Source organism: Hyla sarda, chromosome 1 (assembly GCF_029499605.1).
Source record: "Hyla sarda isolate aHylSar1 chromosome 1, aHylSar1.hap1, whole genome shotgun sequence".
Classification (NCBI taxonomy): domain Eukaryota; kingdom Metazoa; phylum Chordata; class Amphibia; order Anura; family Hylidae; genus Hyla; species Hyla sarda.
Window position 1 is genome coordinate 66,416,865 of NC_079189.1, and position 72,089 is coordinate 66,488,953.

Here is a 72,089-nt window from a genome sequence, read left to right on the forward strand (position 1 = left end):
GCGTAGAATTCCCCTATGTCCACCCCTATGCAATCCCTAATTCAGGCCTCAAATGTGCATGGCGCTCTCACTTTGGAGCCCTGTCGTATTCCAAGGCAACAGTTTAGGGACACATATGGGGTATCGCCGTACTCGGGAGAAATTGTGTTACAAATTTTGGGGGGTATTTTCTGCTTTTACCCTTTTTAAAAATGTAAAATTTTTGGTAAAAGAAGCATTTTAGGTAAAAAAAAATTTTTTTTACATATGCAAAAGTCGTGAAACGCCTGTGGGGGTATTAAGGTTCACTTAACCCCTTGTTATGTTCCCCGAGGGGTCTAGTTTCCAAAATAGTATGCCATGTGTTTTTTTTTTGCTGTTCTGGCACCATAGGGGCTTCCTAAATGCGGCATGCCCCCAGAGCAAAATTTCCTTCAAAAAAGCCAAATGTGACTCCTTCTCTTCTGAGACCTGTAGTGCGCCAGCAGAGCACTTTTCACTCCCATATGGGGTGTTTTCTGAATCGGGAGAAATTGGGCTTCAAATTTTGGGGGGGTATTTTCTGCTATTACACTTTTTAAAAATGTAAAACTTTTGGGAAACCAAGCATGTTAGGTAAAAACATTTTTTTTTTTTTTTACATATGCAAAAGTCGTGAAACGCCTGTGGGGTATTAAGGTTCCCTTAACCCCTTGTTACATTCCCCGAGGGGTCTAGTTTCCAAAATAGTATGCCATGTGTTTTTTTTTTGCTGTTCTGGCACCATAGGGGCTTCCTAAAAGTGACATGCCCCCCAAAAACCATTTGTCGCTCCTTCCCTTCTGAGCCCTCTACTGCGCCCGCCGAACAATTAACATAAACATATGTGGTATGTGCTTACTCGAGAAAAATTGGGTTTCAAATACAAGTAAAAATTTTCTCCTTTTTACCCCTTGCAAAAATTCAAAAATTGGGTCTACAAGAACATGCGAGTGTAAAAAATGAAGATTGTGAATTTTCTCCTTCACTTTGCTGCTATTCCTGTGAAACCCCTAAAGGGTTAAAACGCTTACTGAATGTCATTTTGAATACTTTGGGGGGTGCAGTTTTTATAATGAGGTAATTTATGGGGTATTTCTAATATGAAGACTATTCAAATCCACTTCAAACCTGAACTGGTCCCTGAAAAAAAGCGAGTTTCAAAATTTTGTGAAAAATTGGAAAATTGCTGCTGAACTTTGAAGCCCTCTGATGTCTTCCAAAAGTAAAAACACATCAATTTTGTGATGCAAACATAAAGTAGACATATTGTATATGTGAATAAAAAAAAATATTTGGAATATCCATTTTCCTTACAAGCAGAGAGCTTCAAAGTTAGAAAAATGCAAAATTTTCTAATTTTTCATCAAATTTTGGGATTTTTCACCAAGAAAGGATGCAAGTTACCACAAAATTTTACCACTATGTTAAAGTAGAATATGTCACGAAAAAACAATCTCGGAATCAGAATGATAACTAAAAGCATTCCAGAGTTATTAATGTTTAAAGTGACAGTGGTCAGATTTGCAAAAAATGGCCGAGTCCTTAAGGTGGAAAAGGGCTCAGTCCTTAAGGGGTTAAGGGGTTAAAGGGGTATTCCAGGCAAAACCTTTTTTTGTATATATCAACTGGCTCTGGAAAGTTAAACAGATTTGTAAATTATATGAAGAGAAAATATATAACCAATCCTTCTAGGATTTTACCCCGAAGGGTACACAATGAATAGAAAATGGTATAGAGAAATTTCAATTGATATAAATTTTATTAAACATGTATAAAACAATCAATAAAATTGTATAAAATTATTCTAATCCTGGCACAGATATATAAAGGTGAACAATCCACTGGGCCCTAGAGGTATTGATCACCAAAGTAGGAAGACTTGATTCTAGCAATCATATATACTGGAAAAAATTGGTAAAAAAAATACCGGTCTGAAAAAGGGTATTGAGTCCTTCTCTGGTGCAGCTGATAAAATATCTTAGTGATGAATAGATGGACCAGTAATGTATCCACTATACAGTTGATTTTATCAGTCTATTGACTAGTACAGGCTTACTGGTCTGTGTTGGATATTGCTGTCACAGTGTATCTCACCCGCTCCTGGCGCTTGATGTTGTCTCCGTCCACCATACGCCGGCTGCGCTGGCACATGGCTGTCACTTGTCCAGAGTATGGATTATGCAGGGGTACGTTTGGCACAACGTCCCCATTGGCCTCCGTGTTGCTCCTGTGATGGTATTGCAGGGCGGGCGCAGTGCTGGTGTCCCTCGTGGTGGATAATGATGGAGAATGGTGTTTTCTCAGGGCGGGTGGAGGATGGATATTTCCCAGCAGATTCAGGTTAGTGAGAAATCGCGGTATGAGTCCATACCGCGATTTCTCACTAACCTGAATCTGAATCTGACTAACCTGAATTCAGCAGATCAGAAAAACATGAAAGATGGGGGTCTAAATTCTGGGACCATCCTTTACCAAAAATGAGTAACCTTAAATCACAGGTAGGTTTAGTGTTAGGTGCGGTTTATCTGGTGTAGGATGCTATTGTGGCACTTGTAGTCTGTTGCAGGCATCCCCCATTGTATGCATTTTTATGCTGGGGATCGCCCTTAGCAACAGACCACAAGGGCAAGATCTGCTCCCCCAGCATATATGCACAACTGTATTAGGGGTTGAGCACCTCCTGCCATTTGAGACCACGTCTTTGTTGTTGTTTATATCTTATACTTTGAGGTGTATAAACTCCACATATAATGCGCTATGATCACTATTAAGGCAGCATTATGGTTAACTTGTGAGGCCGGCACATATATCAGCCAACTTGGGTGGGGCTTATAGTCTTTCTTCCTCCTCCCATTGTATGTGTGCTCAGTCACCCTGGAGGTAATCTGGGAGAAGGCTGTAAGTCGGGCCTAATGCTGCTGTAATTGCCCACTGGCCCCTGGTATTGCCTATATGGCACAGGTAGGTTTAGTGTTAGGTCCCGTGCCACTTCAGAAACCTTGGCGTTGGAGTGCGGCTCTGGTATGTCCTTCATCTAAGGATATACTGGCGAATGTTTCAATTTTAACATCAGTGTTGAGGGATAACCAATGTCATTGTTTACATCTACCACAGTAGTGCACCCATATTCCTGTATTGTATTATTCTAATTGTTACACATCCACACTGTTTATCTGGTGTAGGATTCTCTTGTGGCACTTGTGGTCTGTTGCAGGCATCCTCCATTGTATGCATTTTTATGCTGGGGATCACCCCTAGCAACAGACCACAAGGGCAGGATCTGCTCCCCTAGTATAAATGCACAACCGCATTTGGGGTTGAGCCCCTCCTGCCATTTGAGACCACGTCTTTGTTGTTTATAAGTATTAGATTTCTAAGCATGTTTATTAAAGCTTAAAATGTCTTATGCATGTGGCAGAATAATCTACGGCTGATCTGACCTGGCATAGGCTGTCCTAGAGATGTTTTTGTCGCTTAAAAAGTCCCACACCCTAGCAGGTAAATCTTATAGTAGCATACCTTCATCAAATATAAATAACAATGTTAACATCCCTTCACAGATATAAAAAAAAAATTGCGGCAATAATGTCACAATACATATAGAGCGTATAACAACGGATCCATCTTTTTTACCACATTAGGATGCCCAAGATGTTTAAATGATATCAGCCTGTTACCCGTCTTCTCCAAAAACTGAACAGAATTCTTTGCTCCTTCCAGCTACAGATCAAGGTTCACCAAACTTGACATCTCAAGCCTTGAGTTTCTGCTAAGTATATCACCACTGTGGGTTGTACTAGACCAAGACACGGCTATACAGTGGTCTTCTACCTTTCATGAACCACAGAAGACATATCATCAGATAATAAAATTGTATTCACTTTTATATAAAATAATAATCGTGGTTAAGAGGAATAGACAGTTAGACATAGACAAAAATTAGAATCTTAAAACAAAAGGGGAAGGAGAACTTATCAAATCCCTGTCACATAACACTCCTGGTGGTACAAACATACTGGTAACAGTAATTTGCCTAAAAACAGGACCCCACATATGATTCTTAAGCAGACTAGAAAGCTTTCAAAATAGCATTTCCCAACAGGTTTTGTCCTGCAATGTTCTGTGGTTCTTCATGGGACACATATGGGGTTAAAGGGGTATTCTAGGTATTTTTCTTTATTTGACTATGCTACAGGGGCTGTAAAGTTAGTGTAGTTCATATTATAATGTCTGTACCAGTGTTTGATGGTGGTCTCACAATTCTTCTGTGATTTCCATCCCAATATTTATTTTAAACAGCATACGAAATTACTCATGTTTTGAGATTTCCCAGGTTGCAGTGCGTCGAGACCTGACATCACTAGTCAGGTGTGCAAAGGGAGTCTGTCTTGCTTCATTGGGTGGAGGGCCCGTTAAGTGGGAAAGAGATATGTGAGGTTTCTTTAGATAAAGAAATTCAACAGGAAATACCTAGTTCTGGCAGGTACGTAGGACTAAAATCACCTTATGGTGGTTAACCCCTTTAAGTCAAGTAGGTATGTCATCCTGATATGCAAACATCACCATACAAATCAAAAAACAATTGTATCATAAGATATCGCTGACTCAAGGTTGAGTCAAACACTGTGTCCAAAGACCTAAGCTGCAGGTACCTGGGTGTTGGTTCCACTATGGTTAGCTACAGTTATCCTTGTTTAGATAGATAGTTGCAGTTAATCAGTTGGACCGGGTGCAGATGTATCTGTGGCTTCAGTAAAGTTGGCCTCTGGTGTGGTTGCACCAGATAAAAAAAATAAAAGCACGCAGCATTCTTCACTCTAACAACCACAACGCAGAGCAAAGCATCCAGCTTGTTTCATCCATTGTTCTCATTCCAGATAGCTCCGGAGCTCTAGACTTGAATGGGAACCTTGTGCAGATTTCTGGGCAATGGTGCCATCATTCTGTGGCTTGACCTTTCAGCAAAACATGTTGGGATATAAAACATGTACACCTTGGTCACACAAAGAAAGAGGGGTGTGCAAAACTTAAGATGGGGAACATATGTGGTGGGTCTCAGGCACTGTACCTATTATGATGCCTTCATCTATAGTATTTATTTATTTATTGCAATACTTCTAAAGTTGCTGTTTCCTTATGAGATGTTACCCCATTGATGTGGATTTTTACAGCATGGTCGTACAGTCCATTGTATATTTGTGATAATAAAAAGCTTGGTATCTAGAGATCACCAGTCAGTGTGGTTTAATATAAGAACAGGGACTGAGTCAAACCACACACATAAACTAACGTTTCTAAAATGAGATTAGTGGTAAAGAAGTCCCTCTCAGGCTGGAACAGTTTCAATGGAGTCCAGTAGAAATGGGACTACTGAAAAGTTGCATTATAATAGACAACAGATAATTGTGTTAGGCGTAACAGTAAAAACATAAAAAAGAGACCACTGTAGTACTCCACAGAAGTGGCCTGAATCATAAAAAAAACTAAAAGCTAGCCTTCAGTAATTCTAAAAACAAAAAAAAACAAAGCAATGAAGATAAGGAAACCTTTAAGATTCGGCAAAAAGAGGCCAAGCAAGTTAAAAGAGCTTCTATAGTGCAGGCAAAAGAGAACATAGCTCCTCCCCGGAGCGCTCACAGCGTTCTCCTACTCGCAGCATCCCCGGTCAGACCCGCTGACCGGGTGCGCTGCGATAAAATCCGTAGCCGGGATGCGCATCCCGACACGCTTACCAGATCCGTTCCCCGTCTGTGCTGTCCCGGCACGCGCGGCCCCGCTCCCTAGGGCGCGCGCGCGCCGGTTCTTTGCGATTTAAAGGGCCGGTGCGCCATGGCTGATTGGCGCATGGCTTTTAATTAGTATGTTCACCTGTGCACTTCCCTATATTACCTCACTTCCCCTGCACTTCCTTGCCGGATCTTGTTGCCATTGTGCCAGTGAAAGCGTTCCTTGTGTATCCCTAGCCAGTGTTCCAGACCTCTTGCCGTTGCCCCTGACTACGATCCTTGCTGCCTGCCCTGACCTTCTGCTACGTCCGACTCTGCTCTTGTCTAATCCCTTGTACCGCGCCTATCTCAGCAGTCAGAGAGGTTGAGCCGTTGCCGGTGGATACGACCTGGTTGCTACCGCCGCTGCAAGACCATCCCGCTTTGCGGCGGGCTCTGTTGAAAACCAGTAGCAACTTAGAACCGGTCCACTAGCACGGTCCACGCCAATCCCTCTCTGGCACAGAGGATCCACCTCCAGCCTGCCGAATCCTGACAGTAGATCCGGCCATGGATCCCGCTGAGGTCCCGCTGCCAGTTGTCGCTGACCTTACCACTGTGGTCGCTCAGCAGTCGCAACAGATAGCGCAACAAGGTCACCAGCTGTCTCAACTGACTGTGATGCTACAGTAGCTGCTACCACAGCTTCAGCAACCATCTCCTCCGCCAGCTCCTGCACCTCCTCCGCAGCAAGTGGCCGCATCCAGCCTCCGTTTATCATTGCCGGACAAGTTTGATGGGGACTCTAAACTTTGCCGTGGTTTTCTCTCACAATGTTCCCTGCATTTGGAGATGATGTCGGACCAATTTCCAACTGAAAGGTCAAAGGTGGCTTTCTTGGTCAGCCTTCTGTCTGGGAAAGCCCTGTCATGGGCCACACCGCTCTTGGACCGCAATGATCCTGTCACTGCCTCTGTACACTCTTTCTTTGCGGAGATTCGAAGTGTCTTCAAGGAACCAGCCCGAGCCTCTTCTGCCGAGACTGCCCTGCTGAACCTGGTCCAGGGTAATTCTTCAGTAGGCGAGTACGCCATCCAATTCCGTACTCTCGCCTCCGAATTGTCCTGGAATAACGAGGCCCTCTGCGCGACCTTCAAAAAAGGCCTATCCAGCAACATCAAAGATGTGCTGGACGCACGAGAAATCCCTGCTAACCTGCATGAACTTATTCATCTTGCCACCCGCATTGACATGAGTTTTTTCGAAAGACGTCAGGAGTTCCACCAGGATATGGACTTTGTTCGCACGAGGCGGTTTCTCTCCCCGGCTCTTCTCTTCTCTGGTCCGCTGCAATCTGTTCCTGGGCCTTCCGCCGTGGAGGCCATGCAAGTAGACCGGTCTCCCCTGACACCACAAGAGAGGACACGCCGCCGCAATGAGAACCTATGCCTGTACTGTGCCAGTACCGAACACTTCTTGAAAGATTGCCCTATCCGACCTCCATGTCAGGAAAGACGCACTCCGATTCCGCACAAAGGTGAGACAGCTCTAGGTGTGAACTCTGCTTCTCCACGTCTTACTGTGCCTGTGCGGATTTCTTCTTCTAACTTCTCCTTCTCAGCTGTGGCCTTCTTGGATTCTGGATCTGCAGGAAATTTTATTTTGGCCTCTTTTGTCAACAGGTTCAACATCCCAGTGACCAGTCTCGCCAGACCCCTCTACATCGCCTCTGTTAATGGTGAAAGATTGGACTGTACCGTGCGGTACCGCACAGAACCCCTCTTAATGTGCATTGGACCCCATCACGAAAAAATTGAATTTCTGGTACTTTCTAACTGCACCTCTGAAATTCTTCTTTGACTACCCTGGCTGCAACGCCATTCCCCTACCCTTGACTGGACCACCGGGGAAATCAAGAACTGGGGTACTTCTTGCCACAAAAAATGCCTTATGTCTGCTCCCAGTCCTGCCAGTCAAAACCCTATGGCTTCTCCGATACCAGGTCTCCCCAAGGCCTATCTGGACTACGCTGATGTTTTTTGCAAAAAAACAAGCAGAGACTTTGCCTCCTCACAGGCCTTATGACTGTCCTATTGATCTCCTCCCTGGTACCACTCCACCCCGGGGCAGGATCTATCCTCTGTCTGCTCCGGAAACACTTGCCATGACGGAGTACATCCAAGAGAATTTAAAAAGGGGATTTATCGGCAAATCTTCCTCCCCTGCTGGAGCAGGGTTCTTCTTTGTCTCCAAAAAGACGGTTCCTTACGACCTTGCATTGATTACCGCGGTCTTAATAAAATCACTATAAAAAACGCTATCTCCTGCCTCTTATCTCGGAACTCTTTGATCGCCTACGTGGCGCAAATATCTTTACCAAATTGGATTTAAGAGGTGCATATAATCTCATCCGCATCAGGGAAGGGGACGAGTGGAAGACCGCGTTTAACACCAGAGATGGACACTTTGAATATCTGGTTATGCCCTTTGGGCTTTGCAACGCCCCTGCAGTCTTCCAGGACTTTGTAAATGAAATTTTTTGTGATTTACTATATACCTGTGTTGTGGTCTACCTGGACGATATCTTGATTTTTTCTTCTAACCTAGAAGAACACCGCCGGCATGTCCGCATGGTTCTTCAGAGACTCCGGGAGAATCAGTTATATGCTAAGATGGAGAAATGTCTCTTTGAATGCCAATCTCTTCCCTTCCTAGGATACTTAGTCTCTGGCCAGGGACTCCAAATGGACCCGGACAAACTAACAGCCGTGTTGGATTGGCCACGCCCCTCCGGACTCCGAGCTATCCAACGTTTCTTGGGGTTTGCGAATTACTGCAGACAATTTATTCCACATTTTTCTACCATTGTGGCCCCAATTGTGGCCCTAACTAAGAAAAACGCCAATCCTAAGTCCTGGCCTCCTCAAGCGGAAGAGGCGTTCAACTGTCTCAAAACTGCCTTTTCATCTGCTCCTGTACTCTCCAGACCTGATCCATCTAAACCCTTCTCACTGGAGGTAGACGCCTCCTCGGTGGGAGCTGGAGCTGTACTCCTACAGAAAAATTCTTCCGGACATGGTGTTACTTGTGGTTTCTTTTCTAGGACCTTCTCTCCGGCGGAGAAAAACTACTCCATTGGTGATTGAGAACTACTGGCCATAAAACTGGCCCTCGAGGAATGGAGGCACCTGCTGGAGGGGTCCAAATACCCAGTCATTATATACACTGATCACAAGAATCTCTCTTATCTTCAGTCTGCCCAACGGCTGAACCCTCGCCAGGCTAGGTGGTCGTTGTTCTTTGCCCATTTTAACTTTGAGATTCATTTTTGCCCGCTAACAAGAACATTAGGGCTGACGCCCTATCTCGCTCCTCGGATGCCTCTGAAATAGAAACCTCCCTGCAACACATTATTCCTCCTGACTGTCTGATCTCTGCTTCCCCAGCTTCCATCAGACAAACTCCTCCCGGAAAGACCTTCATCCCGCCACGCCAGCGCCTCAGGATTCTCAGGTGGGGACACTCCTCACATCTCGCCGGCCATGCTGGCATAAAAAAATCCATCCAGCTCATCTCTCGTTTTTATTGGTGGCCTACCTTGGAAGCAGATGTTGCTGAGTTTGTTCGGGCTTGTACGGTCTGTGCCCGGGATAAGACTCCTCGCCAGAAGCCTGCCTGTCTTCTTCATCCTCTGCCTGTTCCTGAGCTACCATGGACTCAGATTGCTATGGACTTTATTACTGACTTATCTTTATCCCATGGCAACACAGTTATTTGGGTGGTCATTGATCGTTTCTCCAAGATGGCACATTTTATCCCTCTTCCAGGTCTTCCTTCTGCGCCACAGTTGGCGAAACAATTTTTTGTGCACATTTTTCGCCATCACGGGCTTCCTACGCATATTGTCTCGGATAAAGGCGTTCAATTTGTGTCGAAATTCTGGAGGGCCCTCTGTAATCAGCTTAAAATCAAATTAAACTTCTCGTCTTCCTATCATCCCCAATCCAATGGGCAAGTGGAGAGAGTTAATCAGGTTCTTGCTTGGTGACTATTTGCGACATTTTGTTTCCTCCCGCCAGGATGACTGGGCCGATCTCCTACCATGGGCCGAATTCTCGTACAATTTCAAAGTCTCTGAGTCCTCCGCTAAATCCCCATTCTTTGTGGTGTACGGCCGTCACCCTCTTCCCCCACTCCCCACTCCCACGCCTTCTGGTTTGCCCGCTGTTGATGAGGTGACTCGGGACTTCTCCAACATCTGGAAAGAGACTCAAAAATCTCTCATACAGGCCTCATCCCGGATGAAAAAACATGTTGATAAAAAAGAAGAACCCCTCCTGTCTTTTCTCCTGGAGACAAAGTGTGGCTCTCCGCCAAGTATATCCGCTTCCGTGTCCCCAGTTATAAACTGGGACCACGTTATCTTGGACCTTTTAAAATCAAATGCCAAATCAACCCTGTTTCCTACAAACTCCTTCTTCCTCCTTCTCTCTGTATTCCCAATGCTTTTCATGTCTCTCTCCTTAAACCACTTATCCTTAACCGCTTCTCTCCTAAGGTTGTTACTCCTATTCCTGTCTCTGGGTCCTCTGACATCTTCTCGGTTAAAGAAATTCTGGCATCCAACACGGTCAGAGGTAAAAAAAAATTTCTTGTAGATTGGGAGAATTGCAGTCCGGAGGAGAGGTCATGGGAACCTGAGGACAACATTCTTGACAAGGACCTTATCTATAAATTTTCGGGTTCTAAAAAGAGGGGGAGACCCAAGGGGGGGGGGTACTGTTACGCCGAGCGCTCCGGGTCCCCGCTCCTCCCCGGAGCGCTCACAGCGTTCTCCTACTCGCGGCGCCCCTGGTGCGCTGCGATAATGTCCCTAGCTGGGATGCGATTCGCGATGCGGGACGCGCCCGCTCGCGATGCGCATCCCGACACGCTTACCAGACCCGCTCCCCGTCTGTGCTGTCCCGGCGCGCGCGGCCCCGCTCCCTAGGGCACGCACGCACCGGTTCTTTACAATTTAAAAGGCCGGTGCGCCACTGATTGGCGCATGGCTTTTAATTAGTATGTTCACCTGTGCACTCCCTATATTACCTCACTTCCCCTGCACTTCCTTGCCGGATCTTTTTGCCATTGTGCCAGTGAAAGCGTTCCTTGTGTATTCCTAGCCTGTGTTCCAGACCTCTTGCAGTTGCCCCTGACTACGATCCTTGCTGCCTGCCCTGACCTTCTGCTACGTCCGACTCTGCTCTTGTCTAATCCCTTGTACCGCGCCTATCTCAGCAGTCAGAGAGGTTGAGCCATTGCCGGTGGATACGACCTGGTTGCTACCGCCGCTGCAAGACCATCCTGCTTTGCGGCGGGCTCTGGTGAAAACCAGTAGCAACTTAGAACCGGTCCACCGACACGGTCCACGCCAATCCCTCTCTGGCACAGAGGATCCACCTTCAGCCTGCCGAATCCTGACAACATTCTTCATATATATATATATATATATATATATATATATATATATATATATATAAAAGAAAAAAGGAAATTAAAGGGGTTATCCAGGAATAGAAAAACAGAGCTACTTTCTTTAAAAAAACGCTCCCGTTTGTCTCCAGGTTGGGTGTGGTTCTGCAGCTCAGTTCCATTAAAGTGATTGGAGCCAAGTTGTATAACCACACCCAAACTGGAGACAGACCTTGAGTTGTTTTGAACGAAATTAGCTGTGTTTCTCTATTCCTGGATAACCCCTTAAAAACAAGGAATAAAACAGAGGAAGGAAGGTATGTAGAAGAGGATAAAGGACCTTCTCAATAAAGACTTCTGTTCAGTTTTTACAGAAGAAAATTAAGGAAAAGAACCTTAGTTAGGGAGAAAAACTAATACATATTTTGATGAATGTGTCTTTACAAAGGAAGAGGTTCTAAGTCAGCTGTCTTCTGTTAAGACAAATAAATCACAGGGGCCTGATGGGTTACACCCAAAGATACTAAAAGAGATTAGCGGTGTACTAGCAAAGCCGTTAACAGATTTATTTAACCAATCACTGGTAAAAGGAATCGTCCGAGAAGATTGGAAATGAGCAAATATTGCCATCATTCATAAGAAAGGTAGTAGAGAGGAATTAGGCAACTAAAGGCCACTAAGTCTGACATCAATAGTGGGGAAATTAATGGAAACTCTACTAAAGGATAGGCAGCAATGTAGAAAGAGATAGATCGGCACTAACTGTTTGCAGCGGACTGGCTGAATCACGGAACACCTGTACAGCACTAGGTAGCAACAGTCTATTGCACTCGCACTGTGGTGTTCTTTTCCCAGAAATGCAAACAGGATTGAAAACTTCAGAAAGAGAAATGAAGGAAGGCACTCATGTTGCTGTAGCTGTGCAGGTTTCTTTATTCGGGGTGCATTTGTTTCATTCACGGGACGCCAGGTCCAATCAGGCAAGCAGCATGGCAATAGCTATTTTGCGCTACACAGACAGTGCTTCTTCAGACCACGCCCACCTGGGAGCCACTGGACAGGTAAATACCATCTGACCCGTGACAATCCCAGGTGAGGCGTTAACATCTTCTGCTTGACACACTGAAAATAGATATAAAAAAAACTTATGAAAAAGTACAATAATATACAAAACTTGTAATCCAAATAGTCAGAGTGAGTTAAATCATTTATAAAAAAAAATAGTTTCTTTTTTCTTCTTAACGGGTTCTCAGGAAAAGACACCCAGGTCTAACCGATCGTTCAGACCTAAGCCACCCTGGGCGTCCGTCCTGAGAATCCACTTTGCCTCACTTTGTAACAGTGCCTTTCGTTTATGCATGCTATACATTTCAAGTACGGATTTTCACTTGTAAAGACATATTTTTTCTCAAAGGTAGCCACGTAGAGGTTGGCCAGGGTACACGCCACCGGTGTACCCATGGCCACGCCTCCTATTTGGGCATACGAAGTCTCACCGAACTTGAATGTATTCCCTGTTAGAATAAAATTCAGAGCGTCACATACAAAGTTGATAAAATTATCACGTTTATCCGATATACGGAGGAATTCCCTGATGGATTCTACAGCCTCTGCCTGCGGGATACTGGTGTATAAACTTTCAATATCTACTGAAGCCAGGATACAATTTTCTGGCCAGTCCAGACCTTCCATTGTGAGAAGGAATTAATTTGTATCTTTCACCAATGCAGGTATCTCCGCAAGCAGAGGGTATAGAATCCAATCTATAAACTTAGAAAAAGGTTCTGTTAGAGACCCCACCCCGGAGACAATCGGTCTCCCGGGTGGGGCCTCCAACGTCTTATGCACTTTTGGCAAAAAATACCAGTTAGCAATTTTTAAGTTTACTGGTATAAGTTTTTCAGCTGTCTTTTTGGTCAATACATTAATCTCAACATAGTGTCTAAGTAGGGACCGTAGTTTTTCTGCAGATCTTGGCAAAGGATTGGAGGTAGGTTTTAGATAGTATCTGGTATCACTTAACTGCCTTAGAGCCTCAGAGGTGTAATATTCCTTTGTCATCAGCACCACGTTGCCCCCTTTATCCGACTTTTTAATTGAAAGATGAAAAACATGGGAGCTTTTCATCAGCGGCATCATGCTTTATATGATTTTCTCCATACGATATACCACATCTTTATACTTTATCCGATATACCACATCTGTTCAGTATTGCGGACACTCTTGTATGATTCCAGAATATAAAAGTAATTCTTTACCACCATGATCCTGGATTAACTAAAAATTGGGGGTGTCGAATTAATGGCATGCCTCAAGGCCATATATTTACTACACTAACATACCCTTTCATGAATTGAGTCCTGTAATTCTTTTTCATCTTCAGCTGATTATTTTAGATATTGAGTGCTGTTTTTTTTTGTCATTATTTGTAATTCTGTCATTTCCAACCTGCTTTTTGCAGATTGTCTCTTCGATGGGTTGATGGCCCATGATTGCCCGTTAGAACTGCACAAACAAGGGCACTTATCTTTTGCTGCTCAACTTAATCTCTGCATCACAAACACCTTATTTGCTGTCCAGAGCTACCAAGTAAGAGCAGACATTTACATGCAGTTATCCATCTGAGGACGGCAATGAATTTGACATTTTTTAGCTGCTAACAAGGATGTCAAAATGTGAGGAAATTTCCTAAGCAAAATAAGTCAGAGCTGGTGCTCAGCTATTGTCCTTCATGGCAGCCGCATTGAGCTGACACCAGTAATGAGAATTTTTATTTCTGTCTGCTGTGTGGATAATGAGAAATGAAGAACAGGCTTCTCGCCGACTGTCACATTCGCAACTAGGATTGAGTTTAACTGTAAGGATAAATTTACCTGGAGTCAGATGACATAACCGCAACTTATTTTCCACCAATTTTGTTAATTAATTCAGAAGATGATTTGCAAATTGTTATTAGCATAGCCACCACATAAATAAATGTACATGGAGAGGATTCTAGCCTGAATACTTGATGCTGGAAACTGCACGGTATACACATCTGCCATAGCTGCCAACTGCTCTAATTTCTAGGGGCAGTCACAATTTTTTTTTTTAAGATCTGTTCATGAAATTGCAATGTAGTTAAATGGGCACTGTCAGACCTAAAAACTTTTTATATGTTGTTACTGATGAAAATTAAAGACCTTTTGTAATATGGTTGTTTAACATTTTTTGAATATTAAATAAAGAAAACAGCTCCTGAAAATCCCACCACTAGGGGTCCCCATACCTACTGGGACACTATCCAGACCTGTAGCAGCATCAGGTTGTCCATGAGCAGACACAGCACCTCCCACCACCACAAGGGAGGGACACGCCCCCTCCCTCCACACACCAATCACCTCCCACCACCACAAGGGAGGGACATGCCCCCTCCCACCACACACACCCCCTTCCCCTGAGAGGATTTCTAACACTGTGAGCTAATGAAAAGAGGGATTTTAATAATAAATATAGGTGATAGAGGCATACAAATGAGATGTACATGGTCAGGATAAGTTACTGAGTAACATATAAAAAAAAAATTGTGGGATCTGACAGGTATGCTTTAAAATAAACAAAGATATTTCCTTAATGACCATTTTTTTTAGATACAGCAGAGATAAATTTCTTACGGCACATTAGGAAAAAGTCATCCAAATTTTCCAATTTAAGCAAGACTAGCCAATTGTCTAATGTGTATTGGACACTCCAAAGCTTTTTTCCTTCAGGTGATGGTGAGATGAAATCAGGCACTGGGAGACTCACGGGGAAGTGGACAAACACATTTATTTCCCACAAATATAATAACACTAAAACGAGTTACAGAATAGTACAGTACAATAATTGTGAAAGCACTTAGATATTTAGTTATTATCCTGGGACTGTGGACTGCAATATGTGGGCATGAATAGACACAGATCTAATATCAAAAAGGGGTATATGCTGTCATTTCTCAGCTAAACATGATAGTGATCCTGATAATTTACATTTCATAATAATAGAAACTGTTCCCTCATATGCCTCTAACAGATTCCAAAAACCCATCGATAGGGAATCCTATTGGATTAATAAACTTAGCACTTTATTTCCTAATGGTCTAAACAAAACTATTGAAAACACTAAATAATAACAATAAAAATATATATATTTTCCCCTTTTTTTCTTTTTCTTGTTCTTTTTTGGGTATTTTTTTAATGTTTTTACCTTGGGTTTTATAAGTAATTTTTATAAGTAATTTCTGTGTTTATTTGTGTAATAATTTTTGTAATAAAAAAAAAATGGGTATACATATTTCCCCCTATGAAGGGTTAAAGAGTACCTCTCATAATCTTCTTAAATTTTATAATTCTCCCAGTTCACTGCCCCAATCATGAAAAATCACCCCCTGCCTTTATTTTTTATTATTTTTAAGCTTTCTACCTTGATATTACTCTGTATTTTCTGCTCAGTCTCAGTCAGATTCACAGACTGGGAAGGGGCGTTACCCAGCAGGCATGACATCATCTGAAGCCATACACGGGAGAAGTTCCTCCCTCACTCTCCTACACACAGCCCAGAGCAGTTCAGTGTGTGTGAGATGAGCTCTGATTGGCTAAGGCTGCACACACACCCCTCAGCACTCCAGGCCCCATTTCCTGATTTTGGACTTCTGCCAGGCCAGCAGGAGTCCAAAGTCTGTGCAAGAGATGGGGGGTAATGTGCTCTGGACAAGTCAAGAGACACCTAGTGGCAGCTTTTTTAAACACAAATAAAACATAGAAAACTTCAATTTTTCAAACACAGTACACTACCCTTTGAGTCTAGCAATGCCTGGTTTCAGATTGCCACCACCTGGAGGAAAAAAGTTTTGGAGTGTCGACAAGTATCGGTGGGAAAGGCTGCAGCATACTCCAGCCATTGTTACCACATGTATTCCAGCGTTGTGCTTGTGCTCGCAGAAACCTTCTTTGGTAAGCAGACAATTTTTTATATGGGCCCATCGGGTCATTACTACATCACACTATGGAGCGCTTTCTTTGTTTTTGCTAATGTGTATTGGGACCTATTGATTCTCATCTATCAAAGGAAAAAAAGATTGTTGGATTTCACCTGCCTGATCCTTTTGTGTTGGATCACATGATCACTCGGCTGCCCAAGCATTTATGTGTATGAGAGGTTCAGGAGAGAGAAGCTGTTGGATAAACAAACATTCAGCCGACAGCTATAGCATCACATTACATAGACCAGTGTTTCCCAACCAGGGTGCTTCCAGCTGTTGCAAAACTACACCTCCCAGCGTGCCCGGACAGCCAACGGCTGTCCGGGCATGCTGGGAGTTGTAGTTTTGCAACAGCTGGAGGCACCCTGGTTGGAAAACACTGACACAGACCCTTGTCACTATACAGTGCGGTATCTGTACAGTACTTAACCCCTTAAGGACCAAGGACGTATGAGTACATCCTTGGTCCTGCCCCCGTGATATAACCAGATTTATTCTGGGCTATACAGAAAATTAGTCTAAAGAAGTTTTTTTGTAATAAAGGTGACAATAAACAAATAAGATTGAAGGGCGAAACCCCAGTGAGCATTGGCCCTTTAGGCTTCAGTGTTCTAAATGAGGCCCCTCAGGCCTGAATTAGATTGCCTGTACACATTAATGGAATTGTTACCAGTACCCCAGATGACATCTCAGTTGAGAGGGAAGATCAGAGTTTACGGGTGGCACACATTCTACTTTTTGCCCCAAAATTACGCCCGGTAGTGGACTCGACCTTTTCCAAAAAAGGATCTTGGATGATGTCAAGGTACTGTGATTCATTGAAATTCATTCTCTTCTGTAATTCCTTCAAGTTTGGCAGCGAGTGGTACACACAAACAAGCGGGGTGGCCATGGGGACCCCCGTGGCTTGCACCCTTGCCAACTTGTATGTTGCAGGTCTTGAGAAGAAGTACATCTTCACAGACAGCAACAAATACATAGGGTCAATAGCCCGGTGTTGTAAACTTGTCGATGACATTTTCATCATTTTGACGGGCGCAGAGTTCACTTTTGTGGACTTCGTGTCCGCCCTGAACGATGAAAATGACATGAACCTTAAGTTCACGCGGAAAAACGGAGGACCTGATCTATAATTCCTCAATGTAATGGTGAGCATTATGGGCGGTGAGGTAATCACCAAGGGTTATCGTAAACCCACGGTGTTCAACTCTCTCCTGCACTATGGAAGCTACCATCCCGAACATGTCAAGAGGACTGTCCCTTATGGACAATTCCTCAGACTAAAAAGAACCAACAGTCGGGAGATAGACTTCCAAATGCAGGTGAGAAATTTGCAGGCACGTTTAGGGGTTACCCTATTACTGTACTGGATGCTGCATTAAAGAGAGCTAGTAATGTTAAACGAGAATCCTTACTGAAAGATAGAAAATCCTTTAACAAATCTGGTAGAACTAAACATCAACAACGGTTTTCCTTTTCATACACATATAGTCCAGTAGCTCAAAAAATGCCATCAATAATAATTGGTCCTGCAAAAAGATCCAGATTTAAGAGAGTACACCGTTAATAGACCTTTGGTCACTGTTAAAAAATGTTGGAATTTGAAGAATGTCCTAGTAAGCAGTTCCTTAAAAGACCCTGCCCCTAGTGCTCTCTGGCTGAATAGAGATACACCAAAAGTACCTTTAAATGCGGTAGTTGCAATTGGTGCAGTTTTTGTTGTACAGATAAACTTGTCACCCTAGGAGGAGTTGATATAGTCTGTAAGGATTTTGTGTGCTGTCGGACAAAAAATGTAGTATACGCCATTGGCTGTGCCTGTAATAGGTTCTATATCGGCTGCACTACCCGTGCAGTGAACATCAGATTTAGGGAGCACATAAATTCCATAAAAATGTGCCAGAGGTCCCCTAGACTCATCTCTCATATACGAGATGAGCACAATAGTGATCCAAAAACCTTACAATTCATGGTAATAGAAAGAATAGGCACAGCGGGAGACGTAGACACAAAGAATTCTCCTACAGAAAGAAGGGAGATGGATTCTGAAAACGAATGTGCTGGGAGGTCTTGGATTAAATGACAGATTATACATGAGCGTCTTTTTGTAGAAAGATTACTTGAACATGGCAAGATGTGAAGTTTTCACATGCTTGTTTTTAACCTAAGTATGGAAATGCCCTCCTCCCGTGACGTGACAGGAGAGGTGTATTTACCTGCCTTCAGGTGACTGAAAAGGTGTAGTCTGAAGAAGAGCCGGCCCTCTGCGCCAAAGATGCTGTTCACTGCACCACGCTGCGGACCCTGGCGTCCTGCGTTATGGATATTTGACTGCACCTTAATAAAAGACAAAGTCTGCACCTTCAAAGAGACTCTGGCTCATAAGTGTTCCCCCTACATTTCTCTTTCTTTCTATGATTGACATGATTTACTGCTGTACGGGGTTGAGCACAGTGAGGAGTACACTAGGTGTCTGCTGATACGGGAGAGCTGCAAGTTCCCTGTTAGGACCTCAGGATAAGCCTGGTTTAACCACAACTGTGACAGTGTATATACAGTGACCCCCACCCACGACCTACGATGGCCCCGACATATGATCATTTCAACATACGATGGCCTCTCAGAGGCCATCGCATGTTGAAGGCAGCATCAACATACGATGCTTTTGTATATCGGAGCCATCGCATAAACGGCTATCCGGCAGCACAGACTGCTTCAGCTGCCACTGGATAGCCATTTACGGTGCCCCGTGTGGTCCGCTGACGATCACTTACCTGTCCTTGGGGCGTCGGCGCTCTCCATCGTCGTCATCACGTCGCTGCGCACGCTGTCCTTTCATCCAATAGGAGCGGCGTGTGTAGCGACGTGATGGCGGCAACAGAGAGCGAGGCCTTGCTGGAGAGGCGGGGACACCCCGGGGACGCGGCGACAGCGATGGAAGGCGACATTCAGGGCAAAGGTGACGGTCCGGAGCGGTGGTCCAATACCAGTGGTCCAATACCAGTGGTCTTCAACCTGCGGTCCTCCAGATGTTGCAAAACTACAACTCCCAGCATGCCCGGACAGCCAACGGCTGTCCGGGCATGCTGGGTGTTGTAGTTTTGGAACATCTGGAGGTCCACCGGTTGTAGACCACTGTCCTATACTTTACATTGCATGGATCCCTCAACATACGATGGTTTCAACAAATGATGGTCCATTTGGAACGGATTACCATGGTATGTTGAGGGACCACTGTATATAAAAGCAAATCCTTCTGAAATGTTATTTTCCACATCTATTTCTGCTTTGTGTAGACTCATTTATTATTAAGGCAGGCAGAGAGGGTGGGTGGACATCTGGAAGTTCTTTTGAATAATACAAGACTGTTTTTTTCCCCAGTCTCTACGTTGGAAGAAGTCCAGTTTGTAAAACCCCTGGTGATCACTGGGGGAGGCTGTACCAGCGCTGCAGGGACAATGTATTACATGATACCCAGGGCCAAGTCTGCAAGAAGAGGTGCTGCTCTTGCTTAGTGTCTTTTCGCTCTGCCTATAAAGCGTGCTCCTGAATGAAGGATTCCCCTTCTAAGATACTCTTGTGCTCTTAAAAAGCATATGTACAGGGGTTACAATTATGAGACAAACTCTTTGATGCTTCATGAAAAAAATTGTGCATACCCTAATATGTATTCATTATAAAATGAACATATATTATTAAAACATAATAAATGCACTAAACAAAAACATAAAAAAAAATATAAAATAAATAACAAACTAAATTTCAAGGCCCCAGCAACATACATTAAAAGCCTTTTCACACAAACACAATCCTCATAAGGCATGGGCAGCGATTAGAGATGAGCGAACTTACAGTAAATTCGATTCGTCACGAACTTCTCGGCTCGGCGGTTGCTGACTTTTCCTGCATAAATTAGTTCAGCTTTCAGGTGCTCCGGTGGGCTGGAAAAGGGGGATACAGTCCTAGGAAAGCGTCTCCTAGGACTGTATCCACCTTTTCCAGCCCACGGGAGCACCGGAAAGCTGAACTAATTTATGCAGGAAAAGACATCAACTGCCGAGCTGAGAAGTTTGTGACAAATCGAATTTACTGTAAGTTCGCTCATCTCTAGCAGCGATATTAAAAATACAATATACCAGGTAGTGATTCCAAAACAATACCCAGACCCCTGAAATACTATACAAAAAGTGTGTGTAAACAAAAAACAATGGGGGAGATTTATCAAATCCTGTGCAAAGGGAAAGTTGTCCAGTTGCCCATAGCAACCAATCAGATTACTACTTTCATTTTTAACAAGGCCTCTGCAAAATGAAAGAAGGGATCTGATTGGTTGCTATGGGCAACTGGGCAACTTTTCCTCTGGACAGGTTTTGATAAATCTCCCCCAATGGCCATAAAAAAGCTTATTATGTACGGGCTAATCTCAAATGTTAATTTTTTTTATAAAAAAAATTAAAAATACACAAAGTGCTAAATAAAAAACCTGGCCTATTAGTAATAAATCAATAATGTTTGCCCATACCAGTGTTTCCCAATCAGGGTGTCTCCAGCTGTTGCAACACTACAACTCCCAGCATGCCTGTACAGCCAAAGGCTGTCTGGGCATGCTGGGAGTTGTAGTTTTGCAGCAGCTGGAGGCACCCTGGTTGGGAAACACTGGCCCATACTATGGGTTCACACCACGTTTTTGCAATACAGTTCCCGTATACGTTTTCAATTTGAAAACCGTATGGAACCGTATTAAAAACCGTATGCATTGACTCTCCATTGAAAGCCGTACGCCAAAAGATGTATCTGGTTCTGTCCGTTTTGCATCCTGTACGGTTTTGTCAGGTTTTTTTTTTCCCGTACCCAAAACCGCAGCCTACCACGGTTTTTGGTCCGAAAAACCATATTGAAACATATACTTTTTTTTTTTTTTACATGGGAGTCAATGGAAACCACACAGAACCGTATGTGAATACAGTTCCATCCAGTTTTCCCCGTACGGTTTTTGACTTTGCACAGTTTTTTTCTTGGAATTTCAATCAAACAAGTGAAACTTTATTCATAATGGAATGAAAAGTTAAAAACTTAAAAAAAAAAACAGATGCAACCGGACATCATTTTTCAAACCGTATACGGTTATCAACGTATATGGATAAAAATTTGTACACATGTTTTGATACATTTTAGTCAGGTTCTGAGGAATCCGTTTTTTTTTTTTTATCAAAAACCTGATACGGGGACTGTATTGTAAAAACATAGTGTGAACCCAGCCCACGCCGAGTTGTGCACAATTTTTTCAATGTGTCTTTTCTCAAGAATGATGAAATTAGTGTTGCAGGGCTGCAGCGGCCCCATACGTGTTGTTATTTTAACTCTTTAATGCCCTCAGCAAAATGAAGAACCACATCAAGTTCTGGCACCATCTCAAGGCACCAAATGAATCACATAAAATAGAGCTTTGAAAGGCGTAAGGACATGGCAGTGCTTGGGCATACTTCAGGGGCATCAGTGTGCCCCAGTGTTTCCCAACAAGGGTGCCCCCAGCTGTTGCAAAACTACAACTCCCAGCATGCCCGGACAGCCGAAGGCTGTCCGGGCATGCTGGGAGTTGTAGTTTTGCAACAGCTGGCGCCACCCTGGTTGGATAACACTGGTGTGCCCATAAAGTACATCATCTGCAATGCATGTATATTTATTCAGATATCATCAGTGCATGCTGCATTAGATATGGAGCAGAAATTTAGCTGAGGCCTTCCAATACTGCTGATTTCTATGCATCCCCCATCTCCGTTCTTCCTCCGTCACTTACGTGCGCAACACTTAGAAGAAGTCAAATAAATGACAGAAATCGACTAACAGAAGTCATATAAATGACAGAAATCTGTTTAGATATAAAAACTAATATTTACGATCATTTCTCTCCCTCTGCAGTCATTTTAGATGTTAAAGTTACCTTTGAAATGAAGCGGAAAGTCTTCTTTAATATATTTAGTTGATATTGATTTTACAAATGGCAGGATTTGCCCTTTATATTGTGAGCATTAAAATGAAAAGTTAGAAATAGATTTTAAAGAGAACACAAAGCAAAGCCGAGACAAAGGACTGCTGGAAAAGAACAAGTCACTTTATGGAACTCCAGTGCCACCTACTGGTAGTCACACACAATACATGAGTTACAAGTGGATCAGTAAAGCTATGTAGGAAAGCAGATTTCGGGACCTTCTTTTTATATATTTCCAATTTCTCGTATTGCACCAACAATATTCCTCATCAGTAACTCACATTAGTGCTGGAGTTTTTTTTTCTATAGTAATCCTTTAGTATATTCTTGGATGTGCAGATCATGGAGGATTTTAGTGTGTTTTGTGACATGTTCGGTCAAGAAGAATGCATCCCCTTCACTATTTAAGAGGGTACTCTAGACTTTAAACCCCCATCCCTAAATAAACAAATGGAAAGGCAGCTGCAAAAGATCCAGCCAACTATATTAGTTGACCAGACAAACTGATTGATTTTGTTGACCGGATGAAGTGATGGATTTTGTCTGCGTATATGTTTTATGATAACTTGAAAATGCCTTGATAGATTTGTCTTAAATTTAATGTTATATATATATATATATATATATATATATATATATATATATATGTGTGTGTGTGTGTGTGTGTGTGTGTGTTTGTGTGTAATGTCACAGTACGGGATGTTGCGGTACTGTACTTCTTCCCTGTCAGGCAGAGTCCCTGCGTGTCCTTTGGGCTCTCCTGCAGCAAACCCTATAGTATTTACAGGTTATGTGTAGTTATGTATTATAAGTGTAATGTGCCTTTAAATCTGTACCACATGATTATATTGTTACCCAGAGAACCCCAGTGACCAGGTGACCTCCCAAGTAGCCAATGGGCTCCTTGCATAGCCCCCTATATAATATGGGGAGGGGCTGTGATCTCTTTCCATGCTCTTGAGTTCCTGCTGAGGTCCAGTGTAGTCCAGTGTTCCAGTGCCTGTGTCCAGTCATTGGAGGCCTCAAGTCTAAATTACTGCAGCCATCTCAATTGTCTGTCACCATCTCAAGTCAACTATAGTCACCATGGTCGGCATTATAGTCTGTCAAGTCACTGCAAGCCTGCAAGGTCCCCCTGTGTCACTGGCCACCTCTCTCTCTGGGATATTGGCTGAACTGCATAGACTGTACCATCTGTCTTACCTCAGTAAAGCTACCGTTACCCTTAACCTGGCCTTGGACTCTTTATTGCACCTGCCTAACCTAGGATTAGCGGTACTACCGTCGGGTGGTTATAAGGCCAAACCATGCCATGGTGTCATGACAAGAAGGGGTTAAAGGGGTATTCCAGGAAAAAAAACTTTTTTATATATATCAACTGGCTCCAGAAAGTTAAACAGATTTGTAAATTACTTCTATTTAAAAAATCTTAATCCTTTCAGTACTTATGAGCTTCTGAAGTTAAGGTTGTTCTTTTCTGTCTAAGTGCTCTCTAATGACACGTGTCTCGGGAAATGCCCAGTTTAGAAGAGGTTTGCTATGGGGATTTGCTTCTAAACTGGGCGTTTCCCGGGACACGTGTCATCAGAGATCACTTAGACAGAAAAGAACAACTTAACTTCAGAAGCTCAAAAGTACTGAAAGGATTAAGATTTATTAATAGAAGTAATTTACAAATCTGTTTAACTTTCTGGAGCCAGTTGATTTGTAAAAAAAAAAAAAGTTTTTTCCTGGATAACCCCTTTAATACCATCTATCCCTGGGGCTATAACATCTGCCCCCTTACACCACACATCACACCACATATATATACATATATATATATATTTCGTGGGGGGGGGGGGGAACAAAAGGTAGATACCCAACCCTATTAAATTTGGTATAAATCAGCCAAGCAGAAAAGGATGACTATGTTATAGATCAGTGGTCTCAAACTGTGGCCCTCCAGATGTTGCAAAACTTCAACTCCCAGCATGCCCGGACAGCCGACCACTGTTATAGATAGTACTGTGCTGCTGTGTTTGACATATCCACTGTTGTAGACATTGGTTTAGTCCACAATTAGCTGACAGGCAGTTCACTGGATTGGTCCATTATTGTAGGTAGTGATTGTGCATTTTTCAGTACACAGTTAGCTAAGAGAGTAAGGGTAGGTTTACACCACGTTTTAGCTATATGGGGACCGGATCTGGCCCCCTTCTCATTCATTTGAATGAGCCAACCGGAGTCAAACAGTGACTCCGGTCGGCAAATTTTTCCCCCGTATACGGTTTTCTGACCGGACTGAATACCGTGGTATGCTGTGGTTTTCAGTCCGGTCAGAAAACCGGATACAGGGCAAAAATGAGCTGACCGGAGTCACTGTTTGATTCCATTTGGGTTATTCAAATGAATAAGAAGGGGGGCGGGTTCGGCTGGGATACAGGAGCGCCCGGTTTTCACCCCCCCAGCTGGATCCAGTCACCGTATATCTAAAACGTGGTTGGAATGTACCCTTAGGGTATGTTCACACGAGTGGATCCACCGCTGAAGGACCACTGTATGCTGCCTTTACAGGTGCCTGCTCGGAGTGGCAATATGCTGCTACAAGCAGGCACACTGCGATGTGCGAGTCGCTGCTCATGCACGGTGTTCTCGCACTCATCGCAGCCGCTCCCCCTGCTCTATGAGCTAGGCCGAGAGCTGCCGCGATGTGGTGCGAGTATATCTCACATCGCAGTGTGTCTGCTTGTAGCGGCGTATTGCCATTCCAAGAAGTCACCTGTAAAGGCAATATGAATGTATAAGAAATCAAATATAACAATATAGACGACTGAAACAAAGTAAATATATATATTTTTTCCCATGAAGCCTATACATGAGCTTGGTTATTATTCATAGGTTTAGATTAGACTAATCATTTACTGAGCCCCTGAGTTTATATATTATGTATTTGGTAAGGTCTACTGTTCATCGAACTGCTAGTTTATGGGTAGTGTTATTGAGGCCTACTGTGTAAGGCTTCTTTCACACTACCGTCAGGTTCCTGAATTTTGACAGCCATTTTTCTGTTGAAACATAGATTAAGTGAACATAAGCAGTTGTTTTAACAGGCATTCTGTCAAAATAATGGATATGTTCCAACCGTTATCACCGTATTTCATCCGTTATGCACCGTTATACGGGGTGGGCCATTTATATGGATACACATGAATAAAATGGGAATGGTTGGTGATATTAACTTCCTGTTTGTGGCACATTAGTATATGTGAGCGGGGAAACTTTTCAAGATGGGTGGTGACCATGGCGGCCATTTTGAATCCAACTTTTGCTTTTTCAATAGGAAGAGGGTCATGTGACACATCAAACTTATTGGGAATTTCACAAGAAAAACAATGATGTGCCTTGTTTTAACGTAACTTTATTCTTTCATGAGCTATTTACAAGTTTCTGACCACTTATAAAATGTGTTCAATGTGCTGCCCATTGTGTTGGATTGTCAATGCAACCCTCTTCTCCCACTCTTCACACACTGATAGCAACACCGCAGGAGAAATGCTAGCACAGGCTTCCAGTATCCGTAGTTTCAGGTGCTGCACATCTCGTATGTTCACAGCATAGACAATTGCCTTCAGATGACCCCAAAGATAAAAGTCTAAATCGGGAGACCTTTGGAGCCATTCAACTGGCCCACGAAGACCAATCCACTTTCCAGGAAACTGTTCATCTAGGAATGCTCGGACCTGACACCCATAATGCGGTGGTGCACCATCTTGCTGGAAAAACTCAGGGAACGTGCCAGCTTCAGTGCATAAAGAGGGAAACACATCATCATGTAGCAATTTCACATATCCAGTGGCCTTGAGGTTTCCATTGATGAAGAATGGCCCCACTATCTTTGTACCCCATATACCACACCATACCATCAATTTTTGTGTTCCAACAGGCTTGGAGGGATCTATCCAATGTGGGTTAGTGTCAGACCAATAGCGGTGGTTTTGTTTGTTAACTTCACCATTCACATAATAGTTTGCCTCATCACTGAACAAAATCTTCTGGTAAACTGAGGGTCCTGTTCCAATTTTTGTTTTGCACATTCTGCAGCACCTGAAACTACGGATACTGGAAGCCTGTGCTAGCATTTCTCCTGCGGTGTTGCCATCAGTGTGTGAAGAGTGGGAGAAGAGGGTTGCATTGACAATCCAACACAATGGGCAGCACATTGAACACATTTTATAAGTGGTCAGAAACTTGTAAATAATTCATAAAAGAATACAGTTACGTTAAAACCAAGCACATCATTGTTTTTCTTGTGAAATTCCCAATAAGTTTGATGTGTCACATGGACCTTCTTCCTATTGAAAAAACAAAAGTTGGATTCAAAATGGGCGACTTCAAATGGCCGCCATGGTCACCACCCATCTTGAAAAGTTTTCCCCTCACATATACTAATGTGCCACAAACAGGAAGTTAATATCACCAACCATTCCCATTTTATTAAGGTGTATCCATATAAATGGCCCACCCTGTAGTTTGCTAGTTTATTTACTGGTTGTGATGCTGTTCTGAACATGTGCAATAACGGCTTATAACGGATGTTAAAATAACAGGCACTAACGGATGTCAATTGTGAACATCCGTCACCCATAGACTTCAATGGTAAAATTTTAACGTCCGTTATTCCACCGTTATTTTTGACAGGATGAAAATTTGTGCATGCACCGTCTTTTGTGCCGTCAGAAATAACGACAGACAGTCATAACGGGAAATAAATGGTGCTGCAGGATGGTCAAAAAATCCTATTGACATGAATGGGATATTTTGACAGCAGTTTTAGGGACTTTCAGAAGGGAGTTAATGATGGGAGTTTATACAGGTGACCAATGGTAGTGTGAAAGGGGCCTAACTCGGATGGATTTTGTCTGTGGGTATGCTCTTTGATAACTTGAAAATGTCTTGATAGATGTGTCTTAAATTTACCGTAATAACATAAGGGTAGATACACAAAGCTATTAAAAGGAGAACTGTGGTTAAACATTTTTCATTTCCCCTGTGCCCGGGCTGCAAAAATGTAAAAAAAAAAAGAACTTTAAACTCACCTTCCTACGTTCCCCCATTGCACCGATATAGGCGTCCTGATCCTCTGGTGCTGGTCTTTTTCCTGCTTCTTGGGCTCGATGACTCATACTGCGCTCAGTGTATCACCAACTGCAGTGATATCCCACTTTGGCCGCTAATAGGCTAAGAGTCCTGCCATGTAACCAGCCTGGGCCTCACCTTCTCCCTGCTGCCCAGGCTCCTTACATGACAGTGCGCTCAGCCTCTCAACGGCCGAGGCGGAATATCACTGCGGCCGGTGATACGCGCAGCGCAGTATGAGTCACCGAGCCCAAGAAGCAGGAAGAAGACCAGCACCAGAGGATCAGGATGCCAATATCGGCACAACGGGGGAACATAGGAAGGTGAGAGTTTTTTTTTTTTTTTTTTTTTTTACAGCCCAGGCACAGGGGAAATGAAAAATATTTTACCACATTTCTCCTTTAAATTTGGTCAAAATCTGTCAAGCTGAAGGCTATGATTACCCCCTTGATACGTTCTTTATAGTACATTGTATGTCCAAATGGGGCATGCAGTATAAGTCAGTTTACAATACAGGGATTTGTGACTGTTTTTATGTGAAATCTGCCACCATGTTTGTGCTCATACATCAGATATATCTCTCTTCGAGAACCAACATATTATTGGAGTGCACACACTCCCTCAGCATGCTGTCTGCTCACATCTCCCCTAGCATTAGCAAAACTACAACTCCCAGCTTGTCCTCACTGACAGTAGCGGGACACAAGCTGACAGTGGGAGGATTTTTCCTCCAGCTGTGAGCCCTGCGCTCACAGGTGTCAATCAAGGAAGTGTGTCCATGACATAGGTGATTATGCATGGACACAGCAGGACTAGTATGTGTCCAAGCAGGCGGGGGGGGGGGGGGGGGGGGGGAAGTTGTTTGACTGTCTTTTTCAGTATGAAATACTAAAATTTTTCTAATGAAAGCAATTGCAAAACCTATTGGTTATACATGCTTTACAACATATCAAAAGTTTTTGTATCTGGTGGGCCAAAAAGGCTGAATCAACATTTTGTAACGTTTATGCACAGTGGACTTTTTCTGTAAAAATGACAAAACAATACCCAATTTATATAGATTTTGTTTAATTCTTAATAACTTTTATAACTTAATTCTTTGCAGTGAGGACAATTTAACTAAAATTTATGTATATTACAAAAATCTAATTTTGTATTGATAAGTACAAATTAAGGACAGCTGAAACAAAGTAAATATATTATTTTTACTGTGAAGCCCATACATGAGCTCAGTTATCATTCATAGGTGTATATTAGACTGATAATTTACTGAGCTCCTTACTTTATACATTATATATTTACAAGGAGTGAGTTCTACTGTTTATCAAACTACTAGTTTATAAAAGGCATGAATCAACAGGATTTCTAAGTGTCTGTGAACCAAATCATAAAAAAAGGCCCTAGGGGCAAGTCATGGCACAATATCAGAGAGATCAGCTGACATTAAAGGAGAAGCATCATGGGGAAAAATGTATTCCCTATCCAAAAGGAGAGCTTGGGCCCTGTACAGAAGATCGCGGGGGGTCCCACCGGTCAAACCCCCCGCTATCTAAAACGTATCCCCTATCCTTTGGATAGGGAAAGATTTTTACCCCATGATACTTCTCCTTTAAAGTGCTACAGTCATTTATATGTCATTTACTTTTGACATGTTGTCCTGATATGTCCTGACTTCCTCGAAGGCCGGGGTGTAGGGCTGCGATGCCAGGCTGTAGAAGCTCAGGGAGAAGGCTGACAGATCAATGTGGAGAGATGTATCTTTCTACCTTTCTCTAATCTAGCCCCTAGCCCTACCCTTATTCTTGGTGGAGTTGTCACCCTAAAAAGGGTCGCCCAACACCAAAACATATCCCTTAAAACTCCTTTTGTACCTTATGAACTCTTCTACGCTTACTTACTAGGGTATACAACTGACTACCTATTCTAATGTGGGTCTGACTAAGTAGGAGATAAGAAAACACACTGGCGAGATAACAAAAATTTACACCCCAAAATATTGGATATAGTAAGGATTTATATGATGGAAAACATTCTAATATACATAATGGAGTCAACACAAAATATTGTATGCCTAGTAAACCAGCCCACTGGAAGTCAAAAGGATAAGTCTGGCCGAATGGACCCCAGGCAGGACCAGTGGGAGGCACAATAAATACAGGCAAGTAAGCAGGCCAGGTTGTCCACAGGAGAGTCAGAATGGGACCAGGGATGAGGCAGAGGCATAGTCCAATACAGGTAGATTGTCAAGACGAGCCGCACAGGTTGAGGACAGCGATACAGAAAGGGTCAGGCAGAATCAGAAACTAGGGAACAGGCACAGGCAAGGATATATAGGATATCAGGAACAGATTATCACACCTCTGCTAAGAACTCAAGGAATCAACAACAAATTAGGATAGGTCAATAAAGCAGAGATCAACGTGCACAATGACCCTTTAAATAAGTGAGAAAGCCTAGTTTGGGTTCTGGAAGTGACAAGAACAAGAAACATGGCAACAGCTAGGTGAGCAGGGCACAGAGTCAGTAGAGAAGAAGAAAGGAGAAACACACAGCCCGAAGCCGCCCAACAGTTCTAGATCAGCACTGGAGGCTGTGAGCGCACAGGGGTTTCCTCACATTAAAGCTGTAAAGTCAAGAAAAGGAGAAGTATATAAAATTTTGCATGTATGAAATTAAGCTCTCCTTTGGAAGCAAAAGAATGAGCTCTTTTCAGTCTCCTATCGGAGCATTGCATGACCTATATAAGTCTCCATATGCCAGTTTAGCAATATCCTCAAGGAGGCACTACCCCCAATCCCCTGTCAAAGGCTTCTCAGCTAGCATCCTGCTCTGCACCGACAAGGGGCAAAAATTGGGTAACAACATTCTGGTCTGGTTAATAATTCTGTCATGTTTAAAGGTTCTCTACGGGTCGAGCATGGTACTCCGGTGGAAAACATTATTTTTAAATCAACTGGTGCCAGATAGTTAAACAGATTTGTAAATTACTTCTATTAAAAAATCTTAATCCTTCCAGTACTTATCAGCTGCTGTATACTACAGAGAAAGTTCTTTCTTTTTTCATGAATTTTCTGTCTGTCCACAGTGCTCTCTGCTGAAACCTCTGTCCATGTCAGGAACTGTCCAGCATAGGAACAAATCCCCATAGAAAACCTATTCTGCTCAGGACAGTTCCTGACATGGACAGAGGTGTCTGCAGAGAGCATTGTGGTTGGACGGAAAATAAATTAGATAAGAAAAAGAACTTTCTCTGTAGTATACAGCAGCTGATAAGTACTGGAAGGATTAAGATTTTTTTTTAATAGAAGTAATTTACAAATCTGTTGGGCACCAGTTGAATTAAAAAAAAATAGTTTTCCACCAGAGTACCCCTTTAAGAAAAGACGCTACATAGGTGGAAGGAGAGAGTAAGTTGTTTTCCTACTGGAGATCTACTTTGCATACTTTTTTCCCTTAGAACACTGCATGGGGGGTGGAGTGTGGAGTGTTAAGATCCCTGTCCTCAGCCACCTAGAAGAGATACAAGAGGTGTCATGAATACGGATTTGCCTTGCGTCCAGGATGATCGGTATAGTGGAGACAATTTTCAGTAAATATACAAGGTTTCCAGTGGGTTAACCCTTTAACCCCTTAACGACCACGAACATATATTTACTTCCGTGGCTGGCTACCGCGATATAACCCGGCGTCACGCGGTGACCGCGTGTCATATTGGGTCGGTCCCGACATGTAACTGAAGCCGAGACCCGCATGCTATTAACCCTTTAGACAGGGCATTCTAAGTTGAACGCCGCGTCTAAAACAAAAGTAAAAGCTTCCCGGCTGCTCAGTGGGGCTGATTGGGACCACCGCAGTGAAAATACGGTGTCCCAATCAGCTAGGACACAAGCGGAGGGTTACTTACCTTCCTCCGGTGCGTCCGATCGGCGATTGATTGCTCCAAGCCTGAGATCTAAGCTTGAGCAATCAACCGCCAATAACATTGATCAATGCAAAGCTATGGCTTTGCAGTGAACAGTGCTGGCAATCAGTGTATGCAATGTTATAGCCCCCTATAAAAAAAAGAAATAAATAAAGTTAAATATGAAAATATGATTTAACCCTTTCCATAATAAAAGTCCAAATCACTCCCCTTTTCCCATAAAAGATGAAAATAAAAATACATATAAACATATGTGGCATTGCTGCGTGCGTATATGTCCGAACTGTGAAAAAAATATAATTAATTAAACCGCAGGCTCAATGGTGTACGCGTAAAAAATTCCAAAGTCCAAAATTGCGTATTTTTGTTAATTTTTTATGTTATGAAAAAATTTGTAAAAAGCGATCAAAAAGTCCGATCAATACAAAAATGGTACCGATAAAAACTTCAGATCACGGCGCAAAAATGAGCTCTCATACCGCCCAATACGTAGAAAAAAAAAAAGTTATAGGGGTCAGAAGATGACAATTTTAAACGTATAAATTTTCCTGCATGTAGTTACGATTTTTTCCAAAAGTAAGACAAAATCAAACCTATATAGGTAGGGTATCATATTAATCGTATGGACCTACAGAATAAAAAGAAGGAGTCATTTTTACCGGAAGATGTACTGCGTAGAAACGGAAGCCCCCAAAATTTACAAAATAGCATTTTTTTCTTCAATTTCATCACACAATGATTTTTTTTCCCGTTTCACCATAGATTTTTGGGTAAAATGACTGATGTCACTGCAAAGTAGAATTGGTGGTGCAAAAGATAAGCCATCATATGGATTTTTAGGTGCAAAATTGAAAGGGTTATAATTTTTAAAAGGTTAGGAGGAAAAAAACGAAAGTACAAAAACAGAAAAACCAGTGGTCCTTAGGGTTTAAAGTCCAAAAAATACAGTAGTCGGCACTACCTATATATGCACTGGTATGAATGGGTGAATGGGTAATGTCACGGGTATATGGTGGAGGTGGTGAGCATCTGTGGGGTGCCCTCTTGTATAAATGCAGTCCGCAAGTAACAATCATCCACAAAGAAGTAAAGAGGCACTCACCACTTATGATGCTGAATCTTCTTTATTCGTGCAAAAGGTAAAACAGTCAGGTCGGGTTAGGACGCCAACAGGGAGCTTGCAGTGACAACGCTGTTTCACACCGTCCGGTGTATCATCAGATATTTTACAGATGCCTGCACTTTGTATTGGAACTATCTAAAGTTTTTTATGCAGCCATGCCCACTTTCTAACAATGTCCATTCGGGCCTACCCACTCTTTAACATAGCTCATCAAGCCACACCCCTTCTGACATTATACACCCTCTCTAATCCACAAACCCTCTCTAATGGTCTCAGTGAGGACTGCTGCGAAATGTAGTTATAATATGGTGTGCAGGAGGAAGGAACAGAGAGATAATGTTGCAATAGGCAGAGGAGGATGGTGCATCGGAGAGCAGTGAATGGTGCCAGAAACACGCCAGGGACTATGCAAGTATATTCCACACCAAGTGGAGTCTGACACTTTCCCTTTAATTAAAATACCATGAGCACCCACATGAATAAACTAAGGCAACAATATATAAAAATGTGATATATTGTCAATAATATTATCAGTTTGGTTTTTAATAGATCCGAGCGACATGACACCCAGAGAGTTATCAGAAATCCTTTAATACAAATAGGTTAAACAGAAAATATTGTAACTGCACGTAAAGGAATAGTGGAGAAAATAATTAAACCATTGCTGAGCAGCTTCCAGATCACAGACCAGGTCGGCCTCTCTCACAGCTGGGCTGGAACAAGCTCTGTTTTCCCCTTTGTGGTGATCACCTGTATAAGACTACCGGATTTGGGCCTATTGCTCCCAGTAGTCCAGTTAAAAAATGTCCTGCAAAAACAAACGTGAACATATATAAACAAAACTTTATAATAACCTAAAATTAGTTACTATGAATTGGTGTAACACATTGTGAGAGGTGTTTTTGTTGACTCCTTTCTTATGGTACATTTAGGGCCCATGCACACTGAGGAAATTCAGTGAGGAACGCAAGACTTAAGAAAAAACACTTCTTTTTTTCTTATATGAGCACTGGCACTTGAAAAAAAAACTTGACATGTCCAAGAGACAACGTTTGATCAGTCGGGGTCTGTTGAGATCTCCTCTGATGAAGAGAAGTCCGCGCTAGGTGTTCCACATGACCAAGACAAAATTGCAATGCAAGTCTATGGGTTTGTCTTGGTTGCACAGAGAGCAGGGAGAGGAGCACTCAACCACATGCTCTTCTCCCAACTCATTCTAGTGATCGAGGTCTGACTGATCAAAATATTTTTTATTTTTAATCAATTATCTTTCTATATACCATATATAACAAAGAGGTATATCAACAACATGGGGGGGGGGGGGGGAGGACACACAAGAGCATAGGAATTGTTACAGTAGCCAGTTTGTCAAACAAGTTAAAGGGGTATTAATAACATTAATGCTTATGCAGAATTATAAAACTACATCCCTTTCCCTTATCCCCTTACACCCTTCCCTTCAATTCCCTGGTTGGACTTGATGGACGTATGCCTTTTTTCAACCAAACTATGTAACTATGTATTCCAGGCAAAACACATAATTATATATATATATATATATATATATATATATATATATATATATATATATATATATATATATATATATATATACATATATATACATATACATATACACATACATACATACATATAATAAAAATATATAAATCAAAATAATATATATCTCTATATCTATATCTATCAACTGGCTCCAGAAAGTTAAACAGATTTGTAAATTCCTTCTATTAAAAAATCTTAATCCTTCCAATAGTTTTTAGCTTCTGAAGTTTTCTGTCTAACTGCTCAATGATGATGTCCCGGGAGCTGTGCATGATGGGAGAATATCCCCATAGAAACTGCACAGCTCCCGGGACGTGAGTCATCAGAGAGCAGTTAGAGAGGAAAACAACAACAACTCAACTTCAGAAGCTAATAACTATTGGAAGGATTAAGATTTTTTTAATAGAAGTAATTTACAAATCTGTTTAACTTTCCGGAGCCAGTTGATATATAAAAAAAGTTTTGGCTTGGAATACCCCTTTAAGGGCTCACACGACATATAAACAAACCAACAAACAAACTACAGAAAAAGGAACCAGGGGTACAGGGGTAGAGGCAATGAGAAGTGGGGGGGATGGGAATAATGGTGTCTTAAAGGGGTATTTCAGCTCAAACCTCAAGCCAGGGGAGTGGGGGGAGTAGGTAATATGGGCAGGGTGGGGGTGTAATTTTTTTACATTTTTCTAGGACATAAGCACTACTTGTGGACTTGTCTGGCTAATCCAGAAGAGACTCTGCAAGGATGTGCCTAAGTGTCTTTGCAAAAACTGCAGCTATGAAAATTGTGCAGCCGCAAGAGATGGGAGCTGGCTGAGATAGCTGGACTCTCAGGAGAGAAGGCAGAGGTGGTTTACCCTCCTCACGACTCTATACACAGCTCTCACTACTAGGGTGTGTAAATAGCTCAGCAGGCAGCCATAAGGCTTCAGGCTTCCATCCTGGTGATCAGGCGATTGCTGTAAGAGCTTCTGCGTCATAACGCTGTCCCGGGCAAACAAAGTGGGAACGCTGCCACTGCAGCGTCTTGATGATATTCATCTTGTACCACCGATACCATAAAGCTCCCGGGGGTCATATCCAGGATTATGCAGTACTTCAGCATGATAACTTCGTACCCCAGTATAATCAAGGGAGAGTATAATTTGGTGCTACAGTTTTTATAAAGTATTTTATATATTTGTATGAGGGGTTTATACTGATATTTAAATACTATCTTTATCGATATGCCTTAGTATGCACAATTATATTATAACATTGTATGGTAACTATACCAATACATGTCCCTTTACGTTTCCCCTGAGGAAGCAGGCATGACTAATACTTCACTTATTCGCCTGCAGAAACGTGTCGGGATTGGGAATATTGTGAGATCTATATGGTGCATTCATGTAATTGGATTGGGATTAACAATGTGTGAGATCTACTTGGTGCAATCTCCCCATCCACTTACGCCACGATGTGGTTATGTTTGACCCCCGATAATCGAATGGGCCGTTGTTAGCAGACCAGTGTACAGTTGATATACTATAGGTGGACTATTATTGTACACATTCGTTCATATTATTCCTTTATTACGGTATCCACGTTTGTATATTTTGGTGTATTTTAACATAATACAGTAAAAGCTAAGTTTTAGGCCAAGTCTCTACTTGTTTTTTTTTTTTTTGCAAAACGCAAAGAAAAACGCCAATTCTGCCGCATGGTGTTTTTTTGGTCAAAAACCACTGCGGCCAGATGTTAGCTGTAAATCAATGAGAAATCACACATTTCGAATTCCACTTGGCGTTTTTTCAATCCTTCTGGCGTTTTTTTCACTTTTTCTGCTTTTTTTTCCGCTCTTTGGAGTTTTGAAAAAAACGCTGTAGTTCCCTCAAACCGGCGTTTTTTTGTCAAAATCGTGGGGTTTTGCTCCAATAGAAGTCTATGGGGGTGAGAAAACACCAAGAAAAACGCTATGTGGATTTTAACTTTGGCATTTTTTGCAGGCGGATTTTTTTTGGACTTTAGCGATCCAAAAAAGTGATGTAGATAGCTGTTTTTTAATAAAATTTCGTAGGGTACCATTAAATTTTTTTTCTCAAAAATATACAGTAGTGAAGGAAAAAATTGTATCTAACGAAATGTATATTATTGAAAAAAAAAAAGATTACTTTTTAAACAGGGATCAATTTATGTGTGCGGGGAAATAAAATTGTAGTCGACAATTATAAAAATGTATTGTGTGTGTGTTTTTCACTTTTTTGCTAAATTTTTTTACATTTTTTTTTTAGTTAGTACTACTACTCCCAGCATGGAACACACTGTTCCATGATGGGAGTCGTAGTACCTGTATTAATAGACAGATCGCCCGCTGCGATCTTTCTGTATAATATATAGATGCGGCGGCCGCTCTTCTATGGTCCCCTGCACTGACGTATATTTACACTTATTCATATTTCCCGCAGAGCTGTGATTGGCCAGATGGTTCCAGCCAATCACAGCTCTCTAAGAAATTGGAACATGTGTATATATACGTCAGTGCAGGGGACCATAGGAGAGCGGCCGCCACATCCATACATTATACAGGAGGATCACAGCGGGTGTCAGGAGTGATACCCGCAGTGATCTTTCCATAACTGCAGGTAATACTACTCCCAACATGGAGTACACTCTACCTCATGCTGGGAGCTGTAGTACCTGCAATTAATAGACAGATCGAAGCGGGTGTCAGAAGTTACACTCGCTGCGATCTGTCTATTAATACAGGTACTACAGCTCCCAGCATGGAGCAGAGTGTACTCCATGTTGGGAGTAGTAGTGCCTGCTTAAGGACACATCACGGTGGATGTCACTACTGACACCCTCTGTGATCGTCCTGTCTATAGCAGAGATGGAGCGGCTGTATACATCGCTCACATCCCTGCTCTGCACTATACTCCGGGCCGGCCACTCACTCATTCATTCATCTTTTCCTCAGAGCTGTGATTGGCTGAAACCATCCGGCCAATCACAGCTCTGGGTGGGAAATAGGAATTTCTGTTGACATCAGTGGCCGGAGTATAGTGCAGAGAGGCGAGCGATGTATAGACCTGCTCGCTTCTCTGCTATATTATGGACGATATATGTCTATAGTACAGGTACTATCACTCCCAGCATGGAACAATCTGTTCCATGCTGGGAGTAGTAGTACTACATAAAAAATGTTAAAAATGTATTAAAAAAAAGTGAAACACACACTTTATTAAAAAATAATAAAAATTGGGTTATAAAATATATACATTGCATTTAATAAAAAAATTCCATCACTGCTGCATCCTTTTTTTTTTGGTACCCAAGAAATTTTGGGTACCAAAAAAAAAAAAAAATAAATGCCAAGGTGCAATTTCCACACAAATGAAAAAAACGCCGGAAAAAACGCAAGAAAAAACGCAAGAAAAAAACGCATGATGATGTCACTTGCACTGGCGATTTTTCAAGCGTTTTTTTAATCCCTAAAAACGCAGTGCAAAAAAACAAATGGAGACCCTTTTCTCCCTGTGGGATCTTTATATTCTTATTATCTATAGAAGGGGCTATATTATATTAGGTGGCATGCATGTAGCCCACATATTATATACACAATATCTCGCGTCATAACGCACCAAGATTAGCGAGTGGTAGAGGGCTGGATTTTTCCTGTAATTGTGGATCATATATCAGCCTACAAAGGGCCCATTCTCACGGCAGAATTTCAAAGCAAAATGTAGCTCCAGCAACCTCCTATTGTTTTCCCATGGAATTCTGATGTCCCCGTGCATACAGCTAAATTTCTGCAGAGGAAAAATCTGCCGTGGAAATTCAAATTCCACTCGGAAATGCATTGCCGTCTACCTGTACCTGTTCCCCACATAATGACCCGCAACAGTAATTCTGAAGTGTGAAAGGTCCCTAGGAGTACATTGGTCCTTCACATACGATGGTAATCCGTTCCAAATGGACCATCGTTTGTTGAAACTATCGTATGTTGAGGGATCCGTGCAATGTAGTATAGGACAGTGGTCTACAACCTGCGGACCTCCAGATGTTGCAAAACTACAACACCCAGCATGCCCGGACAGCCAACGGCTGTCTGGGCATGTTGGGAGTTGTAGTTTTGCAACATCTGGAGGTCCGCAGGTTGAAGACCACTGGTATTGGAGGTTATACTCACATGTCCCCGCCGCTCCGGACCGTCACCGCTGCCCTGGATGTCGCCTTCCATCGCTGTCACCGAATCCCCGACGCTCCGGCAAGGCCTCTGCTTCCCCGGCATCCTCGCTCTTTGTCGCTGCCATCACTTCGCTACGCACGCCGCTCCTATTGGATGACGGGACGGCGAGCGCAGCGACGTGATGACGACGATGGAGAGCGCCGACGATACAGAGGATCCCGAAGAGGACGCGCCGGAGCCCCGAGGACAGGTAAGTGATCGTCACCGGTGGCAGCTGAATCAGTCAGCGCTGCCGGATAGCCGTTTATGTGATGGCCCCGACATATAAAAGCATCGTATGTTGATGCTGCCTTCAACATGCAATGGCCTCAGAGGCCATCGTATGTTGAAATGATCATATGTCGGGGCCATCGTAGGTCGGGGGGGGGGTTCACTGTATTTGCACACTTTTCTAATGAAAGCAATTGCAAAACCTATTGGTCTTGCATGCTTTACAGCATATTAACAGTTTTTGTATCTGACAGTGCCCATTTAAATAACTCTTCAAGATAAAGGGTGAACATGTTCTTTAGATTTTATATTAAGGTGTCATGTTTGTCACTTTATGCAATTTTCATAATCACTGCAAAACTATAGAAGCGAGTATACAAAATCAATTGGAATCCCAGCTAAAGATAACATAAGGCAAACAAACCAATAAAATCAGACATGGTGTACTTACTCAGCGATAAAGTCTAATGGTGTCCAGGATGAAAAGTCTGCATCAGGCATTGAAGCTCTGTTCGCTGGTGTATCCAAGGTAACGCTGCCATGAAAGAGATAAGGATTATTAAAAACACACACAATATACAAGAAAGATGGCTTTGTCACGTTAACCCTTCTTGGAATTAGGATAATAAACATATTGTGAACAAGTGTTTCATTTAGCTTAGCTTCAACTTTACCATATTGACCACAATGTAAAATCCATTTTTATTGCCTTATTTACTGCTTTCTATGTCATCCATGAGATATTTTATTCATGAATTGTCCAGTTATCCAAAAGATAGGATGATCGCTGGGAGCTCCACCATCAATCACTGGATCAGGGGGTCCTGAGTACCCTGTACTTTTTATCTGCACATCCTCAGTGAGGAGCAGTCTAAGTGGAGTGATGGTCAAGCATGCTCCAGCTCCATTCAAAGTGAATCCGGCCAGAGCCTTTTTTGCTTTGTTCTATTGAGTTGTGAGGGTCCCAGCCATGAAGGTCAAAGTTTTCACAAAGTTTATAGTTGAAAAAATGATTGCTTTTTAAAGCATACATGTGTTGGGGGAAAAAAACTTGTACATGCCCTAACCCAGTGGTCCTCAAACTGTGGCCCTCCAGATGTTGCAAAACTACAACTCCCAGCATGCCTGGACAGCCAACGGCTGTCCAGGCATGCTGGGAATTGTAGTTTTGCAACATCTGGAGGGCCACAGTTTGAGGATCACTGCCCTAGCCCATCCTATAAAAACTTTATATTTCTCTAGATATCAAAAGGTTTTTTATATGAAAGTGCCCATTTAAATGTTATTAAAGGGGTTGTCCATAAAAATAAAAATAAACAACCTTTGAATGGTTTGTAGCTGTGATGTCCTGTCACACTCTCTAATAGAACATGTCTCGTTCCTGCTCCCCCTCCCCTCCTGCATGCTCAGGGAGAGACCAGTAATTTAAAGGGGGAGCTCATATTACTGCTTATTAGATTTTAAGCCAGCAGGAGGACTCTCAGATAAGACAGCAGTGAGCCTGTTCTTTTCAATAGTTTTTTTTATAGATTTTTTTTCCATTAAAGAACAATTAACACAATAACAAATAATTAGGAAATTAATGCAATGACTTACAGAAGGGGTTGCACTATGTAGTACATTTCTCGTGTTGGTATAAGATTATAACATCAATATCGCTTTTTAATATATGTAGTCTAAATGGCATTAGGGGAATTGCACTGACTGAAACTACCATGACTGAGAAAGGCTTCCTGCTGCCTTAAAATTGAATAAGCAGTAATACGAGCACCCCCTTCACATCACTGGTCTCTCCCTTAATAGTCAGGAGTTGAGAGGGGAGCAGGGTAAGAACTCTAAATGTGACGTGCCATCACAGTTTCAAGGGAGAGAGCACATGGAGAGATCTCTGCACTATGGCTATAGCGTTCTAAAATTCTCCGTAGACAACAAAACATTTCTGAGTGGATTCCACACAAAGAACCAACATTAAATTCCGCCGTGTGCACAGTGCAGCAGAATCCCATTCAAAACAATGAAAGTCTGCTGCAAAGAAATTTCCTAGCAGAATTTACCCCCGGATTACACTCGGAAATTCCGCCGTGTGAACAAGGCCTAAAGGGTTCGTTTTGTATGTTATTTGTAGTAAATTTTTGTAAGAAAACATGACTCCATTCACTTCAATAGAACACAATACCACACACAACATGGGGACAAAAAGTGGTGCTGTTTTGGAAAGAAATCAGCTGTGTTTTTTCTAATCCTAGAAATCTCCTTTTAAGCACCTAGCCTTTCAATACTATTACTTGTAATATAAGGATATGGGCTATCTAGAAGCATTATAGCCAGTTTACATGTACACTCAGGCTTGTCATCTTCAGAGCTGCAGAGAGTCTGGATTGTCTCATGATCAATACACTTGAGTATTACAGACAATGTGCATGTGAAGAGGATTCTCACACCTTTGCTTCAAGTATTCAGACACATATTTAATACGACAGAGAGTCAATACCTGAGAAATAATGAGAGACTTACGGCAGGATGGCTACAGCAGCAGAATTCCCGGGCAGTCCGCTCTTCTCCCCGCCGAGGCTCTGGCAGAGCTGATGTACTGCCGCTTTAGCCATTCCATAGGCAATCATTCCTAAACAAGACAACGATACAAGTAACAAATGTCAAACGTGATATTATATCTGGAACTGGGGACTGTCTTGTCCAATATCAAATATTGTACATGTATATGTATTCATCAGTTGTGTCATGAAGCTGCGGTATTTTTTATTCTGTTGTATTTTCACCAGCTTTCCCTGACCTCCCCGCCTAGGAGACAGCAAAACTCTCAGCTGAATGGTTGTTCTCTATAAAGCATGATTTTCTCCCTTTCCTCAGGGCTCTAATGCAGTGATTCCCAACCAGAGTGCCTCCAGCTGTTGCAAAACTGCAACTCCCAACATGCCCGGACAGCCTTTGGAGTGTGAGGAGAAGTCTGAGGAGAAAATAAACCTAAAATCTGCAGCCATGCAATTCTCAGGAACTTCATCGCACAGGTGAAAGTCAAGCCTGGCAGCAAGCTCAAAGCTCTGGGGGAATATTCTTCAGTCAGTCAGTCTGTCTAAAAATTTGCGTGGGTTGCCATCGGTCACAAATCTCAATTCAGCTGTGCAAGCAACTACAAGTCCCAGCAAGGCAAAAGGCTTCCAGGGGCACTTCCCCTCCACAAATCTGTTCTGTGAAGGATTTACCATCTATGCTGGCTCGGTAAAGATAGTTTTCTGTAACCCTGCATTGTGGTCATTATTGCCCAGCGCTTGGCCCAGGAGAGTTATCTAAACCTTGAGGTTAATGTTACCCTGGCATCACGAACTTTGTATTATATCATTCACACCGCACTCACCAAATTCTGTTATCTTAGCGATAGGAGATTTCTATGAAAAGCCAGAAATAAGCTCAACTGGCACGCTAGGGGCGCGACACTGTAAAGAGCCTATTGGGGGCAGTGCAGTTGCAGGAAAAAAGATGCCTTCAGATCCTTGCTCACCATGATGTCCAAGCGAGGAGTAATCATTTTAGGAACAATGTTCTCAATGTTAAAAAGAATTTATTAGCGAACATCCGTAAGGATGTCATGTTGGACCTGAGAAAGAGGGTAGCATTACTCTCAAAACGCGTAAACCATATGTATCTTGGCTCAAATTTTTTTAACATATAGGACATTGCTCCAGAAATGGTTCATTCCTTGCTTGGCTTGCTTTTTCCTGCAACTGCGCTAATGTGTATGGAGGCCTCCTGACTTTCCCTCACAGAAGATGCCAGGGAAGAGAAGGATCGAATGTTGGATTTCAACTGTACCTCTTCTTAGAGTCATGCGTTGCTGTCTGGCAGTGGCTTGCCTCCCCTGTTCCTAGTCACTCAGCCGAGCTGTAAGCTCATGCGTATGGCGTGAATGCAAGAGATAGCTGTCACCCGAACAAACATTGAACTGACAGCTATTGAAGGTTTATGGGCACCATTACACATGACTGTGTAATACAGGGATCACACTATGTTTTATAATGTGTGCATGTGAGAATGATGTACACAGTAAATATTTTCATAGGAATCTATTAGTCAGACGGAGGGTAAATAGAGTTTTCTTTGGCTGTTATACGTCAATATGGAATAACACAGTAGACTACAATATTCCCATGGTGAGGGTTATGGAACGAATTATATCCCGGTAAATAAATACCACATTAGCGTACAAGTGATGGATGCCATACTATATGGCAGTGGTCTCCAACCTGCGGACCTCCAGATGTTGCAAAACTACAACTCCCAGCATGCCCGGACAGCCAACGGCTGTCCGGGCATGCTGGGAGTTGTAGTTTTGCAACATCTGGAGGTCCGCAGGTTGGAGACCACTGCTATATGGCATGAGTTTTGCATTATGTAAAATGAATAATATATATGAGTGTATGGTGGGCCCAACTATGATGTGGCGATCCAGGCTGACAGAACCCCATAATACTCTTCTACACTAGACTTTGTTTTATTGTCTTTTAATCATTAAAGGGGTATTCCAGGAAAAAAACGTTTTTTATAAATATCAACTGGCTCCAGAAAGTTAAACATATTTGTAAGTTACTTCTATTAAAAAATCTTAATCCTTTCAGTACTTGTGAGCTTCTGAAGTTAAGGTTGTTCTTTTCTGTCTAAATCCTCTCTGATGACACCTGTCTCGGGAACCGCCCAGTTTAGAAGAGGTTTGCTATGGGGATTTGCTTCTTAACTGGGCGTTTCCCGAGACAGGTGTCAGGGAGGATTTAGACAGAAAAGAACAACCTTAACTTCAGAAGCTCAGTACTGAAAGGTTGAAGATTTTTTAATAGAAGTAATTTACAAATCTGTTTAACTTTCTGGAGCCAGTTGATATATAAAAAAAAAAAGTTTTTGCCTGGCATACCCCTTTAACAGAAATATATATATATATATATATATATATATATATATATATATATATATATATATTATATATATATATATATATATATATATATATATAATCCATATAATCTAAATATATATAATCCATATAATCTAAATATATATAATCCATATAATCTAAATATATATATATATATATACACATACATATTCCAAATATCTATATAATCCATATAATCTAAAAAAAAAAAATATATATATATATATATATATATATATATATATATATATATATATATATATATATATATATATATATATATATATATATATATATATATATATTTTCCCCAGCAGACAATGCGTTCTTGTTAGTCTGCCTTCCTGCAATTTGTTTCAATCCGACTCGCTAACCCTGTGGAGGAGATTGCTCAATCCATCTGAAACACACAATGTCTGCTCGAAAATGAAACACACATGTCCCAAAGACACGTCACAGACATTCCGGAGAGATATGTGACCTGTTTGTGGTTACTATGATGCCAAAACATAAAGTTATTATTTACATTGCAAAACAGGCACAGTTATGGGCATGGGTTAGCTCCCCTCACTATTGCAGTAAAGCAAATCTTTCCAACTAGGTCCCCGAAACTTAAAAAGCAATGAGATCAAAGAAGGAAAAGTGCAAACTATTTCAAATGACAAGAGCAAAGGGCTAAATCTGTCTGGAGGCAAAGGTCTCTTTACTCAGGACAAGGACACATTTACAAATGTCTCAATCAAACACCTAGGTGAAAATGTCAGATCTACAGAGCATATATAGGCTACATCCTTACATTGAAGTGATCAGGAGAGGACACTGTTGCAGATCAATACTATATACATCAGGTTACGGAAAAAAGGAAGAAATCCATCATGGATATCCATTAAAGGGGTACTCCGGTGGAAATTTTTTTTTTATTTTTATTTTTTAAATCAACTGGTGCCAGAAAGTTAAACAGATTTATAAATGACTTCTATTAAAAAATCTTAATCCTTCCAGTACTTTTTAGCAGCTGTATGCTGTATCTCAAGGGACACTTGAGAAAGTCCGGGTGACGAAACGTATGTTGGGACGGTGTGGACAGGTGTTAACTATGAGTAAGTGAGGTGGTCTAGTATGTTACACTACATACTAATGTGGTGTCTGGGAGAGTAATAGTGACTGGGGTGTTGTAGTGGTATTGCAGGGTCTGATGGTATTAACGCTTAGATGTCGTGACACCAGGGTGAAGTTTCCTTAGGGTTAATAATCCTACCGCCAACCGTCCCACAAACGGCAGGGAGAATAAACGGAATGTCCACAGCAGATTTTATGAATGAACTGCAGAAACTTTACTTGCAGCTTTTATGCAACGGTATTGAACATAACAGTCTTTCCAGAGTGAATCGGGATACAGGTTCCTCAAAGGCTTGCTGGGACTTTGAAGCAATGAGCTTTTGATACAGGCCACTGTGCTACTAATTATAATGTTTAAGCTTGTAGTAGTCACAAAGGATTTGATAGATTGAGCTTTTGGTAACTCACGGTTCAGTGGCTGCAGATGCTTAGGCTTTGGCCTAGCTGACTTGAATTGATGCTGATGAGCTGTGCTTGCTTCAGTGTACAGTAGGAAAGAGAGAATTGATTGACTGCAGCCCTTTACATAATAAGGGGCTGGACTAAGCTCATTGGTTGGCAAACCTGTAAGTCCTGACCCAGTAAACTCTGGGTACATCACCTTGTAAGGTCCTTAAACCCTAGTACAACATAATTAAAGGCCCGTGACCTGCTAAGGTCCTATGCATAGATATTTCCTATATATTAAATTATATATATATATATATATATATATATATATATATATATATATATATACATACACATACATACACACACACACATACATACATTAAAGAACACATTTATATGAGGTGACTAGGGGGTAAACCCTACAAGAGAGCCCTATGAGAATGGAGGGGAGGCTGAGAGGACTTTAGACAGGGACAGGACTAAGTCCTGTACTGGGACACCACACTAATGATGTAGTAGAATACATATCTATGATCAGTTCGCAATATACTCAGTAGTAGGTTGGTCTTTTGACTTCCTCCGATTACCTACTATACTCTATGTGGAGCCCTTAATTACTGTTTCTACCTCATGGTTTACATACTACACTGTCTTTTACGGTTTGACTTTACATGTGTCCCATCAACGTAATTGGGATCTATATTCTGTACACACTCATTGCTTTGTATTTTATATTTATTCTATCTGTATATGGTCTTATTCTTAGTCATGGTTGGTGACTTTTTAAAATAATATTTCTAATAAAGGTCATTACATTATTTGCAGTATTAATGGCTCTGGTTCTCCCTTTCTGTGGTTTATCATGTTACATATGCATTTTTTTAATTTTATCTACAAAATCATATAAAAACTCCAATTTCTGTAGAACTTTGTAAATGGTCAACAAAGAAGAGGGCTGACAACAGCACACATGTATTATTGTATATATCCCTCTAATGGGAAAATGGATGTGCTTGACCCAAGCCTAGAACCCTATTTTGACTTCAAAGTACCCCAGAAAAAATAAAAAAAGCATTTATTTCTCCCTAGCAGAAGAAAGATACAACATTTGTCACTTTTAGGCAACATTTGGACGGGGCACTGTCACTTAAAAAAATAATTTGATATGTTGTACAGACATGTCGAAAGTTTTGATCAGTCAGGGTCTGATTGTTCAGACTCTGACTAATCCCTAGGATGAGCCAAGAGTAGAGCGCGCTAGGCAAGACAAAATTGCAATAGACGTCTATAAGATTGCCTGGGTCAGCAGCGCTTCTCTCCCCGCTCATTGTAATGATTAGTGAGAACTTGAACACTCAGACCCCGACTGATCGAAACGTTTGACATGTCTCTAGGAAATGAAAAATGTTTTTTTAAGTGACAGGTACACTTTAAACTAGGTCTTTGCCAAGCTTCACAAAGATCTTTTTTAGGTTGAAACTCTCTTGGCTTTCATAAATGGTCTGTCATTACCTGGAGTTGCGGATAGTCCAGCATTTGCACCGGATAATGTGAGCAGCCCCCCTTCTTTCAGATGCTTCGTAGCTAGGTGGCTGGAAATGGTTGACGTCCATACACTCTGTTTCCACATGAGATCACAGTTCTTATAAAAAGCTGAAAGTGAAGCCAAAAATTATTAAAACCAGCTTGGTCCTATATTTGGTATATAAACAGTCAAACAAAAGTGGGGGATGGGCACTGCATAGCAATATATTCCAGCCGGTATGGTTCCGAGGCTCCAGGTGAACTAACTTGGGTGCCATATACTTTTAGAATGTAGTAATTCCACAAATAAGTCCAAAAGAAAATAAAAATAAATATATATCCACACTTACCAGTAAAGAAGAATATGCAAACAGACTTTATTGTGTCATGTCCATCTTTCAGCAAAACAGATCACCCAGTGCAGGGAGGGAGAATGGCTAAGAGCGTGGAATCGGAAGAGGAGTCTGTGACACAAAGCGGTACTGTAGTTTCTCTGATTGGCTACGAGCCAAAGAGCAGGGGCGTATCACAGAAACTACGGTACCGCTTCGTGTTACTGACTCCTCTTCCGATTCCACGCTCTTAGCCATTCTCCCTCCCTGCACTGGGTGATCTGTTTTGCTGTAAGATGGACATAACACAATAAAGTCTGTTTGCCTATTCCGCTTTATTGGTGAGTGTGGATATATATTTTTTCTTTTCTTTATGGATTTATTTACCCATATTTGGTATAGATTACAAGTGAAAATGTGGGACACAGGACATTGACTGTCATGTGAAGCCCTAGGATGTGGTAAAAAGTCTGCTCGATCCATATAGATCAATCACTACTGAAGACATACCAGTTATACTACCATTTCAGGAATCCCCAGCGATTAGGTATATTCTGTACAAAAAAAACTCAGCAGCAAGTGCTCAATTTCCCTGCAGCACCACCACAGAGGTAATAAAGTATTACATTGCTCACATTTACTTTGGCTGCCCATGTTGGCCATCCTGTGTCCTCCAGAGCCAACACATACCATTTATAGATGCTATAGATTCTGGCTTATACATATGGGGAAGAACATGGAAGCCCTGGGGGGGGGGGGATTAGACAATATTAAAGGGTTAACAGTCACAGGGTTTGCAGCGAGATAGGGGAGGAGTCAGGTTAGGGTTAAAAGGCCGGGGTTAAGGGGAGGGACTTCAGTTGGCATGTGGCCAGCAGAACGTTCCCGCCCGCCATTTTTTGTGTCTGTCGCAGCAGCGGGGTCAGGAGAGGGATCTGGAGGCACCAGTGGATGGCATGATGGTTTTATTGGATAGAGTGTGGAGGTGGGCTGGGAGCGGTTCCCAGCCCGACGGTGAAGTCCATGTGACATGGGCCCCAGGAAGGTTTATGGGCTTTACAAATGGTGCTCCTGGGCAGGTGAGCTACGACTAGGAGCCATCCCTTTGGTTCGGTGACGGTGCCTTTAGGTTCTTCTCCTGCACTAGGATACTTTAAAAGTTGTTTGGGCTCTGGTTTACGTTTAGGGCTTTACGCCTTTCGCACCAACACCTTGTCTGGTCTTATTTATGGAAGGGGCTTATGGTGAAGTAATGTATGGTATAGGTGGGTGGTTAGGGGGACATAGCAGCTAGAATATCCCCTAGTCATGAGCTCCCCTCTAGTAACTCAGAAAATCATTATAGAAAAAAATATAAAATCAAGAATCTGTATTTAAATTTGCTTTGACAAAACAGATCAATAGAGCAAATGCAGATAAAGAGTGGTATCTTATCATGGCCCGATTATAAATGATTAACCACAGAATACACAGATCTATAAAGCACCAGAGGAAGAAGATTTCTTGCATACAGTATATTGACTATAATGATCTACACCAGTGGTGTCAAATTGTGGCCCTCCAGATGTTGCTAAACTTCAACTCCCAGCATGCCCGGACAGCCAATGGCTGTCCGGGCATGCTGGGAGTTGAAGTTTTGCAACATCTGGAGGGCCACAGTTTGACACCACTGATCTGCACATTTTCTATCCATGGATCTCAGAGATGAGCGAACTTACAGTAAATTTGATTCGTCGCGAACTTCTCGGCTCGGCAGTTGATGACTTATCCTGCATAAATTAGTTCAGCTTTTAGGTGCTCCAGTGGATACATTCCTAGGAAAGAGTCTCCTAGGACTGTATCCACCTTTTCCAGCCCACCGGAGCACCTGAAAGCTGAACTAATTTATGCAGGATAAGTCATCAACTGCCGAGCCGAGAAGTTTGTGACGAATCGAATTTACTGTAAGTTCGCTCATCTCTAGATCTCATATCTATTCATGTCTGCAAATAATAACTGAACTAATATGATGTTCATATAGCTGAAGGGCATGATATGCATTAGTTACATTTTGAGGAACAGAGCAATCATGAGACATCATTTCTTTTTTTTTTCTCTTTTTTGCAAAAATCACATTACAAAACACACAAAGAAAAAAGGAAAATAAATCCTCCCGGAACTTCTGTGCTTTAAAATGCATTATTAACTACAACACAAACAGTTTACATATGGATCTTATGAAAACAATTATAGTCAATGGATGCCAGACGCACATGTGGATGAAACAGCTGAATCACTCTGAATAGTAGGATTTTAATACAGTCTCTTAGTAAAAGCAGAGTTATTGTCTCTTTGTTGGTACACAGGACGCAGGGAAAGAACTAGTTAGATTTTGAAACATAGAAGGTTAAAAGAAAAAACACATGGTCCATCTAGTCTGGCCAAGACATCCTGAATGTTGAAGGAAAACATGTAACATTATCCAGGAAAAAAAAAAAATAATAATTATATATCAACCGGCTCCAGAAAGTTAAACAGATTTGTAAATTACTTCTATAAATAAAAAATATATATATATTAATCCTTTCAGTACTTATGAGCTGCTGAAGTTGAGTTGTTCTTTTCTGTCTAAGTGCTCTCTGATGACACCTGTCTCAGGAACTCTCCAGAGTAGAAGCAAATCCCCATAGCAAGCCTCTTCTACTCTGTGCAGTTCCCGAGACAAGCAGAGGTGTCAGCAGAGAGCACTGTTGCCAGACAGAAAAGAACAACTCAACTTTAGCAGCTGATAATTACTGGAAGGATAAAAAAAAAAAAAAAATGTTTCCTCTGAATACCCCTTTAACACAATGTTTTCCAACCGGGGTGCATCCAGGTGTTGCCTCTGGCTTTCCGGGTATGCTGGGAGTTGTAGTTTTGCAACAGCTGGAGGCACCCTGGTTGGGGAACACTGCTTTAACATAATATTTTGTACAGTATGTAGAACTACTACTGGTGCTTTTTACCAGTAGAGGGATATTGTTATAATGTGCAACCTGGCACTACAATACTGCACTGTAGGCAATGTTGCCTATAGGCATGATGGGTCTCCCACAAATCGTTTTTTGGACAAGGGTACGTCGGTGTGGCCGATTACTCAAAAAAAGGTGAAGCTACAAAACATACTTGACCATTTAACACAGATTCACTCTCAGGTGCAAAACTCTGTGTCCATTAATTTCATAATATAAAACTTTATTCCTATACTTAGGCTAAATCTTCATTTGGTCATAGAGTGAAACAATTCTGAGACTTAGCAGCCATCACTAGGGAGAGCATATCTCTTAGGGCCAAGATCCCTGAGGATTATATGGATTTGGTTTAGGGCTATACTCAGGAGCAAGGTCAGTGTTTCCCAACCAGTGTGCCTCCAGCTGTTGCAAAACTACAACTCCCAGCATGCCCGGACAGCCAAAGGCTGTCCGGGCATGCTGGGAGTTGTAGTTTTGCAACAGCTGGAAGCACACTGGTTGGGAAACACTGGTCTAAGTTATACCATGGTTTCCACTGCTGAACCCCTATACCAGGATCTGAACTTTACTGCATGGAATCCCTAGGTCGCTACTAGACATGAGCGAACTTACAGTAAATTCGATTCGTCACCAACTTCTCGGCTCGGCAGTTGATGACTTTTCCTGCATAAATTAGTTCAGCTTACAGTCCTAGGAGACTCTTTCCTATGACTGTATCCACCTTTTCCAGCCCACCGGAGCACCTGAAGGCTGAACTAATTTACGCAGGAAAAGTCATCAACTGCCGAGCCGAGAAGTTCGTGACGAATCGAATTTACTGTAAGTTCGCTCATCTCTAGTCGCTACCCTCAGAATATTCTCTGTTAGTAACAGGTGATAACTGTAGGTACCAAAACAGAAAATAATGCAGTCAGACAAATAGAGATCCGGGCAGAAGGAGTTCACCCACAAACAGTAGTCAGCGGGTCAGAGGAGGTAGAATTCACTTTTGACAGTAAGGGAAGAATCACACGTACCATAGTTTGCTGCGTATTTTGCTGTGAATTTTCTGCTGCCTATTTTCCTACCCACTGAAGTCATTATATAGCAAAATCAGCTGCTGTGGGTGTAGCAGGTGCACGACAATGAAATTAAAGGGATACTTCAGTGGAAATTTTTTTTTATCAACTGGTGCCAGAAAATTAAACAGATTTGTAAATTACTTCCATTTGAAAATCTTAATCCTTCCAGTACTTATCCGCTGCTGTATACTACAGAGGAAGTGATTTTCTTTTTGAATTTCTTTTCTGTCTGACCACAGTGCTCTCTGCTGACACCTCTGCCCATGTTAGGAACTGTCCAGAGCAGGGGAGGTTTGCTATGGGGATTTACTCCTACTCTGGACACTTCCTGACACGGACAGAGGTGTCAGCAGAGAGCATTGTGGTCAGACAGAAAAGAAATTCAAAAAGAAAAGAACTTCCTGTGGCGCATACAGCAGCTGATAAGTACTGGAAGAATTAAGATTTTTAAACAGAAGTAATTTACAAATCTGTTTTACTTTCTGGCCCCAGTTCATTTAAAAAAAAAAAAAAAAGCGTTTTCCACCGAAGTTCCACGTCCTGGTGAGGTGGTACTTAACGCACCAGGACGTACATTTACGTCCTAAGCATAACCGCGGGCATCGGAGCGATGCCCGTGTCATGCACGGCTGATCCCGGCTGCTGATCGCAGCCAGGGACCCGCCGGCAATGGCCGACGCCCGCGATCTCGCGGGCGTCCGCCATTAACCCCTCAGGTGCCGGGATCAATACAGATCCCGGCATCTGCGGGAGTTCGCGATTTAAATGAACGATCGGATCGCCCGCAGCGCTGCTGCGGGGATCCGATCATTCAGAACGGCGCACGGAGGTCCCCTCTCCTTCCTCCGTCCGGCTCCCGGCGTCTCCTGCTCTGGTCTGAGATCGAGCAGACCAGAGCAGGAGATGACCGATAATACTGATCTGTTCTATGTCCTTTACATAGAACAGATCAGTATTAGCAATCATGGTATTGCTATGAATAGTCCCCTATGGGGACTATTCAAGTGTAAAAAAAAATGTAAAAGTAAAAAAAAAGTGAAAAATCCCCTCCCCCAATAAAAAAGTAAAACGTCCGTTTTTTCCTATTTTACCCACAAAAAGCGTAAAAAACATTTTTTATAGACATATTTGGTATCGCCGCGTGCGTAAATGTCCGAACTATTAAAATAAAATGTTAATGATCCCGTATGGTGAACGGCGTGAACGAAAAAAAAAAAAAGTCCAAAATTCCTACTTTAATACATTTTATTAAAAAAAAATTATAAAAAATGTATTAAAAGTTTTTTTATATGCAAATGTGGTATCAAAAAAAAGTACAGATCATGGCGCAAAAAATGAGCCCCCATACCGCCACTTATACAGAAAAATAAAAAGTTAGAGGTCATCAAAATAAAGGGATTATAAACGTACTAATTTGGTTAAAAAGTTTGTGATTTTTTTTAAGCGCAACAATAATATAAAAGTATATAATAATGGGTATCATTTTAATCGTATTGACCCTCAGAATAAAGAACACATGTCATTTTTACCATAAATTGGACGGCGTGAAAACAAAACCTTCCAAAATTAGCAAAATTGCGTTTTTCGTTTTAATTTCCCCACAAAAATAGTGTTTTTTGGTTGCGCCATACATTTTATGATATAATGAGTTATGTCATTACAAAGGACAACTGGTCGCGCAAAAAACAAGCCCTCATACTAGTCTGTGGATGAAAATATAAAAGAGTTATGATTTTTAGAAAGCGAGGAGGAAAAAATGAAAACGTAAAAATTAAATTGTCTGAGTCCTTAAGGCCAAAATGGGCTGAGTCCTTAAGGGGTTAAAGTTTCTGAACCTGCCCCTAGTGTTCCAGGGTGGACATTCCCTTTAAACCTTTCCACTGCATTCTAGCCATGAAAAAAAACAAAGAAAGGTCCATATGGGATCCCTTCAGTGTACATACCATCATACAGAACCTTCACTTACGTACATTTTGCTTTTGCAGATCCTCCTGCCCAGCCTCCAGCTACACATAAGATTGCATCTACCTTCTGTCCACCGAGAAGCTGATCCACAGCTGATGTGACCTGGTGTATGGAATACAAGAAAGAAGAAATAGTGAGTGCCGTCCGAACTTACATCTCAGTCCCCCTTTATCAAGAGGAAATATAAAAAAAAAAAAAAAAAAAGAAACAAACATGTGTAATGTCCCAGTACAGGATATACTCATGTACAGTACTTAGGCCCTGTCAGGTTGAGTCCCTCATTGTCCTAGGGGCTCTCCTGCAGCGTCTCCCCCATAGAAGTCTAATGTTATGTATAGTGTTGTACATCGCCTGTTATGTTCACATGATGTATTATGTTACACAGAGAGCACCAGTTGACCACCTGACCTGCAGCTTGACCTATGGGCTTCTTGCTCACCCCCCCCCCCCCCTTTATAAGAGGGGAAGCCATTACAATCTCTCTCTTATCACTCCTGCAGAGGTATAGCAAAGACCAGACATCTCAGAGCCAGTGTCCAGCATACCTGGAGGCCTCAAGCCACATTTCAGTAGGTCAAGTCTATGTCTGCTGTCACTACCTACAACCTAGTCAAGTCTATTATAGTTTGGGTGGCTGAAGTAAAGTCTATCAAAGTCACTACAAGTCCCAGCAAGCTATGAGGTCCTTCTGTGTTACTGGCCACCTCTCTGGGATTCTTTGGTAAGGACTTTAACAACTGTCTAACTTCAGTAAAGCTACTGTTAACCCTTACCTGGTCTTGGACTATTATTTCCCTGCCTAACCTTGGGATAGTGGTGCTACCATTCGGGTGGTTACCGGAAAAAAAAACCTGGCGTCACGAACATTAGGGTTTAACAACACCTTGCCCCTGGGCTATACCATCTGCCCCATCCACCTACACCCTTCACACCCGTGGTCACAATACAACTTTGGAGTCACCACACGTGTTGAATGCAGCCTCAGATTTCTGTGACTGCTGAGTGTTCATTGTCTTCTTATCCTTGTTCACTATCCAACATAGATCTTGAAGATGACCACAAGAAATTCTTCATATAAGTAGGAAGCCATCGCCACATCTCTTTAGCCATGTCCATTTATTGCCGCTGGATATTAAAGGACCTTATCTCCACTCAAAGATCTCCTACTTGATATATGGCTGACAGGGTTTTCAAGCCTCTAGGCCGAGAATTTAATAGATTTGTTATTTTTGTTTGCAAATGAAACAATGAAACATAAAAAGAACTTTCCTCATCTCACCAACGCTTCTTTTTTTTAATTTGATGCCAGCCTTGCCGGCCGCTTCAGGACCCCCTGACATTAAGCTGGTATGGAGGGAAGAAGCAATAGCAAGCAAAAAATTTCCCAGCGGGGTAATGTTCACCATAAGGGGAGATTTATCAAAACCTGTGCAGAGGAAAAGTTGCCCAGTTGCCCATAGCAACCAAATCAGATCGCTTCTTTCATTTTGCAGAGGCCTTGTTCAAAAGGAAGGAAGCAAGTTGATTGGTTGCTATGGGCAACTGGGCAACTTTTCCTCTGGACAGGTTTTGATAAATCTTCCCCATAATGTAAAGTGTGTGGTATGTCCGCCTGGAAAACACAAATCCGAATTTGAAAAATCTGGCAGGCACTAGGACCGCCCAGAAAAGCGCCACCCCATAGACGGCAATGCATTTCCATGTGGAATCCCAGAAAGAATAGACATGTCTATTCTTTCTGCGGACACCGGAATCGTGATGTTTCTGCCACAGAAATTCCACCATGTGCACAGTGCAGCAGGATCCCAATGAAATCATGCACGGACATTCCGCTGTGTGAACATACCCTTACTATGCAGGCTGAAAGCCATACAGACCTGGTTCTATTCACAACTAAGGGTATATTCACACTGAAGGTTTGCAGAGGAATTTCCGCAAGTAATTCTGCTTATTCCTCTCCAATTCATTCAGCAGTGAAAACCCCCATAGTATGTAAATAAATTTCTGCTCAGTTCAGACTGAGGAATTTCCGCTAGCGGAATTCTGTCACTGAATTCCGTTCTGCATGAAGAATGAACACAAATTCGCATCCTAACCCCATAGAACTCGATGTAAAAAAAAAAATTCAGTCCGCCACACTTTTGCGCGGAACATATATATATATATATATATATATATATATATATATATATATATATATATATATATATATATATTTTTTTTTTTTTTTAATGATGTCTCCTATGCCGCGCTGAATTCCGCACTGATTTCTGTGCGGAATTCAACGCAGATTCCGCGCACATTCCACACGGAAAAAAAACGGTAATTTTTTAGCTGATTTTTTCAGCAACAATTCCGTGCAAATATTAATCAGTGCGAACATACCCTAAAGCTGGTCATACACATTAGGTTAGATAGAGGTTGGCAGAACCTGTTGATTGTGGCTAGAGATTAGCGAACTTACAGTAAATTCGATTCGTCACAAACTTCTCGGCTCGGCAGTTGATGACTTATCCTGCATAAATTAGTTCAGCTTTCAGGTGCTCCGGTGGGCTGGAAAAGGTGGATACAGTCCTAGGAAAGAGTCTCCTAGGACTGTATCCACCTTTTCCAGCCCACGGGAGCACCTGAAAGCTGAACTCATTTATGCAGGATAAGACATCAACTGCCGAGCCGAGAAGTTCTTGACGAATCAAATTTATTGTAAGTTCGCTCATCTCTAATTGTGGCCAACCAATTCTTATGGAGTATCTCCTGACTGTCTCCCAATGGCAGATGTTGGGAGAAAGAAAAATAGAGATTAGTGCAACCACTGGAGTTTGGCAGAATTCAATTCCTATTAAGAACATATGTGTAAGCATATTGGGGGCAGGGAATCTCAAGGAATAGCTGCCAGTAGAAGGAACGTTCAGCTGACAGCTATCGAAGGCAGTGTTTCCCAACCAGGGTACCTCCAGCTGTTGCCAAACTACAACTCGAAGCAGGGCCTGCTGGGAGTTGTAGTTTGGCAACAGCTGGAGGCACCCTGGTTTGGAAGCACTGATCCAAGTAGTATGACCAATAGTTGGACAGATGTGAACCAATCCACTACGAGCCAAGTACGTCTAGACAAGTCTCTATCCTTTTCTGGTAGCTTGCTACTTTGAATGGGTATAGGTAAGATGTACGAGTTGTGCCTTCAGACTACGGAATTTCCGCCGGAATTTTCACTTTGAAATTTCCGGCAGAATTTCCGCTTACTATAATGCATAGTGTAGTGAATGGTTTTCCGTTCACAAATTCACACTTCGGATCTTCCGCTTCACAAATTCCGGATGAAAAATCCGCTAGAAAATTTCCGCCTGAAGAAAGGGGTTGCTCTTTCTTCAGGCGGAAATCCTAGCAGAACACATAGCAGTCTATAGGAGACTGCAGTGTCCGCGCGGTCCTAGCGCCGACTAATTCAGTCGGCGCAGGCGGAACTCGGAATCTCCGGGCGGAAATTTTCTGCCCGGAGATTCCGTAGTCTGAACCTAGCCTAAGATGCATACGGCTGGTAAAGTTTTAGCTCCCTAAACGTCTTTATTCATTGTCAACAAATAATTATTATTTTTTTTTTAAAGTGACGGAATAAAACACCTGTATGCTAGTTTTTGTTTTTTTGGCACATTTTGCTGTATTTTTCTGGCTTCTTTATGGCTATTCTGGGGGAGATTTATCAAAAACTGTGCACAGAAGACCAGTTGCCCATAGCAACCAATCACATTGCTTCGTTCAGTTTTCAAAGGCCCATTTAAAAATAAAAGAAGCGATCTGATTGGTTGCTAAGGGCAACTGCACCACTCTTCCTCTGCACAAGTTTTGATAAATCTCCCCAAATGGGTAGAGTGAATATCTAAAAGACAAAAAAAATAATAAAAACACAAAAAAAAAAATTTTAAAGTGCACAAAAATAAATAGTGCTAAATAATTCATACATGGCGTGACAATAGGAAATTTGTATAAGGGAGAAGGTGCAAGCTGGAAAAGTGGGGTGAAAAAAGCAGGGAATGATACGTTCCTGCCATCACTGGCCTTAATTTTGGTGCATTGTTAAAAGCCCTATGATAATATTACGTCCATAACATACTTTTACAAACGCTGGGGATCTACTACGAAGAACATATTAGGGATTTTTATACGCAACTATTTTTTTTTTTTTCTTCTTATGATATACTCAATACAGGGTAATAAGGGGTGACTCCCTGAATAAACTAGTAGGACAGGGTTTCCCAACTAGGGTGTCTCTAGTTGGTGCAAAACTACAACTTCCAGCATGCCCGGACAGCCAAAGGCTGTCCGGGCATGCTGGGAGTTGTAGTTTTGCAACAGCTGGAGGAACCCTGGCTGGGAAATATTGCAGTAGGGACCTAATATTTATGATATGTGCAGCGAAAGTGACATTTTCTGCCTCTCCTGCCCAGGGCACAATCTGGTTGCGTCTAATACACTGATAAGGATAATACTGGAGGACTATGAAAAAAAAACAAAAATAAATAAAAACACCAGATTTAATCTGTAAAACCTGTACAAAATGTGTGTGTTTTCAGAGAAGAAAATATCCAATATTTCCAGCAACACTATACAATCTGTAGGATCAGAACCAAATCTACATCCAGGACCTGGGGCAGGACTGACTGTACAGGAGCCAAAATAAAAGGGCATAGTATTACATTTATCAGCTGCAGTGATCGTTTACTGTGCCTTCTCCAGTGATTACATTCGCCCTTTGCACGGGATGTGATATAATAGGATATGAAGTGCAGCCCTTCTGTTTTCTGCTTCTTGTACTATACCAATCCCTTGGATGAGCTAGTGCCGAGCAGTATATGTGGAGTAACCTGGGGCTGCGCAGACACTGATCAGACCGGCGGCCGCTGACTCACCTCTTCTGACTGCTCCGAAAAAGAATCTGACAGTCTGACGACAACGTTGGCGCTCGCGGCTGCATTTTCGCCTACGTCTATGGAGGCCACCCACTGCGGGAATAGAAGGGACAGGTTATGTTAACTGTGCATTATGATGTAGATCGGTGGTCTTCAAACTGGCACACTCCAGCTGTTGCACAACTAAAAACACTCAGCATGCTGGGATTTGTAGCTTCGCACTGATGTTGTAGATTATATACAGTCTTACATTTTCAGCTAGGATTGATCATGTCGATCTGTGTACTTCTCTCTGGAATATGTGGGCACTATACAAGCGATAGGAAAGAATTAGAAAAGGCAGCAGAGACGCTCTGGGCAGACGCAGCAGAGACGCTCTGGGCAGGCGCAGCAGAGACGCTCTGGGCAGGCGCAGCAGAGACGCTCTGGGCAGGCGCAGCAGAGACGCTCTGGGCAGGCGCAGCAGAGACGCTCTGGGCAGGCGCAGCAGAGACGCTCTGGGCAGGCGCAGCAGAGACGCTCTGGGCAGGCGCAGCAGAGACGCTCTGGGCAGGCGCAGCAGAGACGCTCTGGGCAGGCGCAGCAGAGACGCTCTGGGCAGACGCAGCAGAGACGCTCTGGGCAGACGCAGCAGAGACGCTCTGGGCAGACGCAGCAGAGACGCTCTGGGCAGACGCAGCAGAGACTCTCTTGGCAGACGCAGCAGAGACGCTCTGGGCAGACGCAGCAGAGACGCTCTGGGCAGACCCAGCAGAGACGCTCTGGGCAGACGCAGCAGAGACGCTCTGGGCAGACGCAGCAGAGACGCTCTGGGCAGACGCAGCAGAGACGCTCTGGGCAGACGCAGCAGAGCCATCCTCTGATTGAACACAACTCAGCAGAATAGAAGTATGACCTATCTGTTTTTTTACACCTTATTGAGCTATATTAACACATGCAGATTCAGCTCTGCTACATATGCATTTTGCATTCTATTCTGCCCACAATTCATTAGATTTTACAACAAGTAACTTGACACATCATGGCATGAAAAATAAGTGCACACTTGTTACCAACCTGTTGCACAGAGTATGGCAAAACATGTGACCTCTACAGTAATAACTATATAGTAGACGTAGCAGGAACATAAAGTCACTTACCCAGTTCTTGGACTTGAAGTAGTCCACACACTTGGAGCCCAGAGCTCCTCTGCCTCCATACACCAGCACTCTCTGAGCCTCACTAGCAGCAGCCATCTGTACAGCCTGGGAGAGGAAAGAAGCTCAGCAGCAGCAGCAGCAGCAGCTCCTGTCATACAAGAAGCAGAGCCTGGAGCCGCCCCCTCTGACCTCATCACCCCTCCTCACACTCCTCTGTCTGGTTAATTATTTTGTGACGTAGCGCGATTGTGATTGGATGCCACCAGCTGCTGCTCTAATACAGTGGTCACATGACCTGCTATTTGTTTCTGTGTGAGCGCAGCTTCTGTAGAGAGTGCATGTGTACATAATGAATGCAGAGGGACAGGGGGGAATTTATCATTGGTTTTACTTCATTTTTGTGGTATTGCCATAGCCTGGTTAACTTTTTGCAGTGGTCATGAATTTATCAGGTGCGATTTGTCGCACAAGCCGCATGCCGTACGACCATTTAATAACTTTGGCGCACGTACACATTTCCACCGCACAAATAAAAGGTCGTTCACCTACACCACCTTTTACAATTTCCCCCAATAGTCTACATTGCCTGGAGTACTAGATTTCCTCTGGGCACATACAGGTGAAACTCCAATAATTAGAATATCGTGCAAAATTCTTTCAGTAATGCAACTTAAAAGGTGAAACTAATACTGTATATGAGAGAGACTCATTTCCACTATAATAATTAAAGGGAAACTCAGGAACTGTCCAGATTAGAAGCAAAATAACATAGAAATCCTTTCCTTCTCTGGACAGTTCCTGACAGGGACAGAGGTGTCAGCAGAGAGCACTGTGGTCAGACTGGAAGGAACTTCACAAATGTCTATGTAGTATATCTGTAGTATACAGCAGCTGATAAGTACTAGAAGGGTTAAGATTTTTAAATAGAAGTGATTTACAAATCTGTTTAACTTTCTTGCAGTAGTTGATTTGAAAAAAATATATATACATATTCCACCGGAGTTCTGCTTTAAATTTACCAAGTGAAAAGTAAAAAGAAAGCACTAAAGAAGTTTTTGCTAGTTAAAACTACAACTTCCTGTATGACCTAAGCAGTGGTGAGGTTATACTGGGAGTTGTTTTTATCCATCATAACTGCAGAACTTACAAGGGAATACAGCTCTAATAGGACATAGTGAGGCAGAATACACAATGATATCAGTGACTACAGGGGACAGCTTCTCTATAGTGAGGAGAATACACAATGATATCAGTGACTACAGGTGACGTCTTCTCTATAGTGAGGAGAATACACAATGATATCAGTGACTACAGGTGACGTCTTCTCTATAGTGAGGAGAATACACAATGATATCAGTGACTACAGGTGACAGCTTCTCTATAGTGAGGAGAATACACCATGATATAAGTGACTACAGGTGACAGCTTCTCTATAGACTTTCCTTATCTAATGCAGATGGTACATACCGCCATGAGTTCTTCAAGCCAAATTTTCACTCTGCAGAACTTAACACCCGTATGGCTCTTCACTTCATCAGTAGATTCTGATCCTCTATATGAAAACAATAATTATTATAACACTGCCACACATTGTATATTCTTAATATATAACTACTCCACAGTGTGTTCTCTGAATATAATACTACCCCACACTGCACCCTCTGAATATAATACTATCCCACACTGCACCCTCTGAATATAATACTACCACACACTGCACCCTCTGAATATAATACTACCCCACATTGTGATCTCTTAATATAATACTACCACACACTGTGCCCTCTGAATATAAAATATAATACTACCACTCACTGTGCCCGCTGAATATAATACTATCACACACTGTGCCCTCTGAATATAATACTATCACACACTGTGCCCTCTGAATATAAAATATAATCCTACCACTCACTGTGCCCTCTGAATATAATCCTACCACTCACTGTGCCCTCTGAATATAATACTACAACACACTGTGCCTCTGAATATAATACTACCACTCACTGTGCCCTCTGAATATAATACTACCACTCACTGTGCCCTCTGAATATAATACTACCACACACTGTGCCCTCTGAATATAATACTACCACACACTGTGCCCTCTGAATATAATACTACCACTCACTGTGCCCTCTGAATATAATACTACTACTACACACTGCTGCCTCTGAATAAAACCTTGTCACAGTGCTCCCTCTGAATACAATATCACAGCATACTGTAGCCCATAATAACCGTACCACCCCAGAAATTCATTATACTGTAACATACACCATGCCTCTGAAATGTAAAAGTAAAACACAGTGTGCCCCATAAATAAATTACACACTATACTGTGCCTCCATATTATATTTACACATTATATACTGTGGCTCACTGCCTCAGGCTTCATTTTATATACTGTACCTCACCACCTTAGGATTTATGCACGTACTCCCCTGCTATTTTATATATTGTGTCTCATGACCGCCTGCCCCCTGCCATTTTCTATACTGTGCCTCAGGTCAGCATTCCCCCCAATTACTGTGCCTACTGCTTCGTGTCAGCATCTCAAACACCCCACCTCCCCACCATTAATGTGCCTCATGTAAGCATTATAACCCCTAACCCCCACATTATTGTGCCCCGCATCCCCCCTCATTACTGTGCCTCATGCCTCCCCAAGCCCCCACCACATTACTGTGCCTCATGCCTCCCCACATTCAGCTCTCTATATGCACAGCTCTGCTGCATGCACTGCACAATACGTAGCTCTCTACATATACTGCACACACACAGCTCTGCTACATGCACTGCACACACACGGCTCGACTACATGCACTGCACACACACAGCTCTGCTATATGCACTGCACACACAGAGCTCTTTACATGAACTGCACACACACAGCTCTGTTAGATGCACTGCACATACACAGCTTCTTACATGCAATGCGCACACACAGCTTTGCTACATGCACTGCACACACAGCTCTCTACATGCACTGCACACACAGCTCTCTACATGCACTGCACACACAGCTCTCTACATGCACTGCACACACAGCTCTCTACATGCACTGCACACACAGCTCTCTACATGCACTGCACACACAGCTCTCTACATATACTACTCACACACACAACTCTCTACATGCACTCTATAGCCACAGTATTCAATACCTGCGCCTTCCTAGGAGTACAGTACCACAGAATACTCAGCCTGACTCCTCCCCCACATGTGACTGATCACATGGTCATAGGTCATGGAAGGTCCTTTAACCCTGCAGCCTCTGCGGAGCTGTTCTCCTGCTGCTCTATGTGTCCCTGATACAGGGCTGTCAGGTAGGAGAGTGCTGAATTCAAGAGGGGATAAATGTAAGTGTGATTATTCATTTCTGTGTGGATTGATGAGCTGGGTGGGATAGCACCTGTGTCAGTCAGGGTGCCACCCCACCAGGGGGTGTCAAGATTTGGGACCCCCTCCTTCACGTCCCATGACGGACCTAGTCCATCATGCTGCCGCTCAGGATGTATGGAGTGGGCTCCTGACTTGAGCCCGCTCCAAACCCAGTGACCCCCAGCTTATTTCAGTAGGTGGGGGCCGCTGCTTGTTGCCGGCATCAGCTGCCTATTAACCCTTTAGGTCGCTGCTGCCAAAGCTGACAGTGGCGTTTAAAGTGAGCTTAAACCATCCCTGGTGGTCTAGTGGAGTGGATCGCCCCCACAACCCCAACCCCCCCCCCACACACACACACACACACACAATTCATTCGTGGGAGGGCGATCCACGATGGAGGTAGCTGGAGGGCTTACCTCTCCTTCATGCCCGTCCATGGCTCTGCATTTGATAAAGCCTGGCTGGACCTTCTATGGAACTTCATTGATCCGTATGAGGAATCTACTGATTCCTCCTAAAAGTCCGTGAAAGGACCAATAAAATGTAAAAAAATTTAATAAAGTTATTTTTCATAAAAAAATAAAGTAAAACATAATACAAAATATATATATATATATATATATATATATATATATATTTGGTATCGCTGCGTGCATTATTATCCAAACTATTAAAATATAACATTAATAATCCTGTAAGGTATATGGCATAAAGGTAAAAAAAATGCAAAACCCCAGAATTGCGTTTTTTTAATTATGTTCTCCTGATATGCAATGGCACAAGTGTATGCTGCGGCAATATCTTGGATGCAAATGTATCAATACACATTTGGGCATTCTTACATTTTTTTTAAAGCATCCGGAATTATTATTATCTGGACAAGAAGACCCCATCACCACCCACATTGATGCAAGTCAACATTAAGTCTAGTGTTTGCATCTTTTTTTTATAGGCCATAAAAAATAGAATTTTTTTTTTTATATTCCTAGGAACTCAGTTTGTTTTTTGATCTAACGCTGCTGTATAGCAATTGTCATCTGAGTATTTACAGAGGAGACAATACGGCAGTCTGATGAAACACTAGCAGAGCCCTGGAGATAGGGTTACTGCCTCTAAGACTCAACCTACACCACCGTTACACTCTGCTGAAGATCTTCATTGCAATATGGCCTTCTACCTACAGCCCGTGCTACAAGACTTACTGCCTATTCCTCATCCACGAATTTAAGCCAAGTAATACAAAGCTAACCATGGAATACTGCCGGGATGTGCATCTACTGACATATGTGAGTGCTAATACACAGTGTTATAACTGCATGGCAGTGCCAGGGATGATTTCGTGAAAATTCTAGAATGCCTGGGTGCTTCAAGAAAATCATATTCTCCTTGGCTTCCGCGTTAAGTTTCGTCTCATTCTTGCTGATCGTTGTTGCCATGGTGACTCAAAAGTGGATGACCGGGAAGACACTTTGTCAGACGGGAGTCGATTTGGTCAATGCCTCGGATCCAGAGCTGGTCAAGTTTATTGGGAGTATCTACTACGGGCTTTTTCAGGGGGGCAAAATCCGCCAGTGCGGATTGGGGAAGCGAAGTTTCACGTTTAAAAGTGAGTAAACATTTATTGTGAATTGATAAGAACTATCCTATTCCCTAATGTCTGAACATGTAAATCAAATTTTTTTTACTCAATGTTCATTAGCCACAGAATAGGGAATATGTTTCTAATGGCGCAATCTTGAGAACAAGTACCTAGGTCACGCATGCGCACTGCTGTTCATTTCATTCTCTATGGCGGTGTTTCCCAACCAGGGTACCTCCAGCTGTTCCAAAAGGACAACACCTGCATGCCAGGACAGCCAAAGGCTGTCCGGGCGTGCAGGTGTTGTAGTTTTGTAACAGCTGGAGGTACCCTGGTTGGGAAACACCGCTCTTTGGGAACTGCTGGAGCGATGAATGCTATCTAACGCAGTTGCTATAGACAATGAATAGTGCCAATGGTCACCAGGAGATTGCAGGAGGTCCTAGAGGCCCGACCACCCCGATCAGAGACTTATCCCCTGTATAGGGGATGAGTTCTCATAGTTGGACAATGCCTTTAACCCCTTAATGACACAGGGTTTTTCCGTTTTTGCACTTTCATTTCTTCCTCATCACATTTCAAAAATCATAATGCTTTCAATTTTGCACCTACAGGCATATGAGGGCTTATTTTTTGTGCCACCAATTGTACTTTGTAATGACATCAATCATTTTACCACAATGTTTACAGCAAAAGCAGAAAAAAAAATATTTGAGGGGAAAAATTGGAAAAAAAACTCAATTTTGTAACTTTTGGCGGTTTCTGATGCTCTGCAGTGCACTTTTCGGTAAAAATGGCACCCTATCATTATTCTATAGGTCCAAGGATACCTAATTTATCTAGTTTTTTTTTATTTTACTACTTGAAAAAAATTATAACTACATGCACCAAAATTGGTATGTGTAAAATTGTCATCTTCTGACCCCTATAACTTATTTTTTTTTTCCATATAATGGGATGTATTTTCCATATACTGGGATGTATTTTTTGCACCGTGATCTGAAGTTTTTATCGGTACCATTTTTGTTTTGATGGGACTTTTTGATAGCTTTTTATAAATTTTTTTAAGGTATACAAAGTGACCAAAAATACGCAACTTTGGACTTTGGTATTATGTTACGTGTACGCTATTGACCGTGTGGTTCAATTAACATTATATTTTTATAGTTCGGACATTTACGCAAGCGGCGATACCATATATGTTAATTTTTATTTTTGTTTACATTTTTTTTAATGGGAAATGGGGGTGATTCAAACTTTTATTACTGAAGGGGTTAAATTCCATTTATGAACTTATTTTTTTACTTTATTTTACACATTTTTTTTTGTCCCCATAAGGGACTATTACATGCATAATTCCAACGTAATTGCAATGTGTGCACTGACAGCCAATTTTCTATAGACTTTAATGGAATCCAATATACCGTATTTATCGGGGTATACCACGCACCGGCCTATAACACGCACCCTCATTTTACCAAGTATATGGGGCAGCGGCGCCGATAGCCAGGGGGAGAGAAGGGGCAGCGGCACCCATTGCCGGCGCCGCTACCCCGTTGCCTCCCCCATCCCCGGTTGTATAATTACCTGTTGCCGGGGTCGGGTCCGCGCTGCTTCTGGCCTCCAGTGTGGCGTCTCCTGCGTCGTTGCTATGTGCTGCATGGCGCGGCGCAATGATGAGTGACGTCACTCGTCATTGCATCTCGCAGCGCATAGCAACGAAGCAGGGGACGCCACACTGGAGGCCAGAAGCAGCGCGGACCCGACCCCGGCAAGAGGTAATTATACAACCGGGGATGGGGGAGGAAACGGGGTAGCGGCGCCGGCAATGGGTGCCGCTGCCCCTTCTCTCCCCCTGGCTATCGGCGCCGCTGCCCAATTGCCGGCGCCGCTTCTCTCCCCCTGGCTATCGGCGTCGGCAATGGGGCCAATAGCCAGGGGGAGAGAAGGGGCAGCGGTGCCGATAGCCTGGGGGAGAGAAGCAGCGGCAGCAGGGCTCTAGACCCCAGGACAGGCAGGGGCAGAGAAGCCGGCAGCGACAGCAGGTCTCTGTACCTGCAAAAGCCGCTGCAGTTCATTGATTTAAAGCACCCACTTTAAATCATTGAACTGCAGCGGCTTATCGGCGTATAACACGCAGATAGACTTTAGGCTAAACATTTTAGCCTAAAAAATGTGTGTTATATGCCGATAAATATGGTATGTGATTGTCTACGTTCCAGCATAACCTCCGACAGCAGCAGATAAAGAGTTTTAGTATGGTTTAAAGATGTCCTATAACTGACAATCTCAACAGTCCGAGAATAAAACAGCAGTCCCGACATTTAAAGGAGTTGTCCACCTAAAGGTGATTTAAGTAGTACGTACCTTCCAGAACTGGATATTACCTAATGAATTTCATTCTCAAACTACAAGTCCCATAGTTCCATAGTTTGTAAGTGTGAGGTCACTTTTCTCCCTCCCACACATCAGCCACCCCACCCATGGAAACACAAATGAGCTGTAATCCACTCAAAAGACCAGTGTTTTCTAACCATGGTGCCTAAAGCTGTTGCAAAATTATCTCTCTCCCACCCAATGGTTGCTCTACCCATTGAAGCAGACAGGCTCTCTCTGATCACCTGACTAGTGATGTCACATCACAACACACTGCAACCTGGGAAATCCTGAGACCTGAGTCATTTTGCTGTTAAAAATAAATATATCGGGGCGATCATCACAGAAGAATTGTGAAAAAAACATCACATACAGGTTCAGACACAATATTACGAACTTGACAGCCCCTGTAGCATAGTCAAATAACAAAAATCCTAAAATACCCCTTTAAATCATACTTTACTACAACATTGCTTTGGCTGCCAGATATTATAAACTAACTCTGTTAGGAAGACTGGGTAAAACTGTGTACTTAGTTAGATTTGAAATTTTTTAAACTGCGGCTTTTTATACCTATTTTACAGGGTTTTTTTTCCCCATGATACAATGTGTGAACCCTCAAAAAAATGAGGTATAATAACTTTTTTGATGTTATCAGTCATATGGGAGGTTTAGGGTTTTTCTGTGTAGGATTAAGGGGAATTAGGACATCTAAGACAAGCGTCTGATGACAAATTGAGTCAGCATATTTTAGTGTTTGGAATATGGCTAGTATGTAGAGGTAAGACACACCATCAATAAATGCTAATTTACACATGCAGATTTCTATGAAAAGTTGGGTGGCATTGTGTGTGAACACTATTCACACCTCGGAATGTCCGCACAGAGATTTTCCGTGTGGACATACCTCAGACTGTGGGTGTCGGCATGACATGCCAGCGCTAGGACCAAACGGGAATGCGCCATCTCATAGACAGCTATGCATTCCATGCGGAGTCCGCAGAAAGAATGGACACGAAAATCTGAATTTCCGTGTCAGAAACATCTGGCGCAGAAATTCTGCCATGTGCATAGTGCAGCAGAATCCTTTGAATTAAACGAGACTCTGCTGCAGCAGAATCTTCATGCAGAATTCCAATTCTGATGTGTCTACATGATTTTGCGAGATTAAATTTAGTGCCCCTGATGGGGAAGGTAGTGGGGAAAATAAATACCTGGAGTAAGATGAGACTAAGTATGGCAGACAGAATAGGACTGCCTAGAATGGTGTTACTGCCGATGATAACGCATTATTTGAGAGCCTCTCCCATGTGGATTAAAAACATGTTCCTTAACCCCTTAAGCACACAGGACATACTCAAACGGCCCCTTTTCCGAGTCCTTAAGGACTCAGGACGTTTGAGTACTTCCTGTCAAATCGCGGCCCCCCGCCACTAGCCGGAGGGGAGCCGGTGCCTGATGCCTGCTGAAATCGTTCAGCAGGCATCGCGGCATATTGCCCAGGGGGGTCATGATGACCCCCCATGTCGGCGATGTCCGCAGATCGCTGGACAATTCAGTCCAGCGATCTGGGTCAATCGGGTCTCCAGTGACCCGGTGACCCGGAATTACAGGCTGTTCGAACAGCCATAGCCAGCAGGGGTGAGGTGGCACTGGTGCCACCTCACAATCGCCCTGATTCGTCGGCCGGTTTCCCGGCCGACCAATCAGGGCGCCTGCTGCGGGTGTCACTCCCGCAACCCGTTCCTCCCCTCTTCCGGAGGACGTGAGCGGGTGCGGGAAGAAGACCCCGGGAGCTGGGGACCCCGATCCCCGGCGTCAATGTTGGGATCGGGGTCCCAGGAGCGGCGGCGGCGACGACGAGGGACTGACCTGCAGCGTGGATCGTTGGTGGTGAGTGACAGCCTCCTGCTATTGCTTAGCAACAGCTCCCATCATGCCCTTTTTGCATGCATGCTGTAGTTTTGCAACAGCAGGAGGCAGACCACCACAACTCCCAGCATTCCCTTATGGGCATGCTGGGACTTATAGTTTTGCAACAGCTGGAGGCACATTTTTTCTATGGAAAAGTGTACCTTCAGCTGTTGTATAACTACAACTCCCAGCTTGCACAATTAGCTAAAGTGCATGCTGGGAGTTGTAGTGGTGCATCTGCTGGTTGCATAACTACAACTCCCAGCATGCCCGTTGGCTGTCGGTGACTGCTGAGAGTTGTAGTTTTGCAACAGCTGAAGGCACACTGAGTTAAGTAGCAAACCAGTGTGTCTCCTGCTGTTGCATAACTACAATCGCCAGCATCCCCAGCCAAAGTAGTATGCCTCCAACTGTTGCATAACTACAAGACCCAGCATGCCCTTCCACTGTCCGTACATGCTGGGGGTTGTAGCTTTTGCAACAGCTGAAGGCACACTGGTTGCAAAACACTGAGTTTGTTACCAAACTACAACTCCATGCAAACTACATGCACTGATAGACCGTACGTGCTGGGAGTTGTAGTTTTGCAACAGCTGGATGTCCCCCCCCCCATGTCCCAATGTGAATGTACAGGGTACACTCACATGAGCGGAGGTTTACAGTAAGTATCCGGCTGCAAGTTTGAGCTGCGGCAAATTTTCTGCCGCAGCTCAAACTGCCAGCGAGAAACTACTGTGAACCCCCGCCCGTGCGACTGTACCCTAAAAAACACTACACTAACACACAATAAAAAGTAAAAAACACTACATATACACATACCCCTACACAGCCCCCCTCCCCTCCCCAATAAAAATGAAAAAACGCCTGGTACGCCATGGTTTCCAAAATGGAGCCTCCAGCTGTTGCAAAACAACTACTCCCAGTATTGCCAGATAGCCACTGACTGTCCAGGCATGCTGGGAGTTTTACAACAGCTGGAGGCACCCTGTTTGGGAATCACTGGCGTAGAATACCCCTATGTCCACCCCTATGCAAGTCCCTAATTTAGGCCTCAAATGCGCATGGCGCTCTCACTTTGGAGCCCTGTCGTATTTCAAGGCAACAGTTAAGGGTCACATATGGGGTATCGCCGTACTTGGGAGAAATTGTGTTACAAATTTTGGGGGGTATTTTCTGCTTTTACTCTTTTAAAAAATGTAAATTTTTGGGAAAAGAAGCATTTTAGGTAAAAAAAAAATTTTTTTTTACATATGCAAAAGTCGTGAAACACCTGTGGGGTATTAAGGTTCACTTAACCCCTTGTTACGTTCCCCGAGGGGTCTAGTTTCCGAAATAGTATGCCATGTGTTTTTTTTTTTTTGCTGTCGAGGCACCATAGGGGCTTCCTAAATGCGGCATGCCCCCAGAGCAAAATTTGCTTTCAAAAAGCCAAATGTGACTCCTTCTCTTCTGAGACCTGTAGTGCGCCAGCAGAGCACTTTTCACCCCCATATGGGGTGTTTTCTGAATCGGGAGAAATTGTGCTTCAATTTTTGATGGGTATTTTCTGCTTTAACCCTTTGTATAAATGTAAATTTTTTGGGAAACCAAGCATTTTAGGTACATTTTTTTATTTTTTTTTACATATGCAAAAGTCGTGAAACACCTGTAGGGTATTAAGGTTCACATTACCCCTTGTTACGTTCCCCGAGGGGTCTAGATTCCGAAATAGTATGCCATGTGGTTTTTTTTTTTTGCTGTCGAGGCACCATAGGGGCTTCCTAAATGCGGCATGCCCCCAGAGCAAAATTTGCTTTCAAAAAGCCAAATGTGACTCCTTCTCTTCTTAGACCTGTAGTGCGCCAGCAGAGCACTTTTCACCCCCATATGGGGTGTTTTCTGAATCGGGAGAAATTGGGCTTCAAATTTTCTGCTATTACCCTTTTAAAAAATGTAAATTTTTTGGGAAAACAAGCATTTTAGGAAAAAAATTATAATTTTTTTTTACATATGCAAAAGTCGTGAAACCCCTGTGGGGTATTAAGGTTCACTTTACCCCTTGTTATGTTCCCCGAGGGGTCTAGTTTCCAAAATAGTATGCCATGTGGTGTTTTTTTTTTGCTGTTCTGGCACCATAGGGGCTTCCTAAAGGTGACATGCCCCCCAAAAACCATTTGTCGCTCCTTCCCTTCTGAGCCCTCTACTGCGCCCGCCAAACAATTAACATAGACATATGAGGTATGTGCTTACTCGAGAGAAATTGGGTTTCAATTACAAGTAAAAATTTTCTCCTTTTTACCCCTTGCAAAAATTCAAAAATTGGGTCTACAAGAACATGCGAGTGTAAAAAATGAAGATTGTGAATTTTCTCCTTCACTTTGCTGCTATTCCTGTGAAACACCTAAAGGGTTAAAACGCTGACTGAATGTCATTTTGAATACTTTGGGGGGTGCAGTTTTTATAATGGGGTATATTATATTATATTTGTGGGGTATTTCTAATATGAAGACCCTTCAAATCCACTTCAAACCTGAACTGGTCCCTGAAAAAAAGCGAGTTTCAAAATTTTGTGAAAAATTGGAAAATTGCTGCTGAACTTTTAAGCCCTCTGGTGTCTTCCAAAAGTAAAAACACGTCAATTTTATAATGCAAACATAAAGTAGACATATTGTATATGTGAATAAAAAAAAAATATTTGGAATATCCATTTTCCTTACAAGCAGAGAGCTTCAAAGTTACAAAAATGCTAAATTTTAAAACTTTTCATAAAATTTTTGGATTTTTCACCAAGAAAGGATGCAAGTTACCACAAAATTTTACCACTATGTTAAAGTAGAATGTCACAAAAAAAACAATCTCAGAATCAGAATGATAACTAAAAGCATTCCAGAGTTATTAATGTTTAAAGTGACAGTGGTCAGAATTGCATAAAATGGCCGAGTCCTTAAGGTGAAAAAGGGCTCAGTCCTTAAGGGGTTAAAAGACTAGAGAGTAAAATAAATTACCTTATTTGGGGACGAAAAAGGGTTAGGGTAAAGAGCCAGTACCTGTATCACCCCTTAGAAAAAGGGGGTTTGGGTATCCCCAATTTTGCCCACTATTTCATAGCATCATAATTAACACTGATCATTCAAGAACAGCAATCTTTGGCGGTTTTCCTTGAAAAGGGGGGTACGAAGTACAGATCAATATGGGAGCTGCTGGAGAGTGGGAATCTAAAGAAGGATATGGAAGACGGGAGTACAGTGAAAGAGTTATTGGGACAAGTCTGGGAAAATATTAAGTTAAAAACAGGGATGGCAAGTAGCGTTTGGTGTACCCCAATATGGGAGAACAAGAACTTCCCCCCGATGTGTCTACATGGCCTCACTGTTGCCTTTAGTCATCATTGCCCAGAACCTGTTGACTGTGCAGGCGAGAAATGTGTGCAACCACACGGTACTGGACAGACTGTGGTACGTCACTCTGGGTGGTCAGATTTATCACTCTGTGATGCCAGGGCACCGTTAACAGTCTGAGGATACGATAGCTTCTCCTGGGCCAGGAGTGGTATAATAAATACAGCGATGCCAGGTTACTGATAACTCTCTTTACTGATGATTGAGGTAGCAAGTTTTTTACAATAAAGAAGTTTGCGCAGCAAGATGGGCAGAGTACAACCTTGGGGAGTCTATAGCCTTGCTAGGAGTTGTAGTGGCCATTGGATGCAGCCTGAAGATTCTTGGCAGCATACGCTGACTGAAAGCTTTAACTTGACTGACTGATTGAAGTAGATATTTTCCCCTGAGAGCTTTTGCTCTGGCTTACAGCCAGGCTTTGGCAATTCACCTACGCACCGGGGCCGTTCCTAAAATTTTACGTGGCTATGGAATTTAGTAGACTTTTTCTCCCTTATGCTTCTCCTCAGCTTGATAGCTAGAACTCAGTCTCCTCTTACTCTCTCTGCAGCTCACACTGAGCTCTGACTAGACACTAACTGGACTGAAACTGAACTGGACTCTCCATCACCCCTTACACTACATTAGGGCTAGGTTTGGGGGTCTCCTCTGCCTCGATCTCTTAAGGTAACAGTGCTAAAAAAAAAATACATAACATAATATAGCAATATCACACAATATAATAAAGTGAAAAGAATAAAAATAATAAAAAACTGTGGGCCCAGTTAACAGTCAGACAG

The 72,089-nt window shown here is 42.6% G+C and overlaps 2 protein-coding genes across 2 annotated transcripts in view; one reads left to right on the forward strand and one right to left on the reverse strand.

The window, feature by feature from the left end:
• Nucleotides 1-32,882: 32,882 nt before the first annotated feature.
• On the reverse strand, nucleotides 32,883-58,866 carry QDPR (quinoid dihydropteridine reductase). Its single transcript, XM_056555253.1, has 7 exons — nucleotides 58,681-58,866; nucleotides 57,542-57,634; nucleotides 52,643-52,739; nucleotides 46,278-46,418; nucleotides 40,826-40,934; nucleotides 38,763-38,846; nucleotides 32,883-33,118 (listed from the first exon to the last, which is right to left on the reverse strand). The coding sequence occupies exons 1-7, from the start codon at nucleotides 58,774-58,776 to the stop codon at nucleotides 33,013-33,015; spliced, it is 726 nt and encodes a 241-aa protein (XP_056411228.1). The 5' UTR covers nucleotides 58,777-58,866; the 3' UTR covers nucleotides 32,883-33,012.
• Nucleotides 58,867-61,940: 3,074 nt separating this feature from the next.
• The window catches only part of CLRN2 (clarin 2), a 19,416-nt gene continuing 9,267 nt past the window's right edge, over nucleotides 61,941-72,089 (forward strand). The window contains exons 1-2 of the mRNA XM_056551605.1: nucleotides 61,941-62,009; nucleotides 63,054-63,670. Of these exons, the coding sequence (XP_056407580.1) occupies nucleotides 63,418-63,670 (253 nt within the window). The 5' untranslated portion in view covers nucleotides 61,941-62,009; nucleotides 63,054-63,417. The remainder of the gene's footprint in view (nucleotides 62,010-63,053; nucleotides 63,671-72,089) is intronic.

Coding starts and splice junctions, on each gene's coding strand:
- QDPR (XM_056555253.1), bottom strand. CDS start 58,776: ATGGCTGCTGCTAGTGAGGCTCAGAGAGTGCTGGTGTATGGAGGCAGA. Junction 52,740..57,541: donor TTTCGGAGCAGTCAGAAGAG/GTGAGTCAGCGG, acceptor TCCATACACCAG/GTCACATCAGCTGTGGATCA. Junction 33,119..38,762: donor CCATTAGACTTTATCGCTGA/GTAAGTACACCA, acceptor TTGTTTTTGCAG/GACATTTTTTAACTGGACTA.